Raw genomic sequence first — 72089 nt, forward strand, 5'->3', positions numbered from 1 at the left:
GTGATTTGTGCCTTCCCTCCTACAAAAAAAAAAAAAAAAAAAAAATACTGAAGTTATTGGATTCCATAACTACCAGGTTGGGTGCTTCATTTTAAAGATCTCACTCAAAATGGTGCCACGTCACCCGCCTCCGGGGCCTAGAGCTGCGAGTAGCTGTCGGGTTTCTCCCGGGCGGCTCTGATCCCCATCCAGCCCCGCCCCCCAGTGCGCCTCACCTGCTCCCCAGGAAACCGCCGGAGGCCGAGTCCCCGGCTCCAGCTGCGCCTTCCTCCCTGCACCCGGGGCCGCCCCGCCCCTCCCGGATCCCGACTGGCTGAGCGCCCTCATTTGCATATCCCTACCTTTGTTCCCCGCTGGCGGCCAATCAGCGCGCGGGGCGAGGCGGGGGAGCGGGGCGGGGCGCGGGCTCCAGCTGCTGCGGCCGCAGGTTCCCGAGCGGGTGGCAGCCGCCCGGGGCGCCGCGCACAGCTCCCAGCTCCCCGCTCCCCGCTCCCCGCTCCCCGCGCCGCGTCCTCCCCGCCGCGTCCTCCGCCGCCGCCCGCCGGCTCTCCTCCCTCCCTCCCTCCCGCCCGGCCAGGCCCCGCGGGCGCAGAAGACAAAGAAGGCTGCCCGCGAGCGGGGGCCCACCTTCACCTGCAGCGGCCGCCGAACCACGGGCTCCAAGATGGTTTGCGGAGGCTTCGCGTGTTCCAAGAACTGCCTGTGCGCCCTCAACCTACTCTACACCGTGAGTGTCCCCGAGACCCTGGCTGCCGGCCGGGGGGGGGGGGGGGGCTGGCACCTGCTGGGCCCGGGCTCCTGGGCTCCCCTAGCCTGGCCCGCGGCTCCCTGCCTGCACCCACGCCCCCTTCCCGGCTTCTTCCCCACGCCCTGCGCGCCCCGGGCCTCGCCCGCCGTCACCCCCTCCCCGAAGGCGGCCGGGAGCCCACGCTCGTCGCAGTCCCTTCTGCTCCCTGAGGGTGCATCCGCCTCTTTGTGGCTCGCCGGCCGGGTCCCTGCCGTATCGCTCCACCCCGTCTCTTTCTGCCTCCCCTCCTTCTTGCCTTGCATTTATTTGGCCAGACCTTGCCTGGCGCTGACCCTTCCAAAGCCATCTGGGGCCGGTGAGGAGGCGGGAGCGTGGGCTCGGGTTCGAGGGCCCTCGAGAAGCCCCTGGGAAGATCTGGATTCCTAGGTCTCCCTGGGTTCTAGCGCCTGACTCGTCAGCCTATCCAGCTGTGTAAATGTAGGAAGACCCTTTTGGTCTGTTAGCTTATGGATTTAAACAATGATCCATTGCCTGGCATGGATGTCAGTGTGGTTTTGCAAAATAACGTGATGATCTCTTTGCAGAAATGGTCATCATTGTGGGCTCAAATAAATGCTTATAAATTATTATTATTTTTTTTAAAATAACGTGATCTGCCACTGACAGGGTGGCCCGCGGACTGTGCGCATCTAGGTGAGCGCTACGTGCCCCTGGGGTTTCCATCCAGGCCACACAGGAGGCTCGCAGGATATCCGCGGCTTCCGAAGTTTGTTTTGTGTTTACATAAAGGGATGTCTTTTTTTTTTTTTTTTTTTTTGGTGGTGGGGGGAGGCGGATTTGCTCCCACTGGATACTGGATGCTTTTTCCATATGTCTCCCCTCCTATCAATATCCGAACTCCATTTTAAATGACATCGTTCAAGAAAAATAACGTGAGCTCCACCCAAGTCGATCCCTCTCCTTGCCAACCAGCTTGGGCCTTTGGGTTTCCAGGCTGCAGCCTCTCTCTCTGTGGTTTTTGAGCTCAGTTCTGGGTGAACGGAGGATGGGAGAGCAGGTTTCCGCTGATCGACTGCGTGCCACGGCCCCAGGCCTGACACAGGAGGTTTTTGTTCACCCTACAGACATCCACGCCAGGCAAGGGGCGTTGTTTCAATCCATGAGATCACAGACCAGAAGGGTCTCCGTACGGTTGCATGGCTGGTAAGCTGGCGAGTGAGGCCTTGGAATCCCGATCTCCCCCCACAGGCTTCTCTCTCCCAGAGGGGAGATGACTTCCTCTGCTGTCATCATCCCTCCATCACAGAGGCTTGCTTCCTTCTCTGAATGCACCTGGCCTTTTGCAGCCCCCACCCTGAAAGCAAACCCAGCTCCGCTGCCATGGCGGTGAGCTAGGCCATCTGGGCAGGCTTAGGTTACGTCTTCGGCATGAAGAGGCTGCCCTGTGGTCACCGATAGGCTGGGTCAGTTTACCGGTCCTGGCCCTTTGTAGGTGAAAGGGACTGCAACGCTTTGAAGGCAGGACAGAAGCTGGAATAAAAGCTGCTTCTTTTCTGGTTAGTTAGGAACCTGATCAACATGGTCACTAATGGTCGATGTGGGGAAAACAATTCTCCAACACCTCCCATGGTACAGCTTCTTGTAACTGGAGACCCACGGCAGGTTTCAGATTAAAATCCACCTTTGTCTTACCTGAAGCATGCTTATCACGCTGATAATTTATTGAGCAAATGCTGACCAGTTCTCCAGGTATTTCCTTTCATTCCCATGAATGGTCTGCTTCGAACTTCAGATTCATCGTTTTGTGCCCTGACCTCTACCACTGCCCCCTCCCCCCTCCCCAATGATTTAGTCACCTGTTCCCCAGACACTTAACCTTATAGTGTCTGCCGATAACAAGAAGGTCTACTTTGCATATTACTTGACTGAGATGTCTGTATATAATGTGTAATATGTACATTTTTAAATCTAATCTTACTGTTTTCAAATTATATTATTTCTACTCGACTTTACCGTGTACCAGGAAAACAAGGAGAAAGGTAATTCTAAAGGAACATAGTAAGACTTTTATACCTACTCTAAATTATGAAAGTGTCTTCTGTTGATTTCAATAGCTATGCAGTAAAACTTAATTAATTGGGAATTCACAGGACTATAAAAATGGTTAGCCCTTTTAAGTCCTAGGCTTTGTAGACTAAAGGATCTTTCTTTAAATGAATTAGTGTCTATTTCTTAATACACCATGAAAAGCTAAAATAACTTCAGCAGTTTAAATTGGGGATGAGTGAAGAGTAATAGTTGGACCAGGTCTTAAATAGATGCAGAAAGTGTAACAGGGCCATTATTTATATTCTGGCTTTTCCCTGGTATCTCCCTCCACATTTTATGAAGACTTGAGAGATATGCTTTTTTTTTTTTTCTTTTTTTAGGCAAGAACAGGAGGACCCTTAGATAGCTTCCGATCCCACCTGAGTCACCATCTCTAACATATGCTCAGAAATGCAGGCCCGGGCCTAAAGTCATTCCTAAAAGTGTTTAATAAAACCAGTACTGCATAAGGAGTGGCAGGGTAAAGGCCACGGCCTGCTCTGTCATCTCTCTCGTGCTGAAGATTTTCTTGAGGAACTTAGGACTCTACCAGCCAAACTGTCCTTGTGCTCAGATGGCCTGCTAATAAGCCTGAGCTTAGAGCAGAAATTCCGATCGGTTCAGAAAGCATGCCGCTAAAATAGGTTGGAAGGAACTTTCCCCACACGTGTCATGGACATTCGATCCCTAGACAAAGGTGCATGTTGTCCTTTGGTTATGGTTGTTTTAATTAATAGGATCCTTAGTACTGAACGACTGTAGATATAGTAATATAAACAGATTATAAGTATGGGATGAAAGGAAGAAGCTAGTCTCATTGTGCTCCTTCATGAGAAAGAGAAGGTCTTGCTTCAGAATGTTATTTAAAGAAACTGAGCCCTGGCCTGTTTGGCTCAGTGGATAGAGCGTCCACCTATGGACTGAAGGGTCCTGGGTTCGATTCCAATCAAGGGCCTTTGCATGGGTTATGGCCTCGATCTTCAGTAGGGGACGTGCAGGATTCTCTCTCATCAATGTTTTTCTCTCTCTCCCTCTCCCTTCCTCTCTGAAATAAATAAAAAGAGTTTCTAAAACATAAAGAAACCTAAAGTTTCTTCTTGAGTACCTTCTATGTGGTAAGCACTGTTCTCAGTCTGGGAACACAACAGTGACCCCAAAACAATATACTTTTATTAAGTTTTTTTTTTTATTTGCTATATTTCCTACGTATGATTTTAAGAGTTTTATTCAGTCAATAAACATTTGCCTACGAGGTGCTGAAAACTGTGGGAAATGATAAACATACATAGGCAAATACGTACCTATTCTGTGAAGACAGATCTAGTTGAGATTCATAGCGTGGGAAAATCAAATGCTGTAGATGGGCAGAACTGCCTTCAGGTGAGGTAACATTCAGGGGAGATCTTGAGGGTTAGAGAAATTAGGGGAGTGAAGGTCTGATTGAATTGGGAAATGTGGATATTGCATGGGTCTTTTTTACAGAGCTTTGGATAGAAATACAAATTAAAATTACTTTGGGAAAATGGTTTATTTTATCTTTAATAGTTTAAAAAATAATTTTGATTGAAGGTATTTTGGCAAAAGTGAAAAATAACCTTTAAAATGTTATACTAGTAACTTGTAGGGAATTTTAGGAAATATGAGATAAATGATGTATTATAATATGTATAACATTTTGAAGATTTATAATATATATCTTTGTGCTTCTTAAGCAGAGTAAAGACTTTTACGAATTGCACTGTTGAGATTATATGTAGTTGAGATTATATGTAGATTATATATGTAGTTTTAATTAAGAATGTAAGGAACAGAAAATAAGTTAAAATGTGGTCTTAACATGAAAAAGGCAACTTCAGAAGTTTTATTTTTGTGTCTTTTTCTATAATCATTCTTCTAAAAATTCTCCAAGTTTATTTCTATTGATTTTTTTGTTGCAATTTTTCCTTATGACTTCAAGTGCTTTAATAAAAATTCCTCCCCAAAAATAAAATAACATTTCCACGCAGCACCAAAAATTATACTGATTTCTGTTTCTCCCAAGATACACATGGGTAAATGTACCATCTTTACCAGATAAAAACATATTTATCTATGCAATTTATGGGAATAAAAAGCACTAGATTCAGGAAGAAAACTCAAGTTTGAACACTAACTGTACAACTTGCTTGGACTGTAACCTTGGGCAAACAGTTTAGTTGAGCTTCAGGTTTTTTTGTTCATTTATGAACGTGATATTTTTTACTCTTCCCTTATAGGGTTATAGTGAAGTTAAAATGAGAGGTGGTTGTATCACAGAAAAGAAAGATTAAATTGTTTTAAGTGGAAAAATTGAATTACCTTAAATTTCTGAATTATAAACTTGCATATATCATTATGAAGAAATTTTCAAACTAACAGACTAGTGGTGTTAACTGATGTAGGCACTAAGCAAGCAAGAGTTTATAGCTCAAAATAGTAATAATCTTGTTGGATATTTTAGTGTGTGGTTAGGTTTATGTTATTTTTTCTCTCTGCCCTTGTTCAAGCTACTGGATGAGTTAAAAATACTGGAGTGGTTGCTGAATATTTACTTGCATTTTGAATTTAAAAATGATCCATTATTTACAGAACCTGGAATTTTCACATGATGCTGTTGTGCTGATATTTATAGTCTGCCTTTGCGCCATTTAATGTTTGTCAAGTTTCCCAGCTTTGGATTTTAAAACACAATAACAAAAATGTGCCACTTATGTCATTTCTCACTTGAAATGAGATTATCGACTTTCACAAAATTTAGCTACATAATTGAGAGGCATTTACAAAGAAACAGTTACTTTTGGGGGAAAAAAAATGTATTTCAGCCTATATTTGAAAAGTGAGATTTGAATATTTCAGTGGCTTAATTTTACATACAGTTTTAGGTGGTTTAAAAGTGGGCCATCATCACTTCACATACATTTGAATTATTGGTAAGAATAGACTAAGTCGAGTTTCTTTTACTTTTTTTTTTTTTTTTTTTTTTAATCACATATTACCTGAATTCATCCTCTGGACCACATGTGTCAAACACAAGGCCCGCGGGCCAAATCCAGCCTGCCAGGCCTTGCAATGTGGCCCGCACCGCGCTGTCATCACTGCACTCCGCTGTCAGTTTATGACATTGTCAGTTTATGACTGTTCAGTAAACCATTCGGCCCGCGATTTAGGCTGGATTTTAGATTTTGGCCCCTTCTCTGATTGAGTTCGACACCCCTACTCTGGACTGTCTTACCATACTAAAATGAGTAACCCAACCCCACTTGTAATAATGGATGAAACCCTTGGAAAATAACCCCAGATCCTTTTTTTTTTTAAAAAAATATATTTTATTGATTTTTTACAGAGAAGAAGGGAGAGAGATAGAGAGCTAGAAATGTCAATGAGAGAGAAACACTGAGCTGCCTCCTGCACACCCCTCTACTGGGGATGTGCCCGCAACCAATGTGCATGCCCTTGACCGGAATCGAACCTGGGACCCTTCAGTCCACAGACCGACGCTCTACCACTGAGCCAAACCGGTTTCGGCTAACCCCAGATTCTTTAACATGCCACCCATGATCTGTCACCATCTGCTCCTCCCATCTGCATCCTTTTATAGATTTCACCCACAGAGAAGTGCCCAAATATTTTGCCCTTTCTTGACTTTCTGTCTCTGCTGATCTTCTGACACCCTGTAATGCCTTGCTCTGTTTTTGTGAAGTTACTCAAACAGAGCCTTTTCTTTCTTTAGTCAGATGAATTGTTTCCTTAAATTTTCACTTGAGAATCTTAATGCCACCCTAAATAGTTCAAACAGAATTCAGGCAGAGGGGAAGAGCATGCGATTTTTAAAAAGTAAATTATCTATTATAGCTATCTTTCCCTCTCTCTATATCTTTCTAGCTACATACATTACAGTGCAGGCAGAGAGCCCATAATGTAAGACTTTGTCTTACTTTGGCTTTGCCATTGGCCCTGCCAATGCTCCATATTGTAGATATCTGTGTGCTTGCTTTTTCCCAACTAGACCACGAACCTTTTGTTGGCTGACATTGTAGCTTCCTGTTTGTTGCATCTTCAGTGAGCAGCATTTTTTAACAAATATGTTCTTTTTGATTTTTAGGAAGAGAGAGGAAGGAAGAGGGAAAGAGAGACACACACACATCAATGTGAGAGAGAAACATCGATTGGCTCTCTCTCGAGTGCTCCCCTACTGTGGATGAGCCAGCAACCTGGGCATGTGCCCTGACCGGGATTTGAACCAGTGACCTTTCAATGCATGGGAGGACACTCACCAGCTGAGCTACACTGGCCAGGGCACATGTTTTTTGTTTGTTTGTTTGTTTGTTTTTTTAAACACAGAACCTATACTCTCTAATTATTTCCTGAGTTGAATTTGCAGAATTGGCCGCCCCCTTTCACCAGAGATCAAGCATACCTCATGGTGTATAAAAATGATAACTTGATCAAAATTAAATGTGGAAGACAGCCAAATATTTTAAAACATGAAAGTTACCATTGGGTTGAAAATAGTAAAATGTAGGAATTACCTTTATGTACTTATAGAATCTAATATGTTTCTTGAACTACTTTTTTTTTTTTATTTTTTTATTTTTTATTTTTTTTTGGCCAACCTTCTAAATATTTCTGAGGTTTTCCTGAAACTTTTTCCAATTTCCTATAAAATTGTACTAAATTATAGTTGGATAGGGCTTTTAGTATTATTAGTCTATTGTATTATTATTAGTCTAATATAAATGTATTATCAGGTGAATTCAAGTCATTTTCTTTTATTCATTGTCATAATAAATAGTGATTGGGCATCAACAGCAGTGAACAAAACCAAAATCAAAAATCCTGCCTTCATGAATCTCATATTTATGGGTGGATATAGATGTAACCAAATGAGTAAATACATTATATATCATAGTAGAAGGTAAAAACTTGCTATGAATTAAAATGGAGTTAAAAGAATGAAGAGTGGTGGGGTGAGTAGGGGAGGATAAGTACATAATTTTATATACTGTGGTCAGGATTAGCCTGTTTGAATCAAAGACTTGAAGGAAATGGAAGGACAAGGGGGCAAGTATTTAAGGCCGAGGGTCTGGCCTTTGGAAGGAGCCTGGAGGAGTATTCATGGTTTATGCTAGGGGCAGAAAGGAGTGTGCCTGGGACAGAGTGAGCAGGTGGAGGAGTCATAGGAAATGAGTCAGAAGTTCTGAGACCGAGAGTATGAAGCGCCTTCCAAGCATTAGAAGGACTTTGTGCTTTTACACCAAGTGAAACTGTGTGTTTGGACCTGATTTTCATTTAACAGATTGTCTGATTAGTGAATTGAGAATAGCTTATAGATGGCAAAAATGGAAGCAGTGAGATCACAGGTATAGCTATTGAAGCAGTTTAGGCAAGAGGTGACAGTGGCCTGGACCAGTATGATAGCAATGGAAGTAAGAGAAATAGTCAGATTTGGGGTATATTTTGAAGGTGGGGTCAACATAATTTCAAGATGGATGGGAATGGGGTATGAGAGAAAGAGACAAGTTACAGATTACCCATGATTTATGGCCTAAGCAGCTGGCAGGATAGATCTGCTGTTAATGGGAATGGGCAAGACTGTGGGTGGAGCAGGTTTTTGGAGGAGAATTAGGGGTTCACTATTAGATGGGATGCCGATCAGATACCCAAGTAGAGATCTCAAGTAGCAGTTAGACTAACACCAGTGGATTTCAGGGGAGAGGAATAGCTGGAGGTTTGAATTCATGAAGCCATTAGCATTAAGAATGAGGTCAGAGTTGAGACTAGCTGAAATCAACAAGTTAGGATAGATGGAGAAGGGCACTGGTCCATGGATTGGACCAAGGATGCTCTTACAATGAAATCTTTGGAAGACAAGGAGGCGGCAGCAAAGGAGTGTGAGTAGGAATGGCCGGTCAGGCAGGAGGAAAACCCGGTAGAGTTTGGTGTCCTAGAAGCCAAGGGCAAATTGTTTTAAGGAGATAGAATTGAACATCTGTGTCAAATGCCGCTAAGTATTTAGATGAGGACTAAAACGTGATACTTGAATTGATCGATGAATTGGTCATTATTAAAAAGGGCAATTATCGCTGAAACCGGTTTCGCTCAGTGGATAGAGCATCGGCCTGCGGACTGAAGGGACCCAGGTTCGATTCTGGTCAAGGGCATGTACCTTGGTTGCGGGCACATCCCCTGCAGGGGGTGTGCAAGAGGCAGCTGGTTGATGATTCTCTCTCGTCAATGTTTCTTACTCTCTATCCCTCTCTCTTCCTCTCTGTAAAAAAAATCAATAATATAAATATATATATATATATATATATATATATATATATATATATATATATATATATATATATATATATTTTCCCCAAAAGGGCAATTATCCTTTTATTTTTCAGATTAGAAGCCCAGTGCATGAAATTTGTGCACAGGGACATGGGGGGAGGAGAGGTGTCCTTCAGCCCAGCTTGCATCCTCTCCAATCTGGGACCCCTCGAGGGATGTCTTACTGCCCTCTCACAATCCAGGACTGCTGGCTCCCAACTGCTCGCCTGCTTGCCTTCCTGATTGCCCCTAACCTCTTCTGTCTGCCAGCCTGATCACCCCCTAACCACTCTGCTGCCAGCCTGATTGATGTCTAACTGCTTCCTCTGCCAGCCTGATCAACCCTAACTGCCCTCCCCTGCAGGGTTGATTGCCTCCAACTGCCCTCCCTTGCAGGCCTGTTCCCTCCCAACTGCCCTCCCCTACTGGCCATTTTGTTGTGCCATCTTGTGTCCACATGGGGGCAGGATCTTTGACCACGTGGGGGCAGCCATCTTGTATGTTGGAGTGATGATCATCTGCATATTACTCTTTTATTAGATAGGATTATAGACTATATATATATATATACCCTTCAACAATAAAGATCTGCTTTCCTGAATGCTCAGCACATGGCTTGCATATGATTGGCATTTAGTCAACTGAACGAAGGAATCACTGCAGGGCTCTTCTAACCACAACTCCACTTCCTATTGCCCAGACTGCTGCAGAGAAGGGAGGGGTCATGTTGGAAGTTCGTTGGCAGCTGTGGGTGGTGTGCCATCTCAAACTAGTTATCCTTGGAAAATGACAAGTCCAGGTCCCTTACTTTTGATTCCCTTTATATAATTGCCTCTCAGCAGTTATTACTTACTATGTATTTTGTGCCTAAAAGCATAAAAGAATCTGCTTGGTACAATGAAGAAAAATATGTGACCAAGGCCTCATAGACTTCTGGTGTCATTTGAAGAAGGAAAATTAGGTGAAAAAATGAGGTCTTGGCACCAACACTAAATGTCTGGATATTTAGCAATATCTAGATTTATTTATAGAATTTTCAAATTTCCACCCAGATGTTTGGCGTTGTAGAAACACGTGCTTCATCACTGCTGACTTTTTCTTTAGTTTCCACATTAAGCAGAAGTTCAGAGGGGTAGGTCACTTATTCAAGTATAATTCCTCATGGGGAATGTTGAACCTTAGAGAGGCAGATCGTCTGAGGCCTTTGCTTTCTTTTTTGTAAGGTCTTTTGTTGTAAGGTCTTTTATTTTAGAAAGGGAAAGTGGGGAGGGAGAAAGAAAGAGAGAGAGAGAGAGAGAGAGAGAGAGAGAGAGAGAGAGAGAGAGAGAGAGGGAGATTGAGATTGAACCTGCAACCCTGGTATGTGCCCTGACCCGGAATCAAGCCTATGACCTTCCAGTGCACAGGACGACCCTCCAATCAGGAATAAGGCCTTTGTTTTCTTTATACATGAGTGGATGCTTTTACATTTTGATGGTGTAATCCTTCTAAATATTATTCCTGTTTTATATTTCTTACCCTCCACGACCACCACCATGCTGACAAAGCATTTGTGAATCTTTTAACAACAGCATCAAGTTCAGGTTTTTCAAATGTTCCACGTCCCCTTTTATCCTCAGACTCACTCACGTGCCCTGGTAGACTTTGGATGCTCAGAAGAAAAAAAAAAAAGTAGCTGTTGTAGAAAGAATCCCAGTTTTTTTTTGCATCTTGTTTTTGAAATGTAGCTATTCAACGAAAGAAGGAAAATCTTCGTATAGGATCCGTAGAGAAAGAATAATCTGGAACAGCAGGAGGCTGGATTTCTTCTCTGCAAATGTTGTATAGGTCAAGGAGTAAGCTTTTGCTGGTCCTTACCACGTTGTGATTGATGCTACGAGTTCCTTTCTCCAGCAGTGTATTCTTAGTACCTTTTTCCGTGCCAGGCACTCAGCCAGGTGCTAAGATGATCAGGCCTACATGAGCCTTGATTGCATGACACTTAAAGTGTAGAAGAATTCAAAGTATGGCTGGAGGTGGGAAAGTGGCTCATGAATCACCTCAGAGGTAATCCAGACGCTTTGCATTCTTGGATTTGTCAAACTGGGATTTGGACTTTATGCTAAAATTAGAAACAGAAGGTAGCCAGTGTGGGTATGACCTGATCTTACGCTGGCTTTAAGGAAAAGACCGTTAGAGAACAAGGGACAGAGTTCAAATGTAAGTAATGGAAACACAGCCATTGCTACTCAATACTAAGCTTTATGATTTTCATGAAGCAACATGTCCAAAGCAGGTGCACAAAATGAACCTGGTAGTTGATGCATAGAAAGGTTGTTTAGGGGACCTCATTGTTCTTTTACCCCTGACCTTACAGCCAGGTCTAATAGGGAATAAGTTCAAGAGATGCTATTCAAATGCATCTCAATCTGGTTGCAAAGAAAAAAAAAAAAACCCCTACAATTTCTTAGGCAATGTAATATTGTCTTTAGTATTACACCTCAATGTTAAAAATTACTTAGCTGTATTGTTGGGCACTATGATATAATCCTACAGGGAGGAAAAAATGCACCAAGCAAAAAGTTTCCCACCATCGTGCCTCTGTGCCACTGGGCATGTCATTCTACTGCTATGATTTATCACCTCCAACATGACTAAGATCACTGGCTGTAGCTTTGTGCCTCGGTGTTCTGGGCTGTCTCAGGAGCCTTGACTGAGAATCGCTATGTCCTTCCCACTAGGGCCCTTCTTTCTTCCCAACCACAATGTATCCATGTGTGTGTACCATGGTTTTGCCTCCACCCCCTTCTCTTAGGATTTGCTTGGGGAAGCAATGCCCCTTGTAGTAGACACTTTCATAATCTTGCTTTGGCATGATTGTAGTTCTTGTAATCTCTCCTTGAAAAGCTCTTTTCATGATTCACTTTTCTTTGTTTTAAAGGGAAAACAGGAAAGGTTGGCGCTTCCTGCTCATAAAAACATTGCTATCAACGAGTTAGCAGGTCCATAATCTGTTTTTATCAGCAGCTGTCTCAAGGGAAGGAAACTATTTGTCATGGGTCTAAATTTACTTTCTATTACAATTGTCTCATAAGGAAACTGTTGTTGTTGAACAAAAGATTCCTGCAGTTTCTGTGTCTACCAAGTTCCAGTGTGACAAACAGAGGCTTCTAAATTATACAGTTAGAATTAATTCCATTGGAAGTTAACAATGGCTAGATCACTAGTTTGGGAGACTTTATTATAATCCCTTTCTCTTAAAAATTACAAACCAGCCATAACATAATTACCACTGCTCAGAAATAGTTTAATTATTATCTTTAAAGAGTTCCTTTATGGTAACAGTTAAAGAGGCTAATAATCAAACCTATCGTAAATCATCAGGTTTTACTTCTAACTTAAAAAATGAATTATGACTACTCTGGGGATTTTTGTTATAATGTGTTGAAAATACCAGTCACATATAAGAAAATATTTAGGTTGTTTTCAAAATTTTTTAAGTAAAAAAACCTGATATATTTTGCAGGTTTATCGGAAAATGATTGGCTCAAATAAGCTTATGTTTGGACAGTTTCATAATTGTAGTAATAAATTCAAAATTTGCGGTGCATTGAACAGTTAAAGCTACCTTCTCTCCCACCTTACACATGAGAATGTATATTTATGTGTATGTGTTTGTGTGCGCAGGTCGCTGGTGGGCGGGCGGGCATGTGTGCTTGGGAATTGGATGTGAGAAGGGCGGGTAGCGGTGTGGTATCTTGTTCCATACACAAGAGCACCCAAGTATGAGCTGCAGCTTTGCTTTCTGTCATAAACAAGTGGAGATGCAATGAAGTATTGCCTACTGACTTCAGGTGTATACCACCTTTTCAAAAGCCTTTCTTTTCCCTAAATGGAGCACATTGTAGGAGAGAATGTGGATGGTACCTGGAGATGCACAGGTAGGAATTAATATGAAATATCTGACAGATGAGATCTTGATGTAAGTAGCTGTGTTTGGGGAATAGTGAGAACACACTGGATAAGGAAAGCTGGACCAATTTTCAGAGGAAAGCAAAGCAGAAGAATGTGAAATTGGTTCTGTTAAATTTCCAAAGCTAGTTTTAATCAGGGAATATTTTATATGCATGGAAAATAATATGCACTTTCCATGCCATTTCCCGTTTTTTTCCCCTCAAAAGAAGTTACCATCCTGAAATCAACATCTGCCATTTCCACACATATTTATATGTTTATGACAATTTGACCTATTAATCAACCACAAAGAATAGATATGGTATTGTTTGTGTTTGAAAATGTCTACATTTATACATGCTTTATCAATATTTATACAATTTTTTTCAGATCTTTTATGTTTGAAATTTATCAACTTAATGGAAATGGATCAAAATCATTTGTATTCTACTGTGTGATCACACCAGTTTATGAATTCCCTTGTCATGGGGTTGAGGTTTTCAATTTATTTACTATTACAAATAAGGCTGCAGAAATCCTGATATGTGTCTACTTCTCTTTTTCTTGAAAACTGATTTTGCTGAAAGCTTATCAATTTTTTCCTTTTTAAATGAAGCTTTATTTATCTTTCCTTACACATTCCTCTTCTTTCTGTTTTTATTGGACTTGCTCTGTTGGACTTTTTTCAGATCTGCATTTTTAAATATAGTTTTGCTCCCCCCCCCCACCATGTTGTTTTTATTCCTTTTATCTTTTTTAGTGAGTTTAATTTTAGTCTTATTTATTTGGTTCTATTACCTCAAGTTCTTGGGAATGCTAATTCTTCTTTTGCATCTTTGTTAGATTTTTTTTTTTCTTTGCATTTTGTGATTTTTGATCTACAACAAAGTTTTCATTTTATTTTTTTTCTTTGGGAATGGTATCAGGAATGGGATTCAGAAGTGCCCCTCCTGAGTCATTTTGGATTTGTTTCTGTGCGTTTTTCTCTCCTAATTTCATGACAGCCTGCGATCAACTTTTCTGTACATTGCTTGGCTTGAAGGTTGTTGCATGCCTGGGGGGTGTACATTTAGACTCTAGACATGGGTGGTAGGCTTGGTGTTTCTCTCTTGCAGAAGGATTTTTTGCAGAGACTGAAAATTTTGACTCTCTACCTGGGTGCAGTGGTGTGGTTTTTCTACAGCCCCTTACCTTGGAAATGACAGCTTTCTGGGGGTCCTGCCTAGCTAAGGGTCTTAGTTCTACTTCCTGGTGCTGCCAGGTTTAAAACTCCAATCCTTCCCCTCTAAGGGACTGGAACTCCTTCCCTCCCTCTCCCAGGCCCCCCACAGCCCCAGTAGTTTGCTTCTAGTTCTGACTTTCAGTTCTCCCTTTCTGGCCTGTGTGAGTTTCTCACAGTTTCTCTGTGCTCAGCTATGTGTTTACATTAAATGTCACAGCCTTTCTCAATATCTTAAAGTATCTGTCGCAGGAAGGATTCTGTGATGACAATTTGGGACCCACCTGATAATCCAGGATAAGATCCTCATGGAGCCACATCTTTTGTCATATATGATACTCTTTATTCTGTTGCCGTGTAAGGCAGTAGTCACAGCGTGGATGGACATTTTCCAGCCTACTCCCTGCTCTTTTACCGTTCTAGTTATAACCTGTTCTAGTTATCTGCATGCTTTTGGATTTTTCTCTGAACTCTGACCCATCTTAAGAAAAATCTCTGACATCGCAATTATTTGTAGGGACTTGTAAGTTTGCATTTCCTCCTACACTGATTTCTAGAACAAGAGTCCACAAATTACAGCTCACGGGCCATGTCCACTCCATTGGCTGTGATGGAATAACCCGCCACCAGGGAGAATGGTTGTACAGTTTTAAATGGTCGGGGGGAAAAATCGAAGGAAGAATATTTTCGTTACACATGAAAATTACATGCATTTACATTTCATGACTTTAAACGAAGTGTTCTTGGACCCTGCCCTGCTCATGTAGGTGGGCATTTTCTATTGCTACTTTCCTGAGACAGCTGAACGGTGGTGATCCACAAAGCCAGACAGTAAATCTCTGGTCCTTGACAGAGAAAGTTTCCAGCCTTGGTTCTTGTCAGGATGTCTTGTCTCTGGCTTTAGGGCACAGTGGACATCAACCATTGGTGCACGAATATTTAACTCGTGGTCAGAACTTCATTAAGATAGTAAGGATTTGGTATGAGTCCCAAAGGATTCTTTAGAACTATGGGGTTAGAAGACTTTTAGGTATCATATTATTCATGCTTCAGAACTTTTTGGCTCTAAGACTCAAATAAAGAAAGATAGAGTGATAGTGCCGCCCCTGCATTTAATTGAATTAAGACCTAGAGATCATATCTAGGACTTGAAGTTGACATGTGTGCTGGTTAATTTTTACATGTTAACTTGGCTAGCCTGTGATGCTCAGATATTTGTGTAAGCGCTAGTCTACATGTTGCTGAGATGGTATTTTTTAGATGTGATTAAGATTCACATCCAATTGATCTTAAGTAAAACAAATTATCCTCCGTATTGGGGGCCTCATTCACAATATTAGGAAAAAAAAAGAAAGCATTAAGAACAAAGACGCAGGTTTCCTGAGGAAGAAGGAATCCTGTCTAAAGACTGTATCATAGAGATCCTACCTGCATTTCCAACCTGCCACCCGGCCCTATAGACTTCAGACTTGCAAGTCCTCACAATTGCACGAACCAAGTCCTTACAGTAAACCCCTTTCTGAATAAGTATCCTGTTGTTTCTGGGTCTCTGGAGACCCTGACTGATAACCGCCAGGCACTTGATGTGTGGACCATCCTCGGTGTTTGCTTCGATGATGCAGTCAAGAAGCTAAGCATAGGCATCTCTCCTCCCGGAGGTGAGGCCTGTCCCTGCATCCTCTCTCCCTTCTTGCTTCACACCTCCTTCAGGCTCTGCCTTTTGCACCTCGTGAAAGGAAACGTGCTATCTATGGATGCCACAGAGTCAGAAATAAGCTCACTTGTGATGGGGCAGAGAGCACTTTTTCTCAACCCAGGGTTGTTCGAAGTGCTGAGAAGATTGGAGTGACATGATAAAAATGAGACAGAAGCCAATGGGCCTGCTGACAAGAAGCCGTTGAGAATGCCCTGATCGGTTTGGCTCAGTGGATAGAGCATCAGCCTGTGGACTGAAAGGGCCCAGGTTCGATTCTAGTCAAGGGCATGTACCTTGGTTGTGGGCGCATCCCCAGTAGAGAGTGTGCAGGAGGCAACTGATCAATGTTTCTCTCTCATTGATGTTTCTAACTGTCTATTCCTCTCCCTTTCTCTCTGTAAAAAAATAAAATATGAAAAAAAAAAAAGCTGTTGAGAAAATGAGAGGGACTATGCACATTTCTGGGTAGCAAAATTTGTGAGAATATTTTCCCGCCCCCTCTCCTTCTAAAGAGAAAGGCTTGCAGTGTAAACTAACTGCCCTGGAGGAGAAGCCCTGTACCCACATCACCGTGTCTGTCATGCTTCTGGCAGTTACTTTCATTCTCAAGTTTTGCTTCTTTGTAATAAATGGATAAAGATACAAATATATGTGCTGTTTGTCAATATTTAGGAGTTTGACTTGTATCTCTACATGTGTGTGAAGTTATATATGCCAAGTCATTTGAAACGTGTGTCTAATAAACTGTGATCACTTTGTATCAAAAATTACACATTTGAGTATGAAAAGACTCATTGGGATGAGTGGTGATTTATTTTTTTATTTTTAAAAGTTTTTATTGGGCCTTGAAATGGTGCTAAAACTATTACATTTTTATTCATTTTGATTTCTCCCAACTGTGTTTTATACTATCAACTTGTTCCAGGAAATGGTGGACTTTCCACTGAATTGAAGATCCTATCTCATTCCTGTTCCCTCACCCCCATGTTTCCCACAGATCTAAGCTATATCTTCCATCAGCTAATTATAATCTTCAGGTGCACGCTATTAATGTACATGTTATTTTAAAGAAATAATTGTAACTGAGTTTTTTAGGGAATGACCGGTTTTTGAGGCGTGTGTTCTTTCTCTTCACTTGGTTTAGTTTTATAATATACAAAGTGGGCAAAAGTAGGTTTACAGTTATTCATATGGAAAAAGACATGCAGGTTATGAAGACTGTAATAGCTTTATTAGTTCAGAAGAATATCACGACGCAACTATAAGTCTACTTTTGCCCACTCCTTTATAAATAAAATTATCTATATATATATATAAAGCCTCACGCCGTAACGACGGTTCACCAGGAGGCTGCATGGGTGGTGAGGCGTGCGCAGGTGGGTGGGGACTTGGCGCTTGTCCCCATAGGTGCCAGCAGGGGCTTGATGCTGCGTCCTCACGGCTGCTGGCGGGTCTGGGCCTTGCTTGATTTTGAGGCACACGTGGGTGGGCGGGGACTTGACTCTGGTCTTGCGGCGCCGGTGGGACTGGACGCTGTCCCCGCAGACACAGGCCCAGACTCTAACAAGGAGAGAGAGAGAGAGAGAGAGAGAGAGAGAGAGAGAGAGAGAGAGAGAGAGAGAGAGAGAGAGAGAGGGAACACTAGCGAGCGCCGGATACTCACAATAGTAAAATATTTCCTCTAATTAATTCCCTTGTAATGTGCACGAATCTTGTGCACTGGGCCACTAGTTGGAATATAAAATAATTTATACTCAGAATACCATTTTTACTCTGAATACATAAAGTTGCTTGCATTCCTTTCCTCTGGAAAGTTCTAATGGTTTCTCTCCATACAGTGGGCCCTTGAACTTTGCAAGGGTTGGGGCACTGACCCCCAAACAGTTAAAAATATATGTATAAGTCTGACTCCCCTAGAACTAAACCACTAACAGCCTACTGTTGACCAGAAGCCTTACTGATAACATAAACAGTTGATTAACGCATATTTTGTATGTTATATGTATTATATATTGTATTCTTACAGCAAAGTAAGCTAGAGAAAAGAAAATGTTAACAAGAAAACAGTAAGGAAGAGAATGCATTTACAGTACTGTAGATATTTATTGTGCAGAGTCTTCGTGTAAGTGGACCCACATAGTTCAAACCTCTGTTGTTTTTATTTATTTATTTATTTATTTATTTATTTATTTATATTTATATTTTTTTTATTTTTTATAATCAATACAAAATTTATTTATTTATTTATTCATTTATTACATATTTTATTGATTTTTTTATTGCCCCCCTCCCTCCCTCCCACACATCCCCTCCCTCCCCATAGTTTTATGTCCATTGGTTGTACTTATATGCATTTATACAAGTCCTTCGGTTGATCTATTATCTCCCCCTGATCTCCCTACCCTCCCCACTGTAATTTGACAGTCTGCCTGTTGCTTTACTTTCTCTATATCTGTCTCTTGGTTCATCAGTTTATAATGATCTTTATCATCCACCAATGTGTGAGGTCATGTGGTGTTTCTCTTTCATTGATTGGCTTATTTCACTCAGCATGATGCTCTCCAATTCCATCCAGGTTGCTGCAAATGATGAGAATTCCTTCTTTTTTATGGCAGCATAGTATTCCATTGTGTAGATGTACCATAGTTTTTTTATCCAATCGTATGCCTAAATAACTTCTTCACTGATACTGCCCCTAGGGCAATGGAAGCTAAAGAGAAAATAAACAAATGGGACTACTTCAAAATAAAAAGCTTTTTTACAGCAAAAGAAACCATCAATAAAACAACAAGAAAGCCCACCGTGTGGGAGATCATATTTGCAAATATTACCACTGATAAAGGTTTAATCTCCAACATTTACAGACAGCTTATACAACTAAATAAAAGGAAGATGAATGATCCAATTAAAAAATGGGCAATGGACCTAAACAGAATATTTTCAAAAGAAGACAGAAGGAAGGCCAAAAGGCACATGAAAACATGCTCAAAGTCACTAATTGTCCGAGAGGTGCAAATCAAAACAACAATGCGGTACCATCTCACACCTGTCAGAATGGCCAACATCAACAAATCAACAAACGACAAGTGTTGGCGAGGTTGCGGAGAAAAAGGAACCCTCGTGCACTGCTGGTGGGAATGCAGACTGGTGCAACCACTGTGGAGAACAGTGTGGAGTTTCCTCAAAAAACTGAAAATGGAACTCCCATTTGACCCAGTAATCCCACTTCTAGGAATATATCCCAAGAAACTAGACACACCAATCAGAAAGGATATTTGCACCCCTATGTTCATAGCAGCACAATCTACAATAGCCAGAATTTGGAAACAGCCTAGGTGCCCGTCAAACCTCTGTTGCTCAAGGATCAAGTGCATATGAATTCTAGTAGAAAGATAATGGCACCTAAAGCATTTTATTTCAGCCAACAGCTCTGTATGTGAGAAACCTTTGATTGTCCCTAGTGACCAGGTTCTGTGATAGGTTCAGGGGAGATAGATGAAAAGGTGGAAAGGTGGGAAGGAAGGGAAGCTTATTCTCAGGTTGCCTAGAGAAAAGTGGGATTAATTTAGTTTGTTGGGGAGTAAGTAGGAAGGCATTACAGAGAAAGGTGCAGTCCAACCGGAAAGACACGTGATTTCAATGTGAAGAAATCCGTATGTTAGAATGAAATGTACTGGAGTCTAGAAGCTTTATATGTGCTATTATTTCAAAAACTTAAGTAGAAATCAGTTAGACATAGTATAAACCAGAGGACCTCTGAGGCTCCATACTAATTTTGTAGATTATTGTTAGTTTTTTGTTTTTTTTAAAGCATGACTGAGGGTTGGTGTAATTGGCTAACACAATGCTATCTACTGAGATCTTGTGTGCATTCTAGTGTTGAGTATTAACAGTCATTTTTAAGATACTAAGCGGTGCCTGAAAAAAATGTTCTTGATATTATTATATAAAATTAATGCTGTTCTCTCTCTCCTCCCTTTTTGTTTGCTGTTGCAGTTGGTTAGTCTGCTGCTCATCGGAATTGCTGCCTGGGGCATTGGCTTCGGGCTGATTTCCAGTCTCCGGGTGGTCGGCGTGGTCATTGCTGTGGGCATCTTCTTGTTCCTGATTGCCTTAGTGGGGCTGATCGGGGCTGTGAAACACCACCAGGTGTTGCTCTTTTTTGTATCCTTTCCTAAAAAGGGATTTTTACCCCAACTTGGTTTGTTCTTACTTTTTACCTATTATTCTTTCATCACTATGACTATTTAAAACTATCATTAGGAAATTGTCAAAAACTCCTAGCAAACCCTATATGCATTTGTCCAGCCAACCTTAGGAGCATTTCTTAAGGTGAAATTATTGTGTATTTGCACATTTCCAGTCTCTGCTGAGCACATCATGAAGAATATATTTTGCAAGTACATTATAGTTCTGTTTATGTATTGCAAGTTCCATTATACTGAATTAATTCAGTAACTTCTTAGCCTTTTTCCAACATATGCATATTTGGTGGAGATTTTTACAGTGATCTATATGTTTACCTATTCCTATTTCCTATTTTATATACTATGTAAGTATTTTATTTTAATCTCAGTATAATTCTTATAGGTCAGCTTTTAGTGAAATCATTACCATTGCTGTCAATATTTTTCTATATGAACTTGTAACTACAGTGTATTATCAAAATAATAATAATTGTAGGTATTCTATTTAAACTTTCTAAGTGCCATTTGTTCTGCTTTCGGGCTGGATTCCTTCTGGTACATTCTAAAGCTGTCAGTACTTCTGTTTTATGTTGTTTTCACCGTGTCGAGAAATAACCTTAACTTTAATTCTCAGTACATGATCATTCTCTTACTGGTATTTATTGTTCAGTTTTCTGTATCGTGTGCGTGCTTAGCCCTGAACGAGGAGCAACAGGTAAGCAAGGACTTTACCCATCTACTTTATTCTGCCACATAGTATGTGTGAAAAAGGGGGAAGGAGCAATTGGAAAATAATCTCTTCCTACACAGAATGCCATTGCACTCGATGTAGCTAAAATATTTTGTTCCTGATTACATCAGTCCTTTGATTTTCAACCTTTTTCATCTCAGGGCATACATAAACTAATTACTAAAATTCTGCGGCACACCAAAAAATATAATTTTTGCTTATCAGACAAAAAAATAGGTGTACTTTTGATTCACTCACACCCGATGGATATTGTTGTGTTGGCTCTTGTTATTTTTTTATTTGACAATTTAAGGGAAAAGAGGTCATTGTCGCTGACTAAATAGTCAGGTATCTCATGTTTTGAAAATTCTTGGGACTTGCCAGTTGAGAATCACTGCATTAATGGGGCTGATTGGAACCCTAGAACTGTTGCTATATTTTTGCATCTTTTAAAAGCAGTTTGCCCCACTGGGTAAAAAAAGCAATAATGCTAACAAATGTTCACCCATTCTTTCCTCACCATTATGCAATGAAACATTTGCTCCACAATGCTTATGGTTCCATTCTACAATTAATTTTTTTCAGAGTAATTTGTAGAAGCAATGGAAAATTTCTCTTTTTATACTCAGAGGATTATGCCTTTCAACCAACCGATCCTTTTAAATTGCATGTAAAATTTAAGAGTTTTTATTCTTGGGATAGCAACAGTGCCTTAATTATTGATGCAGATGGAAATATAACCCTTTGAAAAATTTTAATGATCTTCAAGAGAATATTTTAAGTCAAGGGTGGGGTACCTTTTTCTGCCCAAGGCCATTTAGATATTTATAGCATCATTTGTGGGCCATATGAAATTATCAACTTAAAAAGTAGCCTGCTCTATGTGGTCAAACATTTAATTAAGTCACCCCTAATGCCTTGGCAGGGCCAGACCAAATGATTTCTTGGGCCTTATATGGCCTACAGGCCGGAGGTTCCCCACCCTGTTTCAGGTACATGCAGTATTAAAAATGGCAGGCTGTAGATTGACACATTTTTTTTTTTCCGGGGATGACACGTTTTAATGTGTATGTTCAATGGCTGTTCTAGGGTCAGCTTCTGGAAGTTGGTTGGAACAATACAGCAAGTGCCCGTGATGACATCCAGAGAAATTTGAACTGCTGTGGGTTCCGGAGTTTTAACGCAAATGAAACCTGTCTGGCTGTAAGTACAAAGCATAAAATATTTTTTTGGAGACATACTACATACATGTGAATAATGATGAGCATAGAAGAAATGAACTTTCTCATGCTGAATTGTATTTAAAAAATGCTTTGCATGTGCCTAAATTATATGCCACGTATCATCTGTCCTCAAACATCTACTTCTGTGATTACTGAATATTCTAGGGTCCTGCTAAACCTAATATTCTTTTAGGTCTTTGTCCCTAATTCCTTCTTAGTCACTTCCTCCTAGAACAGGGTGGGTGTGAAAGAGAAATAATAGCAAAGGTCAGAAGAGGCGTCTAAATAGCTTTGTTTAGAAAAATATCAGGGTGGTAGGTGGTCTATGCTAAATTGTACTTTTTAACTACTAACCATCCTCAGGGTGGAAGGCACATGGAACTATCTTTTTTCCCCTCCCTTCTTCCCCATCACAACTCCCTGATTTTTTCTTTTTTGGGAGCTGAGCTAGTGATGGACCAATGAGAGCCGTCCTTCTGTCCAGGCCAGCCCCAGAGCCAACCCGCTCCTGTACAGGGATGGACTTGGAGCTTGGCTCTCTTAGGGCAGTCACCTGTGTTCCTATTTGGGGGAAGCTCCTACTACCACCCCTCTGAGCCCTGAGCTTGATATGTCCTTAATGAGGTTTCTTTTTTTAGGGATTATTCGTTTCTTATTGCTGGTAATACGTTGCCACAAATGCAGTGGCTTGAAACAACACCCATTTGTTACCTACGTTCCCCTCGGTCAGGAATCTGGGTGTGATGTCACTGAGTCTTCTGCTGGGTAGCCCACCAGGATGAAATCCCAGTGTCAGCTGGGACTGTAGTCTCCTCTGAGGCTGGGGGTCCTCTGCCAAGCTCAGGAGTCGTGGGTAGGAGTCAGCTCCTGGCCATCATAGGACTGAAGTCTTGCTTTCTTGCTGGGTGCCTCTCAGCACCCAGAGACTCCTCTCAGGTCCGACTATGCCGCCATCTCATAACGTGGTGGCATCAACGTCGGCATGGTGATCTCTCCGTTCTGTGAAGACAGTTACTTATGTAATGCAATGTAAACACGAACCTGACTGACATAGTATTCAAAAATCCCATCCACACTCAAGAGGGCAATTCTTCAGGGCGTGGGCACTGGGATGGGGCATCTTAAGAGCCGTCTTTGAGTTTTTGGATGCTACTGAAGAGCCAAGGCCCCAAACGGGATGGAATTCTCCAGGCGTTCATTTGTTTTTGGGGACGCAGTGTTTACCTGCTCTGTATAAAAGTTGCAACAAAAGTTCTTCTCTTTTCTTGGTTCAGAGCTGTATGAAAAGCGGCCACTCCTGCTCCACGTGTGCTCCGATAATCGGGAAATATGCGGGAGAGGTTTTGAGATTTGTCGGGGGCATTGGCCTGTTCTTCAGTTTTACAGAGGTACGTGCACATAGCTCAGTGGTTTCCCGTCTTTGTCATAGGGTTTCTTGTTGTATGTGGCATTTTACCTTAACACGGTCACTTAACCTGGCCAGTGTGGCGCAGTTGATTGAGCTTAGTCCCATGTACCTAAAGGTCCCTAGTTTGAATCCTGGTCAAGGCACATGCTGGGGTTGTGTGCTTGATTCCCCAGGAGGAGCCAGCCAATCCATGTTTCTCTCTCCTCCTTTCCTTCTCTTTAAAATAAATAAAAACATTAAAAAGTAAATAAAAACAAACAAGAAAACACAAACTTTAGTCATGAGAACTTACCACAGATAGAGAAAAACTGGAATGAGCACTCTCCACGTTCACCACTAGTTTGATTCAAATTATCAGAATGCTGCCGCATGATTTCTTTCTTTATGTCTGGAAATTATTTTGAGAATTTCTTTTTTCCTTTGGAGCAGCTCCGTTTCTTCTCACCAGATCACAAGACTTTCAGTTATGCCTGTTTTCTTTAAACTGGGCTGTTTTTTTTGTTTTGTTTTGTTTTGTTTTGTTTTAAAGAACAGTTTTGGGGTCATAGCAAAATTGAGAGAAAGGTACAGAGGTTCCCCACATACCCCTTGCCCTATATATGCACAGCCTCCTCCATTATCACTATGACTCACCATTAGAGATACATTTGTTCCAGCGAATGAACCTGCAGTGACATGTCATAATCACCCAAAGTCCAGAGTTTATATTGGGGTTCACTCTGGATATACCTTCTGTGGGTTTGAACAAATGTAGGACCCATTTCCATTATTATAGTATCATGCAGAGTGTTTGCACTGCCCTAAAAATCCTCTGTGCTCTGCCTATGCGTCTCTCCTCCTGCAGTTTTTTAAAAAAAATTAAACATTGTTACGAATATAAACTCAAGAATCTCAGATTTCTGAAGTGTTGTTTCAGGAAATCCTGTTCAATATTTTATATACCATGTCCTTTTGAAACCCAGCTAGAAATTTTAATAATTTATGTGACCTGATATATTCTGGATAATGAATATTTTATGGGCTCTGTCAGTTTAAACTTGTTTTAAAAATTTTATTCAGTAATTCACTGAATCACGGATTCTCAGTTTGAAGGGATGAGGTTAACTGACAGATGATTTCCTATCATAGGTGAAACAATGGTTTGACTCGAACTATTAATACCTGAAAATAAATTTAATCTACCAAAGTAGTATTGATTTAGAATCTGAAAAAAGAAAAGGTATGACAACTAGTACATGTTCTTTGTAGAAACTTTAGAAAATACAGAAAATTATGAAGATGAAAGATTAAATATATATCCACTAACCAAAATGACCTACTCAGAAAATAGTGAATATTTCTATTTTGAAATATTTCCTTTCTGCCTTTCTATATTGATATGTAGCAGAATGAGTATAGGCTTATTCCTGCATACCCTACATTTCTATGTTATCAACAGCACTTTGGCAACTCGTGGTTACTGGGTGTAGGTTCCAGAGTCAACTGAGTTCACCAGGAGGACAAGTCATGAGCGTGTTTGTAAGCTCAAAACTCTATCGATTCTAAAATAGATCTTTTTGCATTTTGGGTGTAGCCTACCTTCCAGGCTCTCTCCCTGGGGATTGTGGGAGGAGCTACTGGTTCAGCCCTGGGGCAGAGGAAGGGATTGGCCTGTTTCCTCACTTAAAGCTGAATTGGAGTAATTCAATTCTGGTATAATATGGCTCCAGATTGTGAGTATTTTTACTCAATGGCTTTGTTTTCCCAAGTACCAGAGCTTACACAGTCAGCATATGTCCAAGGATGATAATAAGAATATTGAACAATCTCAAAATTCTAACCAGAAGGTCCCTGGGGGCCAGTGTTTCTGAGGCAGGGTCAGGGAAATGATGCCGGGGCAGGTTGGGAAGTGTCAGAGAAGTAGCTGTTTGACAACAGGGGGTGTAAGTATTGTCAGGATTATAACAACCAGCATAGCTGAAATGTACCGTAGGTGAAACGTCACCGGGAGAACAGCCAGTAAACACATCAGATTCTCACATAAAACCACACACTCGATTAAGAGCATGAACTCCAGATTGGAACCCGGTTCTACCACTTAGGAGCTGTGTGACTCTTACCCACTGTTTAACCTCTCTGTGCCTCAGTTCCCCACTGGTAAAATGAGGAGAAGGATAGTGCCTGCCTTGTAGGGGTGTGGGGAGGATGGTGTGAATTTGTAAAGTGTGTGGAACAGAGCCTGTCACAAAGTACTCTCTGTGTTTAAGTAAATTCCCTCTTTCCCCTGGTCATACAGACTTCACACCAGACATTCCACTTCCTTAAATTAGGCTTATTTTTTTCCTTGATTCGGTTCATAAAGCATAGTTTCATAAGCCCTCACGTGCTGTAGCTATACACATTGACAGTCGTGAATTATACAGCAACTCAGCAATTATCATTGTGGAAAATGGAGAAAATGTGGCACTCACCATAATTCTCCAGAAGTAGTTTAAGGAACTAATGAGTAGTTATGAAGTCAAATAAAATTTAGATTAAAAGTTGGCACAGATCAAAAGTGGGAAATATAATTTGAAATTCATTTTGTTCCCTTAAAAGTTTTTTGTTTCCCCCCACCAAAAAAAATTTTGTATTACTTTAAATAAATCAACTTCAAGGTAGCAAACAGAACTAACACCTTTCTTAATTAAAAAAAAAACCCATAAAGTTATATTGGTTAAGTCTTTAGTGAGACTGGTGTGGGACATGGCACAATAACAACTTACTTTCTAAAATTACTGCTTTCCCTTCCCTCACCCCCTGCCCCATCACCCTTGGAGAGGTAGAAATTATAACACATTAAAAAAATTATCTTTATTGTTGAAAGTTTTACAGATGTCTCCATCCCCCCCCCCCCCATTGACTACCTCTACCTTGCACCCCTCCCCCCACCTTCACAGCACTATTGTTTATGTTCCTGGGTTATTCATATAAGCATGTAAGTTCTTTGGTTAATCTATTTCTATCCACCCCCTCTTCTCTCTGAGATTTGTCAGTTATGATCTGTGTAGGAAAATTTATATATTTTTATGATTTTTTTTGGTTATTGTTTAATTGTTGCTGAGCCCAGTTTGTTTCTGAATTATCCAAATCTTTGATATTTTAGCTATTCAGAGAAGTTAATGTTTGTGTTAGCTTTTTATTGCTGCTCTCACTGATAAACACAGAGAGAGACAGGAAGGATAAAATCAGAGCTATGGAGAAAAGGCGATGTGATGCATAAAGCAGCACACATTTATTATCTTACACTCCTGGAGGTCAAAAGCTTACAATGGAGACTTCTGGAGGCTCTAGGGGCGATCCTACTCCTTTGCCTTTTCCAGCGTTTGAGGGTGGCCTACACTTCTTGGCTCCTGGCCCCTTGATCGATCCTCAGAGCCAGCAGGGTAGCATCTTCCCTCCCTGACTCTGCGTACAGCTGCTTCCGAGATGTCATCACATCGCTTTTTCTCCATAGCTCTGATTTTATCCTTCCTGTCTCTCTCTAATAAGGGGCCTTGTGGTTACATCACTGAGCCCACCCAGGTAATCTCCCAATCTCAAGATCGTTAACTCAGTCACTTCTATAGAGTCCATGTTACTACCTAAGGTGACATTTGCAGGTTCTGGGGATTATGATCTGGACATCCTTGGAGGACCATATCCCGCCTACCACAGTGTTTATATTACTCTTCCTTAGGGCCTCTCTTTTGGATTACTGACTACATTTCTTTTTTTTGGAGGGGAATGGAGGGTGGGGAGGAATCTTCTATTTTGAACAAATAATACTAAGTGCTTTAGAGGTTTTTGAATAAATATACACAATAACTGTTACTTTCTCCCTTTTCCCCCTTCTATTCCAGATTCTGGGTGTTTGGCTGACCTACAGATACAGGAACCAGAAGGATCCTCGTGCTAACCCTAGTGCATTCCTTTGATGAGAAAGCCAGGAAAACTCTTCACATTCTGATCTTGTTCACAGCTAACTTTAAGTTACGTTAATTTGCCTGTTTAAGGAAACAGTATCTGAAAAATTTCATTATTGACAGTGGATTTGTATATTTTTACTCTTCTGTCTCTCTGAATGTTTTTTTCCGTTTCCATTGCTGAAAAACAAAAAGAAACTTGTGGTCTCCTCTGAACCTCAGTGGTACCTGTAATCTACTGTATTCACAGTGTCTGGCACTGTCCACTGTGGCCTTTCTTAGCTTTTTTTATCTGCAGAAACACTTTGTATGGCACTACTGTGTTATAATCATATTGTGATTCTCAATATACGTCTGACTGGAGTAGCTCATTGTATGTAGCACTGTGCTGTGTAGATAGTTCCTATTGGGGAAAAAAAAAGAGTTCAAGTTTATTAAAGCCAGTAAGTATGAGATTCTATATGTTAAGTTCAGAATGGGAAATAAAATTCCTCAATTTTTTGTGTTTTTAGAAAGTATGTTTTGTGGTGAAAATTAACATAAAAGTGATAATGTAGTTCTAGTGATATGATTACACTAATGTATTCTAGAAGTAGCTATGTCTTTAGGAAAGCTTGGTTTAGTTTTTGAGTTTTACTGGTAAGTGTGAAGGAGAAATGGTCTCATGAATGCTCTAATGTGTAACATTTGCCTCCAGCCTCCAAAATGGAATGCGTTTGAGAAATTCAGAAGGTATATCTGTATAATCTTGATATTCTTTTATAGTAATTTGAAGTCCAAAAGACTGCATTTTTAAACAAGTTACTGTTAATGCTTCGGCCCACCGTAGCAAAAAGATATTTGATTATCTACAAATTGTTAAATAAATTTTTCATGGAATTTTTCAGTATTGTAACAGCAGCTTGTCAAACCCAAGCATATTTCAATGTGACCTCCCATAATTTGAAATTGAAATAGTATTGTGGGTTCTGTATATTATGTTAAAAAATTAAAGGAACGAAACCTTTCCTCGTGTATGAGTGCTTGAATTAACAGAAAGTAACGTGGCTATGCTTGTGGGATAGATCAGCATTGCCATGATCTGAAGGGCAAGGATTTGTGTGTGTCCTCCTTCTATATCAGTGTTTCCCAAACTTCTCTCATGATGAGAGAAGTGCTAAACTAGAATTTTTGAGAACATATAGGTAAAATTGCATACCTAACTTAGTGCTCTGTATATAAAATCTGTCTTAGAGCACTAGTTAAGTATACAGTTTTACCTATATGTTCCCAAAAATTCTAGTTTAGCACTTCTTAGTTGGGATTCAGGAATCTGTGTTTTACCAACTCCACCAGGTGATTCTCATCATGAGAGAAGTTTGGGAAACACTCTTCTATATGAAATGGCTAAACAGAAAAAAAGAAAAAGAAAAGAAAAAGAGAGTAATGGAAGAATTGAACACGTGAATCAAGTGAAATGTTTTTTTTTGTTTGTTTGTTTGTTTTTGACATTTTACGTTGGGTTCTCTTTGATTTGGAAGTATTTCCATTTTAGTGCATTATCCAGCCATGGAAATTAACTTCTAGTGCTGATATTTACTGTAGTCATCTCCAAATCCTTTCTTTAAATGTTTCAGTGTTTAATATCTTCTCCATGGTGAGGATTGTTTGTTGTTGTTTTTTTTTTTTTTAAAGGGAAGTCATTCATATTTATATGGGAAAATATGTAAGTTCTCTCCTGTTACTGAAAATTACTCATTTCTTGCATTCTATATATGGTATTTTATTGGTAATTGTCTTGATGGGTTTTAGACCAAGAAAGAGGGTAAATGGTTGATATGTAGAATTTTAGAGTAGAGTGTGTCTGTATCACTTCCAGGATGGAAGGCTGGCTCATCTTTCAAGAAAACCAAGTCATGCAATTCCCATAATGGATGGGAGGAAAATAATTGCCCTGTACCTTTCTGAGCTCTTATCTGAGAACCCATGTAATAAAAGACAGATTAACAAGAGGAAAGCAGAAGTGTATTCACATTGTATACCTCATGTATACATAAGGGATACACAGAAAGACTGTAACTCGCTGAGATGGCTCAGGCCACCATCTTAAATACCATCTTTAGTTAAAGGCAAAAGAAAGGTGTGTGTGTGTGTATGTGTGTGTGCACGTGCGTGTGCACACGTGCGTGTGTGTGTGTGTGTGTGTGTGTGTGTGTGTCTTTGTGTGTCTGTATGTAAGCCAGTCATGGGGGCTACCAGGAGCAGCACAGTAAACAAAGGACAGGTGGTGTTTGTTATGCAGAACTGCGTCAGCCACTTCTGCATTGATAAGAGTTTCTTGTAATTTAGAGTCATCCTTCCTGGTACAGAGAAGGGACGCCCTACGGAAGGTGATTTCCACTGTGAACGTAAATGTCCCCTACGGAAGGATAAACCCCTCACTTTTCAGAGCTTCTCCGGGGTCTGCTGTTTCTCAGACCTAATCCGCTCAAAATGATCTTTATGCCTAAGAGGCCTCTGGAGGTAGCACGTTCTGTTACCCTTCAATGTCATAAAATATTAAGCACGGACCACCTAACCTAGTTCCCTCTGACACCATCATATGAGATTGTAAGTGACACATGAAGGAAGTGAAACTTTTGAACCACATCTTTGCTGTGTTTCCCAGTTTGCCTTGTGACATTTTGAACCTCACATGAGTTTCTGGAATCTTCTCACATATTAATTTTCTTGGTATAAATGACTATATGTGGGAAAGGCTATTTCAGAGAGAAAAACAAAAACCCATAGCCTTGCTGTGTGCTCTAATTTCAATGGCCTTTATTTGGGTCAACCTATCTATAAGTCAGAGTCTGGGAAGTATTCATCTTTAGGGCTGTAAACTACAGAATTATTTATAAAAAGAAACTATAATACTTTTATACATTTCTCTTTATGCCTTATTCACATATTCCATTCAGAGGACTATTTCTTAGAACTTGTGCCCAGTCAGCCTTGAAGTTACAGGTGAGATTTTAATTAGATAATATAATGCTAGTAGGAAGGAAAAATGTTAAGCTATAATTTCTAAAATCTGAGCTCACGTGACATAAATTCATCCCAGATACTCTGTTTTCTAAGCAGTCGTGAGTTTGGCATGAAGGCCAGGTCTGCGTGGTGAACCTCAGCAATATGCTGCTGAATGGAGCCCTTCAGAGAGAGAGAAGAAACCAGTGTGGCTTAGTTTTTCACGTCCTCAGGCCAAAAACCGCCTTCTGCGATTTTCATAAATATTTGTTGAACCCTGTGAAAGTTTATTCACCCTTTTGAAAGTGCACTGAGTAAATATATGAAACTACTTTGCATTTTAGCTGGTATGGAAAAGTTAGAATCACATTTTTGCATAATATTTCACAGGAGAGAAACACTTTCAGGCATTGCGATCGTACAAATATGATGACTCGCATGCCCATTGTTTTATTAGAGATGACAGTAAGGTTAGAGGTCAAGCTTCCTCAGTTTCTGGGTAAGTAGGGGATTTGTGTAAAGTTGTTCTGCACTTGGTATGTTTGGGGCAGTTAATTTTTACTTCTGGGTCTCTATGCCAAATGCAATGACAAGGTGTGTTGTTGGTGAATATTTTCCAAACAGATAACTGCACTGGGAAGGGTGGGGGTGGGGGGGGAGGGAGGGAGGGAGGGAGGGAGGGAGGGAGAGAGAGAGAGAGAGAGAGAGAGAGAGAGAGAGAGAGAGAGAGAGAGAGAGAGAGAGAGAGAGGGGCAGAGCTCTTCATATTGAAGTGTTTCTGGTACCCTGGCAATTGTTCTCCTAGAAACACCTCTTGAGACAGAGGAAAAGGGAAAATCAGACCCCATGCCTGGCTGCCTCTCAACTACTCACCTCAGGAAAGCCAGCTTTTGAAATTTATTTTCAAATGAGGGCCTAAAGGAGTTGCCTTGAATAAAAAATGTGTGTCAAAGAATGGACTTGGATATCACTTGGAGGGCGAAAACACTTTTGCTAACTTACAGATCTTGCTTTTTACAGATAGTGGAGGCCACAACATGACAAGTGGCTTTTTAATAAGTTAGGCTGCCTTGACTTGGAGTTTGAAGTCCACCTCACTGGGAAGGCACTGAAGAAAGAGGTGTTATTGCCTTTGAGCTTTTTCTGTTCTTCCCCTAGCTCCCGTTCTCACCAGTGGTTGCTAAATATAAGGACCCCAGTATTTATTTAGGATTACTGAATGCATAAAACAAGCAAAACACACACACACACACACACACACACACACACACACACACACAGTAGAGCTAGACTATCATAAACAATCATTTGAAGATGACTATGGCTCTAAAACAGGCAAAAATGCTTTAACCAAACATGTTGATCATCCATGTAAATGATTTTTACAGAAGATTTACGTTAAACCAACTTTTCTCTAAGTTGTGGGGCCTCAGATAAATCTGGTAAAAAAAAAAAAAAGTTTTTAATGTGTTAAAACATACATAACACAACCTGTCATTGTAACCATTTTTAAGTGTATAATTCAGTGTCAGTAAGTACATTCCTGCTGTTCCACAGCCACCGCCACCGTCCAATTCCAGACCTTTTTCATTTTCAAAATCTGTACCTGTTCAATAGCAACTCCCTTCAGACCCAGCAGGATCCGTCTGTTGTCTATGAATCTGGCTACAGTACGTCCCTCATATAAGTGGAATCATATAGTGTTTGTCCCTTTATGACTGGTTTACTTACCATAATGTCCTCAAAGTTCATCCATGTTGTAACATATGTCAGAATTTCCTCCCCTGTAAAGTCAAAGTAATACTCCACGGTATGTATGCAGCACATTTTATTTAGCCATTCGCCTGTGGGTGGCTATGTGGGGTGCTTCCCCCTCCTGGCTATTGTGAATAATGCTGCTGTGGCTGTGAGGATACACATGCCTTTTCCTTGTTTTCAGCTTGCTTTGGGTACATTCTCAGAATTGGAATTTCTGAAATGTATGGTTATACTATATGTAAGCTTTGAAGGACAGTCATAGTTTTTTCTATATTGGCTACACCCGTGGTCGGCAAACTGCAGCTCATGAGCCGCATGCAGCTCTTTGGCCCCTCGAGTGTGGCTCTTCCACAAACACCCCGGCCTGGGCAAATCTATCCTTTTTTTTAAATATATATATATTTTATTGATTTTTTACAGAGGAAGGGAGAGGGATAGAGAGCTAGAAACATCTATGAGAGAGAAACATCGATCAGCTGCCTCCTGCACACCCCCTACCAGGGATGTGCCTGCAACCAATATACATGCCCTTGACCTGAATTGAACCCGGGACCTTTCAGTCCACAGGCCGACACTCTATCCACTGAGCCAAACAGGTTTTGGCGGCGAGTCTATTTTGAAGAAGTGGCATTAGAAGAAGTTTAAGTTTAAAAAATTTGGCTCTCAAAAGAAATTTCAATCGTTGTACTGTTGATATTTGACTCTGTTGACTAATGAGTTTGCCGACCACTGGGCTACACCATTTTACATTCTCACTGTGGTGCCAACATTTTTAGCCAGCTGTTTGAAATAATACTCTCTCCTCTTATAGCGTTCTTTGTAGTTAGAGAAGTAGTCAAGGCATTCTTTCATTTAAATGTATTTAAACACAAAGGAAAGATTGTGAGATGCCTATAAAGGGTTTGGTTGCTAGACTTGCTAATATTTCCATGAGCTTAAAACAACAGTTTTGATGTTTGCATCTTTACTTCTCTTCCTAACTTGTGTATACACACATTTCCTATAGTTGCATAAACCATAAAAACTCTTAAAATTCTTTCTCACTTACCCTTTTGTTTCTCCATAATGTTTATTACTTTTATAGATGACAACACACTGCTCCATGTGTTAATAAAGATGTAATCATTATATCTGCCTTTTGGGGAGGATATGTTTAAATAGTGTTGCAGTTGGCATCTTCACAACTCTATTTCTCTTGAGTGATTTATTCTCTTAGGACAAATTCTCAGAAGTTGAGGCGATGGGGTTAAAGTTAGTTTTGTTTTTTTCAATGACTATTGCTCTGTGTTTAATACTTTTCTAAGGGAGATTCAATTTTTTTTCTTGCAACCTTGACATTTGACTTCCCAAAGACTTATATTTTTTAAATTATGTGTGTTGTTAAAATAGCATTTTGTCATTCAATAAATTTTAAGGACTTACTCTTATTTAGCATCAGCTCAATAAGTAAACATTATTTTGCTTTACTACAGATGAAGCCTGAATAACTCAGAAGTTGTCATTTAAATATTTGTTTATATGGTGAAAACTTTTTTTTCTTCTTTTCATTAACCCTCAGAGAACTTTCTAAATGAAATATTTTACCTCTTTATGCACATGTAGGTTACCTGCTTAAGTAAAGGGAGCCCAATCCCTCTGTTGACATATTTGCTGAGGATTTGTATGCCATTAAATCAACAATATATGCTCAGAACTCATTAGTGAATAGCTCTGTCAGAGTACTGTGACTCAGAAAAGTATTTAAAATATATTATCTACCCTGGAAAAGTTAATAATAATGCCAAAGAATCTATTCAGAAAAGGACATATCAAGACAAGCAATAGGTAATCAATATGCAAAGCATTGCACAGACTACCACAGTCATTGAGGGGCTGAAGAAGTCTGGGGAGGGGCTGGGTAATAAGATAATTCCATATAATAATAAATGTGGCAGTATTCAATACGTAGTGAAGACATTAACACGGTTCTAATTTTTGCCTGGCAGGACAGAGTTAGAAGCAGCTATTTCTCCAGAGAGAAATAGTGACCTCTGATCTGTCCCCCACAGACAGGATGTTGCTTCCCTTTGCTCTTTTCCTTGGCAGTTGCACTTTGGTGACCAAGATGGGAACAATTCAACTGAGCTTGTTCAAGGTCAGGACTCGAAGGCCTTGAGAGATTCATTGTATCATAAGGCCAGTTCTCAGGATTTCGTTAGCATGTGTTCATGGGTACAGACGTTCTTTGAATGGCCTTCTCACAAAATCAATCTCCTGAAGGTGAAAGCCACCTGCCAGAGCTCTCTGAGAGCCTTGAGTTGGGCAAAATCTAACTAAAATCCATTTATTAAATTAAAGTGCGTGCATAGAAGTTTCTGGCTACAATCGGGGGTGTCTTCTATTTAGGTACCTGATTTTCTTGGGGATGCCTTTTTACATGTTCTTTCACAGGAATGCATGTTGTTTGATACTGCTGCTGATTAAGCTAATGTGTACATTCGTCACCCAGTGAAAAACTAGTGAGCTGAGTTGAGAACTTGGACTCTCTTTTTGCTTGAACTACTTTTTTTTTCTTCTTGTCTCTGCACCCTCTTTCCCAAACATTATGTGTGTCCAAAAGTCCTATTTGGTGAATGAACACAATAGCTTTTGTGTGAAAGACCATGTTGGGGGGAAAAAAGATTCACACTCCCAAAGGATTTATTTTTTTAAAAAGTATGGCTTGCTATGGTAATACACAATATTGTTTTCATATGTGTATACTTGAAACCAAATTAAAAAAAATAGCTGTTGTAACATTAAACCACAATCCGAGGAGCACGTCCACCTCGCTCCTGCCTTCTGCAGGGTCTTCTGAAACCCCCTCTGGTTCCAGGTCATGGCCAGATGCAGCGGGAAGAGCTTGCAAATTTTGTTTTTTGCTCTACAATTCAGTCTTCAGCAACTTGAGTGCTTTCTTCATGTTGTCAACAACTATTGGGCAGAAAACGTTAAGAGAGTCAAGACGTGACCAAAAGTTATATGAACAGATGTAGTAAACCCCCAAACCTGGGTATTTTATTGATTGTTTAATGGGGTGCTAGTGTATCATAGAGTAAAATGTTGGAAATCTTACTGTAATTCTTTTCCTACAATTATGTAAAATGGCTTTTATTGCAATCCAGTTCTCCAATATTTATTAAATGCCTTTTCTATAAGGAGCTATGATATTTACTTGTGCAGGATACCTGCCTTGAAGGAATCCAAAGTCTCACTAAGCTATCTGCTATCGCTTTGAGAATGGCGAATACTTTGAGTGTACGTCCCCTGGTTCTCCTCGTACCCACTGACGGCATCGCTAATGGACCACGATCATTTTCCTGCTGCCCAGACGCAGCCTCAAACTTCTTCCCAAAATAATGAGAATCTTTATGTGCCGCCCTACGAGATTTTCTGTGATAATGAAAACCATTCAATGCCTTTGCAGTGAGTACTGGAAGTGTGATCAGTGTGACAGAGGAACTGAGTCTTAAATGGTAAGTAATCTAAGTTTGCTATTAAACAGCTGCCTGTGGCTGAAGGCTGACATGCTGGGCAGTGCAGTTTTAGGCAGCCACTGGTCATGGAGCAGCATTGGCTTCTAGGGCAAAACCCAATTCTCCCCCCAGCAGGATTAATTAGATGTCACAGGAAAGTACAGTATCTTATTGAGGTACCTCATCTTCCTTGGGAGTCTCTCTTAGAAGTGAGTCTCTTGGCAACTATTTGGAGCCCTCTTTCCTACTACTGATCTTTAAAGTTGAACTTGAGGGGTGCTGCCTGGCGTTCCCTAGCAGGAAGGAGATAGAGCCCCCAGCCTGGGCTGAACCCCCGAACCGGCAGCGCTGAGCCCCAAGTTATGTGCCAGACCCTGGGGACCCAGGCTCCGGCAGGGGGAGACAATCCCGGGGGACGGCGAAATGCGGGGCCCCCGGAGTCGCGCGCACATGGCGCGCAGAGGACTGAATGTTGACTCTGATGCTGGATTACCCTAGCCGGAGGAAACAAAGCCTCCGGCGGCAGCTCTGAGCCTCAGTCCAGACCTCCCCGAACTCCAGGTCTGGGCCAGTCCCTGGGGACCCAGGCTCAGGCAGGGGGAGACGGGGCTGTGAGGTGGAGTCCTGGGAGCGCGGCGAAAGGCCGAGCCCCCGGAGTCGCGCACACTGTGCGCAGAGGACAGTCTGTTGACTCTGATCCTGGACTCCCCTAGTGGGAGGGAGAAAGAGGGCTCCAGACTGGAGGAACGCCACGAGGAGCAGGAGCCCCTGCCGGACACCGGCCAGCTGGGCGCCAGCAAGGAGCCGGGCGACGGGGCCCCCAGTGGGGGGGGTGCCCCTGAGCCTTCGACTGCTGAGCGCTGGCAACGGAGCCAAGGACGGGGGCTGCTTCCTGGGCGGCGCCGACCCCGGCAACAGGCTGGAGCAGCGCCGGAGCCCGCGGAGAACAAAGGGGTGCCACAGGCCAACCTGCTGAGCTCCCAGGACAAGGAGGAAGAAACCAAAGAAGTTCTCAATGTGAAGAAATCAAGTGAGAGCAAATGATAGTAAAATTACTTAAGAAAGAATACAAAGAAGATCTTGAAAAATCAAAGACTAAGTCAGAACTCAACGCACCAGCCAACATTGCAACATAAATGCGTTTTGTTGTTTTTTTTAAAAAAAGAAAAAAAAAAGAAGAGAAAAAAGGGACAGAATGTTGGAACAGCGGCGACCAGGCCTAGAGTGGCCAGGCACAAGGCAGTGGCAGCTGGGCCCGGAGCAGCAGTGGCCAGGCCCCAGAACAGCAGCAGCCAGAACAAGAGCATCAACGGCCAGCACTGGAGCAGCCAGACCTGGGGCAGTGGCAGCCAGGCCTGAGGCAGAGGTGGCCAAGCCCAGGGTGGCCAGTCCAGGAACACCCAGACACGGAGTGGCTGGGCCCGGAGAAGCCCGGCCCAGAGCAGCCGGGTTGGGAGCAGCCAGGCCCAGAACAGCAGTAGACAACCACGAAGAATCCAGGCTGGGAGCGGCCAGGCTCGGAGCAGCCGGGTCGGGTGCGGCCAGGCCCGGAGCAGCGGCGGCCAGGCTGGGAGCGGCCAGGCCCGGAGCAGCTGGGTCTGGTGTGGCCAGGCCTGGAGCAGCGGCTGCCAGGCTAGGAGCGGCCAGGCCCGGAGCAGCAGCTGCCAGGCAGGGAGCAGCCAGGTCCGGAGCAGCCGGGTCTGGTGTGGCCAGGCCAGGAGCAGCGGCTGCCAGGCTGGGAGCGGCCAGGCCCGGAGCAGCAGCTGCCAGGCTGGGAGCGGCCAGGCCCGGAGCAGCCGGGTCTGGTGCGGCCAGGCCCGGAGCAGCGGCTGCCAGGCTGGGAGCGGCCAGGCCCGGAGCAGCCGGGTCTGGTGCGGCCAGGCCCGGAGCAGCGGCTGCCAGGCTGGGAGCGGCCAGGCCCGGAGCAGCCGGGTCTGGTGCGGCCAGGCCCGGAGCAGCGGCTGCCAGGCTGGGAGCGGCCAGGCCCGGAGCAGCAGCTGCCAGGCTGGGAGCGGCCAGGCCTGGAGCAGCCGGGTCTGGTGCGGCCAGGCCCGGAGCAGTGGCTGCCAGGCTGGGAGTGGCCAGGCCTGGAGAAGCGGCTGCCAGGCTGGGAGCGGCCAGGCCCGGAGCAGCCGGGTCTGGTGCGGCCAGGCCCGGAGCAGCGGCGGCCAGGCTGGGAGCGGCCAGGCCCAGAGCAGCCGGGTCTGGTGCGGCCAGGCCTGGAGCAGCGGCTGCCAGGCTGGGAGCGGCCAGGCCCGGAGCAGCCGGGTCTGGTGCGGCCAGGCCAGGAGCAGCGGCTTCCAGGCTGGGAGCGGCCAGGCCCGGAGCAGCAGCTGCCAGGCTGGGAGCGGCCAGGCCCGGAGCAGCCGGGTCTGGTGCGGCCAGGCCCGGAGCAGCGACTGCCAGGCTGGGAGCGGCCAGGCCCGGAGCAGCCGGGTCTGGTGCGGCCAGGCCCGGAGCAGCGGCTGCCAGGCTGGGAGCGGCCAGGCCCGGAGCAGCCGGGTCTGGTGCGGCCAGGCCAGGAGCAGCGGCTGCCAGGCTGGGAGCGGCCAGGCCCGGAGCAGCCGGGTCTGGTGCGGCCAGGCCAGGAGCAGCGGCTGCCAGGCTGGGAGCGGCCAGGCCCGGAGCAGCCGGGTCTGGTGCAGCCAGGCCAGGAGCAATGGCTGCCAGGCTGGGAGCAGCCAGGCCCGGAGCAGCGGCTGTCAGGCTGGGAGCGGCCAGGCCCGGAGCGGCCGGGACCGGAACAACCGGTCCCAGAGCAGCCGGGTCGGGTGCGGCCAGGCCTGTAGCAGCAACAGCCAAGTCCAGAGCAACTAGGTCGGGAGCGGCAGTGACCAGACCCGGAGCAGCTGGTTGTGGAACGAACCAGAGCAACAGAGGCCAGGCCCGGAGCAGCCAGGCCCGAAACAGCTCGCTCCTCGCCTGTACCTGCCCACGGCTGCCTCTCAGACATGGCTGGAAACTTTTGCGGGAACTTGAGGGTCTGCTGAATCAAGTGATGAAGGCTTAGATCTGGATGTGTTGAGTTAGTATAGCGCTGGGGTGTTGATCTGTAAGTGCCTTGGGTGGGGCCTGGATGAGGCTGGTTGACCTATTTGGAAATGTCTTTTGTGTGAAGTGTATCATTGGGCATGTGGAGGTATTATTGATATGAGATAATGCTAAGTAACAGATTTACTATCTGAAAAGGGATTTACTATCGGGGAAAGGGAGGGAGGAAGAGACTGAACATAAACTGTGCACCTATGGATGAGGACAATGGGGGATGGGGAAGGGGCGGAGGGTGGGGTGGGAACCTGGTGGAGGGGGGAAGAAATGAGGAACCTTTGTAATAATATGAACAATAAAGATTGATTTGAAAAAAAAATAAAAAAAAAAAAAAAAATAAAAAAATAAAAAAAAAAAAAAAAAGAATTTCCTTCCTAATAAAGTCACACTGTAAGTTAAAAGCAATTGTGTGACTGTACTAACGCTTTCTTTTATTTAGTCTTGTTTCCTCATTATTTCCTATATCGACATTTACTTAGGAGTCTTAGATCTTCAGACCTACTTCTGTAAGCCTATAACAATGCAAGTATTTTTATGGAATTGCAGACACCTCACTAGTCCAGGTTTTAAAAACTTCCAGTGAAAAAATAAAAATAAAGTAAAAAAAAAAAAAAAAAAAAAAAAAAAAAAAATAAAGTTGAACTTGAATTTAGTGTCAACAAAGACTACATCATTTCTTTATTTTTTGGATAAATAATATATTTATAATTATTAATGTAATATTTTATAATAATAATAATAAATAATGAAATATTCTTTCATTATTTGGAAAAGCTATATTTAACAAAGCATGCAGGTTACTGCAACTATTGCACTCAATTCTGTGATACGTCAGTGTGTCTAAGAGAAAAACCTGAAATGCAGGTGACATGTCATAGAATCCTCCTGGAGAAAAACAGATACTTCTTAAAAAATAATCTTCAATTACAAAGGGGAGGCAAGTTTGCCTAATTTCAATTATTCATCTTCAATTACAATGAAAAAAAAAGAGAGAGAGAGATTAAAGTGATGAGACTAGTTGGTCAAACTGATTCCCCGTGGCCCCTGATCAGCTTTCCCTGCCTTTGTCATAGTCCTGTGGCTCTGCTCCCGCAGGACCACACTGAGATGGCCAAAGGAGGTGACACTTACGCAGAGCTGTGTCCGAAGGTTCATAAGCGTAGAGACGATTTGAGTATCGTCCAGTGATGTCAGCTCTCACGGTCAGGGATGGGTCTACAAAGGAAAAGCAAAGGGGGGTAATGGGCTGGAGAGCTGTGCTTGCACCGTTGCGGGAGGAAGCACATGGATTTGTCCACATCCCCTGAAAGGAGTACAGCCTGTGTCCCGGCAGATCTACCTCATCCGCTCTGCGGCAGCCTTGGGCAGGCGGGACCCCATGCCGGGCTGGGAGCCACCAACAGCTGTGTGTGGCTATTTGTGGGAAAGGTTATGAACCCCGCTGTGCTATCTATAGCAACCTGAAAACAGGATAATACATATTGTTGGGCTGGTGTTTCCATTTTGGGCGAAAACAATAGCATTCGCTACCAAGGAATTGTGTTAAAAGCTTTTGAAAGGATTATGTTGTAATTTAAATGTGTCGTTACCAAGAGCAACCTGGATCATTAGAAACTCACATCTAATGCTGGTGTTCAAAACCAACATATGTATTTTTTTAATGAATAAAAGAAGATGAGTCCTAATAGCATCAAAGGTCACATAAGCATGTAGTCCCCTCTCTATTTTTTTTACTTATTTAAAAAATACAGAGTTAGGAGTCATCCTTTATGTGTTGTTTCAATTATTTTTTCCTGTTTTATATTAACTTATCAATGAGAACAGAAAGGTATTTTTAGAATAAGGCACCATCCAGCCCGGCTGGCATGGCTCAGTGGTTGAGCATCAGCCTATGGAACCAGGAGGTGCTGGTTTGATTCCCAGTCAGGGCACGTGTCCAGGTTGCGGGCTTGATCCCCAGTATGGGGTGTGCAAGAGGTAGATAATGATTCTCTCGCATCGTTGATGTTTTTATCTCTCCCTCTCTGAAATCAATACAAATATATTTTTTAAAAAAATAAAACAAGGCATATCCAAAAGGGAGGTGTTATGGGGGGACAGAGGCCTAGAAACCTTACCCCCATAGAGGTGACTGAGGAGCCTAAGATGTACGTCCTGAAATCTGGGTGGAGAGGAGGCGCCAGAGCACCCGCGGGTTTGCAATGTCTGTCACTGATATTGGATGGACAGCCCCTGTCATTCAGAATACTGGACTAGGACCGACGAAACTTACAAAAAGCAGACATTCTTTTGTTCAACAAAGACTCCAAGACCTGCTACTGCTTGGTGCAGAGGATACAAACACCTGATCGTGGTGATACATTAACACAAAGGCTTTTAAATACTCAGCCATTGGCTCACAGCTCTGGCTGCACCATGGAATCACCCGGAGAGCTTTAAAAACATCCCGACGCCTTTGTTGGGCGCCCAGGCGTTCTGTTTAATTGGTTGGAGGTGTGGCCTGGGCCGCTTGTTAACAGATTGCCCAGGTGGTGCTCCCGTGCAGGCACGTGGGGAAGCGGCTGAGAGCGAGCTGCCTCGGAGTTGGAGTTGGCTCCCATGACTCAAGGGACCCAACGGGAGTTAAAACTCTCTGAGCTGGGAGCGCTGTGAGCAGGATTTGCACACAAGGTAAGGCAGATGACCTATAAAGTCTCAGTTTCAAGGATTCCAAATGTTCTAAATCCTAACAAAATCGAATCTATAAAACTCTAGTTCGGCCTCCCTCCTTCCTTTCTTCGCTTTCCCCCTCCCGTTTCGTATATTTAGTGTGAACTTGGGGAATTACATAGGTGAGCCACTTGATTAGCGTGAGCTCTTTTTTATGTGCTGGATTTAATCACGGACTGTATTTTTCTTTTTTATTGAACTTATTGGGGTGACAATGGTTAATAAAATTCTCTAGGTTTCAGATGTATAATTCTATAGCACATCATCTGTACCCGGTATTGTGCGTTCACCACCCCAAGTCATCTCCTTCCGTCACCATGTATCCCTTTACCCTCTTTCCCTTCCCCCCTCCCCTTTCCCTCTAGCAATCACCATACAATTGTCTTGGGCTCTCTTTTAAATCAGTATGATTTTGGTCAGAGCCAAGCTCAATTAATTTGTTCAGTCATCGAAGGAATATTTTTTGTGAGCCCACCACAGGGCCATGCAGAAAAAGTAACGGTGAACAGAAGCAGCTAGAGTCCCTGCTACATGGAGTTTATAGTCCCATGAGGGAAATATTTAACAAATAACAGTATTTAAAATTATAACTGAGGACAGTGCGACCATTGAAAGAAACATGGAGCCACAAGCACATGTGCTCGTGGGCTTTGGCAGGTCCGTGAAAGACAGCGAGGCTGGGGAGGTGACAGGTGACAGGTAGCTGCAGAAGGGAAGGCAAGGCAAGCTTCTGCCAGATGGAGCAGCATATAATAAGATGTTCCAGAGGCAGGAAGGAGCATGGTAACTTTGATTTTTAGAAAAAAAACACACACAACTTCACATTCTTAACTTTCCTCAAATAATTATCAACAGTATCAGAAAGAACTATCCAAGACACAAATTGGAAGTTTGCCTGATTAGTAATAAGTATTTATAGGCCTGAGGTACAGAGGTGGGCAAAAGTAGGCTTACAGCTGAGAGGCCATGAAAGTTTATTCTTGAATTATTACTTATTAACTCTTGTATTATTTATTATTATTGTTACTAACCTACTTTTGCCCACCCCTGTACCTCACTGGGGCCACAGTGTCACCTGAGGGTCGGGGAGGACAAAGTGGAGATATGGAAGCACGTGTGTTTTCATGTCATTGTCTCTTACCAATAAACATGATCCTGGGGACATACTGGCCGTCAGGAGAAAGGTGCTTGTCAGTTGTTTCATACTAAGATAAAAAAAAAAAAAAGCTTTTTAACTTGTTTACTCTTTAGTTATTTTCAAACTATTGAATACAAAAATGTGTCTGTTACGGGGGCTAGGCATCTTAAGACACTGAAGGTACATCTCTCCCACAAGGAGTAACAAAACAGATGCAGAGATAATGTACACGCATGCAAACAAGTTAGCGGAGAGTGTGATACAGAAGAGGCGGTCAGGAGCTGAATGGATGTGATAAAGAACAAAAACGAATGGAGAATTAGGAAGAAGTTACAGTGTTTGGTGAAGACATCTTTCATGAGGCAGGAGGAAGTGGATTAGTGAAAACAAAAAACCAGAAGTCATTTTTTTTTGGGAGAAATTACAGAAAGAAAAAAAAAAAAAACCCACAGGATTATCTTGAGGATTCAGCTACCCATTTATCAAATTTTCACTTAGAAGTCTTTTTGTAGCAATAGACATTACTTATCTCTCACAGATCACACTCTTGGGAGATGCAGGTTGGGAAATGGATGCTGGGGACCCAGAGTCTGACATGTTAACGATGAAGGAAGACAGACGCCAGGGGTGCCCAGAGCAGGACATTTAGCCCAGGATGCAAGTTCTATTCGGACCTTATGAAGTGGGGAAGGAGGAACCTTTCAAAATGAAAACCAGTCAGTCCCATGGAAAAGGAGGTCCTTCAGGCAGAGGGAGAGATTGTGCATGGAGGAGGAAATGCGTAGCACTTTCTGACAGGACCAGGTTGGGAACGGACTACACCAGCGGGAAAGCAGCGGGTGGTGGTGAGAGAAGATGGAGAGCCGCCTCAGGGGCCAGCTCATGTAGTTTCTTGCACACCATGCCACTGTGTTTGCATTTGTTCCTAAATAGCTAAGAAGTGGTGGAGGGATGTGGGAAGAGGTACTGTGGTCTTGAAAGGGATCACCCTAATGGTATGTGGGATTAGGTGGGAATTATAAACAGGGAGCCACTTAATAATACCGCAGTAAGCTAAGCAAAGTGAACAGTTCTTACACTAGAATGGTGGTCCTCAGTTTATAGGAAAGTGACCAGTAACAAAAATATTTAAAAGTTAGAACCACAGGTCTTGTCCAGCCAACGTGGCTCAGTGGTTGAGCATCGACCTGTGAACTAGAAGGTCACAGATTCGATTCCTGGTCAGGGAACATGCCCAGGTTGTGGGATCGATCCCAGTGTGGGACTTGCAGGAGGCAGCTGATCAATGATTGTCTCTCATCATTGATATTGCTCTCTCTCTTGCCCTCTCCCTTCCTCTCTGAAATCAATAGACATATATTTTATTAAAAAAAAAAGAGTTCACTGTGGGAAATATTTAATATCAGATACTCATTGAACATCCAGGGAGAAATTTCCTGTAGGCAATTGAATATATATGAATGAGCCACAGTCTTGACTGCCACAGGTGAGTAGGAGAGTTCCTTCTAGAATAACACTTCTGATGAAATAGGAACTAGAGAAAGAGGAGCAATTTGGTAGCCTGGCCCAAACTGAGAAATGCAGGGGGGAACACATTGAGTTTAAGCTAATTATGGGATGCCCAAAATGTAGTGTATATACCAGTTGGAAGTTGTGCCATATTTGTGGGCATCATCAGTGTGTGAACATTGATTAAAGACACGTATAGATGATGTTACCCATAGAGAATATAAAATATGAAAATAAAAGTAGATCAATTAGAGATTCACCAAATCACTTAATATTTAGGGGGAGGAAGAGGAGCTTGTGGCAGAGAGTTGAGGAAGGACTACTGGTGTGGATACTCTTTGAAGAAGCCAACCTGTTAATACATGAAGAGCATGAGAGAGACAGAGAGAGACAGAGAGAGAGAAGAGGGAGGGAGGGAGGGAGAGAGAGAGAGAGAGAGAGAGAGAGAGAGAGAGAGAGAGAGAGGCCTTGACTCCAGGTGAGGATTATGATAGAGTAAGGCCGGAAAGTTTGGACACCAGGAAGGGTGGTGAAGGTGAAGTCAGTGAGAATGCAGGAAGCTAAGTTTGGACAACCAGAGAGCTCTCTCTTTGAGGGAGAGAGGAGACAATGATTGAGAATGGTGTGGAGCAGCCAGAACTGCAGGAAGGGACACAGGAGGTAATTTGAAAATACAAAAACCTTCTAATTATTACAGCAACAGAGAAAATCCTAATCACAGGAGAATACTTTTCAGACAACCTAAAGTTATTAATTACCAAATAAAAACATTAACATGAAAGGTGGATTATTAATAAAGTATCATTTTGCTTTCCAGTCTTAGATGAGTATTTGGGACATATCCTACTTCATCCCAAACATGATTATGATGTACAGGAGAAATGAATCATCCATTTTGAATAATGAGAAATGTCAGTGATGACGAGAAGGAAACTTACGACTAGATTGATGAGGACGAACTGCTCTGCCAATTTCTGAATTTCTTTATTTTCAGCAAACACTTTCTTTAAAGCTATAATATAAAGAAAAATCATTAAGCATCCATCTCAGCACCATTGTTCTATGTTATATTTTAATTTGAACTGTAATTTTTAGTGCAGTGTTCATCTTTGCCCTTTCAGCAAATAATTAGTGTAGTAATATTTAGGCTATTGACTGCCTCTACTTCTTGCCATCCATCCATTTTTTTCTGCCTATATTTATTGAGTGGCTAGTAAATGGTAGGCACTGTTTAATGCCCTGGAAATAGAGCAGTGAAAAAAAAAAGTAATGTGCTTTCTTCATGGGGCTCAAATGTCTGTGTAGGAGACATCATAAATAAGCAAACAAATAAATATCTAATAATTTCTGGTGGATATATGTACTTTGAAGAAAAATTAAGCAAAGCAAGAGGTTTAAGAGCTATAGAGTGGCCAAACCGGTTTGGCTCAGTGGATAGAATATCAGCCTGTGGACTGGGGGGTCCCGGGTTCGATTCGGTCAAGGGCATGTACTTTGATTGTGGGCGCATCCCCAGTGGGTGGTGTGCAAGAGGCAGCTGGTCAATGATTTTCTCTCGTTGATGTTTCTAACTCTCTATCCCTCTCTCTTCCTCTCTGTGAAAAATCAATAAAATATATTAAAAAAAAAAAAAAAAAGAGCTATAGAGTGGCCAGGATAGATCTCCCTGAGGGACTGACACTGAGGTGAGAGAAGTGACCCACTCTAAGATTTTGGAGGTATGTCATACTAACTTGAGGGAACTCTAAGAGCAATAGTCCTGAGGCGAAAATGAACTCAGATGTTTGAGGCAAAGCACAAAGGCCAGGCTAGATGGAGTGGAGAGAAAACAAGAGGAGAGTGGTAAGAAAGGAAGGAGCCAGAGGCCAGATTGTGTATTGCCTTGTAGCCCAGGGTCAGGAATCTGAGTTTAATTTTACATGTGAGTAGAAGCCACTGGAACACATGAGTGATAGGATCTGACTTATGTTTATCAGATTTATTTGGGCTTCTGTATGGGGAACTGACTATCGGGTAGCCAGGTAGGTGGCTGTTATAGTATCTAGCTCTTGGTTTGGATCATGGCAGTAACAGTGAGACAACAGGAAGTGGTTGGAGTTGGGCAGGACCTATATAATATATGGCGGATAATGCAAAATAAAAGCATGAGCCCCTTGTTCAAAAGTTATTAAGAATTTTTAGACAACAGCCGAAACTGGTTTGGCTCAATGGATAGAGCATCGGCTTGGGGACTGAAAGGTCCCAGTATCGACTCCGGTCAAGGGCATGTACCTTGGTTGCGGGCACATCCCCAGTAGAGGGTGTGCAAGAAGCAGCTGATCAATGACTCTTATCGATGTTTCTAACTCTCTATCTCTCTCCCTTCCTCTCTGTATAAAATCAATAAATTTTCAGACAATGACTACAGAATGTTAAACCAAGCATTGGAACTTTTAAGCACTGGCCCCTACATGGCTGCACAGGTTGCATGCCCAAGGAGCCCGCACTGGCTTTGAGGTTTATTTTGGAGACACAGCCAAGAGTATTTGTTGATGTGTTGGACATGGGATAAAAGAAAAAGATGTCAATGATGAGTCTTAGATCTTATTTTTCAAACTATGCAGCAATGGTTAACATAAAACATGGGGATATTTGAAGTTACCTTAAATATGTTTTTGCTACATGAAATATCATTTAGTATTCAACTGTGCTAGATGCTAAGGAAACCGAGACAAGTGATCAGACCTTGGCCCTACAGCTAAAAGCCTATAAAAGAAATTATATGTAGAAGAATAAATTACCTTGACTGTGTGGGCATTCATCCAGGTGATGAATAATCATCAAGGGTTTGTTGCTTGAAAAGAAAAGCGAGATTGGATCATTTTTACCGAGTAGGATTTCATGTGCAGTTAAATCTCACTAGATGGTGCTCTTGAGAGCTTTGAGAGAGCTGCGTCAGTCACCCTCATCCTTACCTTGTCTTGGATTTGTACAAAGCTTCCTCGTATGTCTGAGTCCAGATGAGCTGATCACCCCAGCCTAGGACAAAGTGAGCCAGCATATTTAAAGCGATTATAATTTCAGACCCAAAACCGTTGAAAAGCAATGATACTTGAAACAAAGAAGAAAAACCTCTAGAGAAAGTAGCAATAACTATAAAATTTGATAAATCTAGAAGGAACACAAACAAAAACAATATGATCAGCCCACAAGTCTCAGCTTCCCAATTGGGCAGCACTGGGAGCTGAAGAGATGCCGACTCCTACCTCTGGAGAGGGTCTGGGGCAGTTTGGGTGGAGGAACCTTTGTATCCTTGGTGTCCTTCTTAGCTCCTGGTTTGACTGTGGTGTCTTTGGCCAGGGTGTAGGAGAGGGCCACAAGGAGCAAGAATGTCGACACTGAAATCTTCTCCATGGCAAACCTGATAATGAAAACAAGCAAAAAGTCAGTAAGACCAAAGGGAATTAGCAGTCTTCAAAATCTTCAGACTGCATCCATCTATCTATCTATCTATCTATCTATCTATCTATCTATCATCTTTCTGTCTCCATACAGATTCTATATAATAAAAGTATAATATGCTAAATGCTCAGTCAACTGCTTGACAAGTTGCTATGATGCACATTGACCACCAGGGGCCAGATGCTTTGACCGGTAGGTTAGCTTGCTACTGGGGTTCTGCCAATGGGGACTGGGCAAGAGGCCTTGGAGATCCCCCCCCCCCCCCGCCACCCCATGGTCCTTTCCTGGCCGGCCAGCCCCCAGGGCCCTGACCAGGACTGGTGAGATGGCTCCAATAGGCCCTGATCACTGACCAGGCCAAGGGACACCACAGTGCACAAATTCGTGTACTGTGTAAATATACTGCCTCTAGTATAAATGATATAGAGTATACTGATATAGATCTCCATAGGTATCTACAATATAGATATAGATATACCTTAAGAAATAAGTAAATGTATATACTCTTATAGCTAAAAGAACCAACACTTAAATTTTATATTTAAAACATTTAGTACTAGAAGATACCTTATTGATTACCTCCTCTTTTCCCACCTCCCCAATGCCTCATTTACAGGAGAATCTGACATTCAGAGAGATGAAGATTTATGAGATGGGTACGAACCAAGGCTCCTGAATCTTGCCCTTTTGCAGCACTGGCTCCCATTTTCCCACCCTGAAACTCTAATATTGGTGGAGGTTTGAAATTAAATAAACTGCAAAGGAAGCAGGATGGACCTTCAATGCTTAGTATTTTTAAGAGGAATGCTTTTCATGTTCTGATAGCTTGAGTCGGAATCTTTGCTGATTGAAAAAAAAAAGCGTTGCTAAATCATCACATCCAGAGGATATCTTATATTAAACTGGCCCATTTTATACAAATAGTAGTATGTGTCCACAGAATGTCTTACTCAAAAAGACATAAAAAGCAAGGGTGCATTTTCTTTACTTTCTACACTGGAAAAGCCAATAACAAATTTTGTATCCTACTCGTCTGCAGAAGCAACTCAAGTGTACTATAAGTCAACATCCCCAGCCCTCTTAGTACAAAGACTTGTGTTTAAAAAAAATCCAGGAACTTTTCTGTGAGAATACTTATACTTTTTGAGTATTAATTAATTTAGAAACACCATGACAAATAACTATTTTGAGTTTATCAACATTCATTGGATTTCCTGTTTTATTTAGAGCGACAGCATCTGTGTATATTTGAAAAATCATAAACTGGTGGTGAAGCATTTTACCTATTTAGTCCATTTGCAGCTCTTATCATACAAGTAGCTATTAGGAGCCCTTGGAATAGCTCCGCCGCTTACAGGTTGGAACTGTTGCTATCTTACCCCTGTTTTATGGCAAGATGACAGAATTTTGTCGAATGTAACTCCTGCTGTTCAAACATCCTGCTGAGATTCACTCTATCGACTTTTCCTAATATGAATAGACTCTGTAAACTTCCTGCATAAACCACGTCAAAACAGAATGCTGAGACACATTGACCATTTGGCCTGCCTCTCTCTCTCTCTCTCTCTCTCTCTCTCTCTCTCTCTCTCTCTCTCTCTCTCTCTCTCTCTCTCTCTCTCTCTCTCTCTCTCCTGCAGGAGGTTTCGGTGTCCCTATTCATAAATGCTTTAAGAAAGCACTCCAATTTCTCTTATAGTTTATCCCATGAATTTAAAGATTGAAGATGCAACAAGAATCTCTATACCAGACAGAAAAAGCACTTTTTTTCTGCTTTTCAATCATATTCTAAGTTGCAATTGCCAGCAGGCAATCTGAGCGGAGGTTTCCTGGGGCTGCAGGCCTTAGCTTTAGGCAGTGGGAGGCAAGCAGAGCATAGACAGTGACCAGGGCACAGTGACAGAGGACCCAGGGCCCTGTCCCACGCTTGGAAACACCTAGAGTTCACCCACTCCAACCTCCTGCCTCCCAAGGGAGAAAGCATTACCTTGAACCGGCTCAGGAAGGGAGCACGCTGCCAACTCAGGCCAAAGAAAGGCCCCAGGAAACCTTTGGTGAAAAGTCCATTTATCCCCTCTCCAAACCCCATTTCACTGCCCTTGAAACTCTCTTCCACACAGTCACCAGAGGCCAGAACCCAGTGCCCTTCCAACATGCTCCATGGTCAGGAGCCTTACCTGGCTTTCCCCACCCACCTGTCTGTGCAAACCAGGGGGCCTTGATGCGTCCAGCTTCCTCGTGTGCCAGCTCAGCTCAGCCTTTATGCTCCGGAGAGCACCTCGGCCCCACCCACTGACCTCTGATTTACATGCTGCAAACCCAGAAAGGAACTTTCCTTTTCCAAAGCAAATGCCTTTCCTAGGCCAAAGAGTTCCTTTTCTTAAAAAAACCATGTTGCAAATGGCATACTGTTTCAGTGTGCATGTTTTTTAATTGTGAAAAAGCATGTTGTTCAGAGATTTTGAAAAGATGGGCAGAGTGCCAAGTCCAGGTAAGCTTTACATGAAGACATTTGATTTGCCTGAAGGCTGATTTGTCTCTTGGTGATTGGATGTGGAGTGTGTGGTTTGTAGCTGTTTTCCCCTCCCCTTTGGGCAAACTGCCTTTACTTAGTTAAAAAAAAAAAAAGCACATAAGAGATGATTCACAATTCTAACCCCTTTAGTCATATAACCTGCTATGCTCCATGATGGGACACCTTACTTCCCATGGTATCCTCCCCTTTTCCTGGCAAACAAAATATGCATTCACCATAGGTATGAGCAGCATGCAGATCAGGCACTCACACAATATTTCAAAACTGAGGAGATTATTGAAAAAAAAAAAAAGGCCCTAACACTGCGAGTTTTTATGAATTACCTTGCAGCAACTTCCTTCCAAAGAGAACAAAGGTATTTCTCAGATATTCTCACTCACTTAACCGCAAACCTTCCCTCCAGGCATGCCGAAGCTCTTTACACCATTTCCCAGATTTAGAAACTGAGGTCTGCCACTACTCCCCCTCCCCCAATCAAGATTATGCAATTGTTCACTAAAGATCTTAAGCTTGAATTCAGATTTTCTGTAAAAAAAAAAATAAAAACAAACAAAAACAGTATACTGTTTTGTTCATGAAGCAATTCTTAAAAGCTCAGATTTCAGAAATCTTTAAAAACAGAAATTAATAAGATGCAAGCCTTTTAAAATTTACTTTTTAAAGATGAGTTAAGCTCATAATATTTCAGAACATTTGTAAGTGTCTATATCTTTTTGAGAGAGATCATTTCTGTGGGCAAAATAGTGATTCCCAAAATATTGACTCTTCCTTTGATTCTAAGAGAGTTTACAGAGCCAATTTCTTTAGGAGTTTGGGAACAATGACCTGAGCTACATGCTTAAAATGGGAAAGGCATTTATACAGATCTTAGCATATTTATTTCAACTCCATCATTTTGCAGATGAAAGAAACAAAGAAGTTAAGAAATTGATGACACTCAAAGTCTCACAGAGCTTAGAGCACTGCTGGGACCACATCCAGGTGTCCTGTCATCCGTCACCTGCTGAGAGTGGAAGGCCAGCAGGACTGGGGACAGAGACTCTAGTTTAGTCCTGCCTCCTGGTGTTCAACCACTGGATGATCTCAGAGACATCATTTAACATCTCTGGGATGTCGGTTTTCCTGTCTAAAAAAATGTGAAAATATTACCATCCATGAATGTTTTGAGTATAAATTAGATTTAATGAATGAAGAAGTAAAAAGGTAGTACTTGGTTTCTTACTGTGCTAGGGCTGCTGTGACAAAGTACCATAGACTGGGTAGCTCAGACAACAGGTATTTATCTTCTCACCATTCTGGAAGCTAGATGTTTGAGATGAAGGTATGCAAGCTTGACTTCTTCTGAGGCCTCTCTCCTTCGCTTCTAGATGCTGTCTCCTCCCTCTGTCTTCATGTGGTTTTCCTTCTGGGTCCTAATGTCCTCTTCTTATAAGGATACCAGTCCTCTTGGATTAGGGCCCGACCTGATGATTTATTTTAACTTACTTACCTCTTTAGAGACACTATCTCCAAGAATAGTCATATTCTGTGACACTGAATGTTAGGACTTCAACAGGTGAATTCTGGCGGGACACAGCTCATCTTACAACACTTGGTAATTACAAACCTCTTTGGCTTATTGTAATTGATTATGATACTGTTATAATTTTCTACTTTATGCCTGTACCAACTCTCATGTCAATAAAAGATCAGGATTTTGTGTTAATGGCTAAGGTATAGCAAGGAGGAAGTAATTATTAGAATATAGTCGACATGTACCATGGTGACTTTCATGCTTGGCACCCACAACTAGGCTTTTGTAGATGCTACAAGTTCTTCTTATATTTTATTAAACATCATTACTTTGAACTGAGGTCATACAATCAGTCTTTGAGATTTGCCTGCTATTGTAAAAATGTGTTGTTACTATTTTTAAAAAATATATATTTTTATTGATTTCAGAGAGGAAGGGAGAGGGAAAGAGAAATAGAAACATCAATAATTGATCTGCTGCCTCCATTACACCCCACATTGTGGACCGAGCCTGCAATCCGGCACATGCCCTGACCTGGAATCAAACCATGACCTCCTGGTTCATAGGTGAATACTCAACCCCTGAGCCATCCTAGCTGGTTGCTATTTTTTATTAATTTTTTTTTCAAGTTGAGTAGTATTTGAAAATCTGATATATCAAATAACATTTGGTAGTGAAATTAAGCTTAGTACTAATGATCCTAACAATAGCCTAATTATGTGGATGCTATACCTTTGTGTTTTCTATATTTGTGTCACTGTAATTTTAGAGGCTTTTATTCAAGCAGATTTATTTTTTTTATTTTTGAACAAAATTTAGAGACTTATAGTAATAAAGCTAGCAAATATTACTAAATAGTATCATTTTATTTTAGCTTTTACATTTTAAAAATTGCATTTATTGGGGTGACATTGGTTAATAAAGTTATATAGGCTTCAAATGTACAATTCTATAATACATCATCTGTATATTGTATTGTGTGTTCACCACCCCAAGTCAAGTCTCCTTCCATCACCATTTATCCCCCCACACTCTCTTCTAACACCCCAATCCCTCCTTCCCTCTAGTAATCACCATACTGTTGTCTGTGTCTGAGTGTGGTCCCCCCCACCCCCTTTAATCCCTTTACCTTTTTCATCAAGCCCACAACACCCCTCATCAAATATCCATTGAACCTATTTATGTAGCAAATATTACACCGGGCATTAAAGATATAAAGAAAAAGACAGTCAGTTACAGAGGTAGCCAGATTCACACAGAGATCATTGAAATTCAGGGTGGCATGGAAGACACCGTTCCTGCCCGAGGGCACTTTCAATCTGACAGAAGAATTAAGATAGAACCACACCAACAATTACCCATTCGCTAAACAATACAACTATTTGCATAGCATTTACATTGTATTAGGTATTATATGTAATCTAGAGATGATTTAAAGTACAAGAGAGGGTATACATAGGCTATATGCAGATACTATGCCATTTTATATAAGGGACTTGAACATCTGGGATTTGGGTGTCCACAGGGGTCCTGGAACTGATACCCTGCAGATACCGAGGGAGACTTTCTATATATCTAACTGCAAACCAACGAGAACATGCCATTAGAGTCAGGTAAGTGGTATAGACAACAGCTGTTATTATTTTTCAGAGGAGACAGAAATAGCTGTCCATTAGAATGTTCAAATTGGTAAGAGAAGGCGAATTCCCAGATGGAGAATGCGATTCAGAATTTTGCAAAAAAATGAGATTAGCTTAGCTGCAGTGAGAGCCATCTGGGTGATTTATAAATATGATCAGAAAGGCATTTTGGGGGCTTTATGCCTGGGGTCTTTAATGCCATTCTAAGGAGTTTAATCTTCACTCTCCAAGAAGTGTTGTCTGATGGTTAAGAGGGCAAGGTATACATCCGATTGGTTTGAGTTTACATGTAGCTTTATGACTATTGCATACTCTCCTAACCTATGCTAACTACCCTCTATGAAATAGGGATAGAAAGACTTATTTTATAGGATCTATGGAAGATTACATAAATATTAAAGGTGAAATGCTTAGAATGGTATATAGCACATAATAATCACTCAAAAATATTAGTTATTATTACAGAATGTGTCATTTGCTTCTCTATATTATAGTAATTTAGATCTCAGTATATTTATTAACTAAGTCTGTACACTCCATGAGCCCAGAATTATTGATTTCTCTTTGTAGAGTGTATTATAAGGCTTAAATTGTCATTACATGTTCTTAAAAAAATTGATTTGTCATAACAACCTCCAACAACATCATTATTTTCTTTTAAAAATAAGAAAGTAAACTCAAATGGGTGGACATAATTGGCCCCGAGTCACAAAACTTAAGAGCAGAGAAAGGACCTGAAATCCCCCATGATTGCTGATAATTCAATATTCATTCAAGTCTACCATGCTGCCCTCTGATGTCAAGAAGTAAGGACAGCCCTAGATGGGTTGGCTCAGTGGATAGAGCTCCAGCCAGTTCAATTCCCATCCAGGGCACATGCCTGGGTTGCAGGCTCAATCCCCAAAAGGAGGTGTGCAGGAGGCAACCAGTCAATGATTCCCTCTCATCACTGATGTTTCTATTTCTCTTTTCCTCTCCTTTCCTCTCTGAAATCAATAAAAAAAATAAAATAAAAAAGAAGTAAGGACATAAACCTGTAAGCAAATGTTAATCTCACAAAACTGAATAATGGATTAGCCATATGAAGAGGAAAATGAGAATAGCTTCTAAGTACCCAAGGACTTTGCCCCTGAAAGAACCTTTTTAAAAACATATAGTCAGCCGTTGATATCTGCGGGTTCTACAGCCATGAATTCAACCAATCACAGATGGAAAATATTTGAAAAATAATATTACATTGTTGCTGATATGTACTTTGTAGTCAGACCTTTGATAGTTCTAAACATCATACTAAACATGTGCAGACTTTTTTTCCTTGTACAGTACAACTATTTGCATAGCATTTACATAGTAGTATTATATGTAATCTAGAGATAATTAAAGTACAAGAGAGGGTATACATAGGTTATATAGCAAATACTGTGCCATTTTATATAAGGGACTTGAACATCCTCAGATTTTGGGGTCCGTGGGGGTCCTGGAACCAATACTCTGCAGATACCAAGGGAGCCTCACTGTTTATCTGACTGCAAACCAAGTTGCTGGCTAAATAAGCTCCCCTCAAACTCCAGCTTGGAGAAGGAGACAGATAGTATTAGTGTTGGACGGTTAGGAAGAGTTGATTGCCATCAGAGTTTATCATAATGTCTGAGGGGGCTTTTGTGTACAAAAATTATTTGAGTTGTATTAGTCATGCAAATATTGCTCACAAACCATGAAATATAACATACTTTTCAAGTGAAAACCCTAATTCCAGTTACATTATTTAAAAATATATATATTTTATTGATTTTTTCACAGAGAAGAAGAAAGAGGGATAGAGAGTTAGAAACATCGATGAGAGAGAGTCATCGATCAGCTGCCTCTTGCACACCCCCTACTGGGGATGTGCCCGCAACCACTGTACATGCCCTTGACCGGAATCGTACCCAGGACCCTTCAGTCCGCAGGTCGACGCTCTATCTACTGAGCCAAACCGGTTTCGGCAGTTACATTATTTTATTAGAGCCACAGACTAATATTCAGATTCTCTGAAATTTAAGCTTCTACCTTGCAAACACATAAACATTATTCTAATATTTTAAAAACGTTTCCCCCTCAACGTCACATGGAAGTTTCAACACTATGAGTTTGAGTAACTTCACCAGCTTACTCCTCCGGGGGACAAAGTTTCCTGGGTCTAGTTTGGGGAGCTGACGTGCACCATCGGCTGTGAATCAATCACTAGTATATATGCTATTGGAAGTTGTATAAGTAGATCTGTCTCTCAAGGCAAAGTGTAGAGCAGAAGGCTCAGCCCCAACCATGGTAATGGACATTCATTTAGGAGGATGAAGAAAAGAAGCACTTGTAAAGCAGAAAAAACATCAGAGACAAAGAATGAGAACATCCAGGCCAGTGCCATGACCTGAATCCAAGTTCACTGGTGGTAGGAAGGGTAAAGTAGACGTAACAACCAGGGTCAAGTGCAGGGGAGAGAGTCAGACTGGAGAGGAGAACCTGTAGGCTTAACAGCATTGGAATCGTTTCCAAAAGCTGTCCCACATGTTTCCAGACACTTGCAGAGTCTATCTGATTGGGTAAAAGTCAGCTGCCATAAGTGAAAATACACGAGTGCCTCTTGAGTTAAAATAATGAATGAGCTAAATTCTCTGGTAGAGTAGGGTTATTTTTTTATTATTATTTTAAATATATATTTTATTGAGTTTTTACAGAGAGGAAGAGAGAGGGATAGAAAGCTGGAAACACCGATGAGAGAGAAACATCGACCAGCTGCCTCTTGCACATCCCTCCTAGGATGTACCTGCAACCAAGGTACATGCCCTTGACTGGAATCGAACCCGGGACCTTTCAGTCCGCAGGCTAATGCTCTATCCACTGAGCCAAACCAGTTTCGGCTAGTAGGGTTATTGATAAAGTGACTATACTTCCCATTTTGCCCATAAAAGTCTCATTTTAAGCCTGTTGCTGAGTAAAATAATTGAGAACATTTCATTTCACTCTTAAAAGTATTATAATTTGAACAATAAATTATATGGTCTAGATGATGAGACCTATGTATCAATGCTTTTCTCCAGGAAACACACACACACACACACACACACACACACACACACACACACACAATTTTACAATTATTTTACAGGGTTCATTTATATACTGAACCAAATCCAAGGAGCCCTTTGAGGCACCCATAGATCCAGCTTAAAAGCCTCTTGCTTGAGTGTTCAAGTCTTCATCTCAAGGAGCCCCAGCTTTTGAATTTGGCATTTAGCTCTCCGTACATGTTTTATATCAAATTCTAATGTTTCTTCCTGCCCATCAGAAATGTACTAATCTGGAACAAATGCTAGTCTCATAGCCATTCAAATCTCCTGTTTTTTCCTGAATAAAGGCCCACATTTAGAAATCATTTTATTTTTAAAAATCTCACCCAAGGATATTTTTCCATTGATTTTTAGAGGGAGTGGAAGGGAGAGGTAAAGGGGTGGGGGAGACAGAGGGAGAGAAAAAAAGAGAGAGGGGAGAAAGAGAGAGAGAGAGAGAGAGAGAGAGAGAGAGAGAGAGAGAAAGAGAGAGAGAGAGAGAGAGAGAAAGAAAGAGAACATCAATGTGAGAGAGACACATCCCATTGCTTGCTTTCCACATGTGCCCCAACCAGGGCTGGGGATCAAGCCTGAAACCGAGGTATGTGCCCTTGACGTGAATTGAATCCAGGACCCTTCGGTCCTCAGGCCGATGCTCTATCTACTGTACCAAACTGGCCAGGACTAGAAATCATTTTAAATCATGGTGGAGGGCTACCTTCCAGGGAAGGAGAAATAAAAAGTAATTTAAACTGTGTCAGCATGCAGATGGGTTAAGTAATTCCTCCGTGAACTCTCATCTTTTTGAAGATAGGTATTTATAAAGAGCACATTAACATTCTTTGGGAATTTGAAGTGAATAATCTCATAACCACTAGTACTTAGAACTTCCCATGCTGAAATGACATGCTGTTGAGGAGTCTGAATAGGCTGGAAATAGGTGTCATTGAAACAAATACATCTGGATCTAGTGACTGTGAAAGAAGGGTTTCTTATACATTAAGGAGACGTGTCCTTAGGAGCTGGAGCCTGACCCTAGAGTCAATATTGTTACCTGACAAACACACTCCTTAGGGTGGAGCCTTGAACAAGCAAGGATGCTGTGGGAAGCTGTAAGCCTCAGTAAGCATGCTAGTGAGTTTTTACAAAGCATAATCCCATCTTCGGAGATAGCTTTACTTTGACTTAAGTCCTATAAATTTTTTCCCTAATAATTCTTTACACATTTACTCCTTGAAAAACTATTCTATTATGATTTTATTACCCAATGTAAGCTGATTGTCCTCTGGTCATGACAATTGTGTATTGCTTATTGCCATCTGTATACTGAAATGGCAGGTGTTTTATAAGAGACAGTATTAAAGCAGTACAAACGTTTTATATATATATATATATATATATATATATATATATATATATATATATATATATAACAAATACCTTACACATCAATATTATCTTGGTAAACATAACAAATGGTGTACTATTTCCTGTGATAGAGTATTTCAAAGTTTGTAAAGTTTTTTTGTAACATGCAAAACCACATACCTTTTAATAGTTTGGATCCACAGCAGAAAACAAATTAAGCAAATGGGCCCCAAAGCATACACTATTATGCTTATAATATTTTCTCCTGTCAAAGAGTAATAAGTAATTTTCTAAGACTCCAACTTATTAAAAAATATATATATTTTATTGATTTTTTACAGAGAGGAAGAGAGAGGGATAGAGAGTTAGAAACATCGATCAGCTGCCTCTTGCACAACCCCCTCCTGGGGATGTGCCGCAACCAAGGTACATGCCTTTGACCGGAATCGAACCTGGGACCTTTCAGTCCTCAGGCTGATGCTCTATCCACTGAGCCAAACCAGTTTTGGCCTAAGACCCCAACTTTCGTGTGCATATAATTGAACATATTTCTTGGAAGATCAAGATAATCTGATGTATGATTTCAAATATGCCTTGAGTGTTCTTCTAGGTGCCTTTAATGCTAATTGATTCTGTGACATTATTTCTCCAAGGGGGAAAAATTGGTTTTAAAAATCAGAGTTTGGGTCATCGGGGTGTTTTCAGAGAAAGTCCTGTGGCTATTCCAAGGAAGACAGTACCTTGTTGCTTTCAAAAATTATCTTTTGGGGTTACTTTCTCCTATCAATTTTTATATTGTATCCTTGAAGTCAGTGACCAGTGAGAGGATAACACGTACTTACATTCTGAGTGTTCTTCTGTTTGCCTGTGCTTTGCATCTGACTCACTCTGAACAGCCTTATTCGCATGGTCCTCAGCAGCAGGTCAGCCAGCCCTGAAAGCAAACAGAAAATAAACCAGCCCCGTTTACTTTCTTCCTGATTTCTTTAAGGCCTCGTCATCCTTTCAAGATTAAGCTTTGCTGGGTCCACCACATTGCATTTCCCCCCCCAATCTGTGCCTATAAGAAAAATATCACATTGTTCATTATTTATAGGCTTTTAGACTGCACACTAGGGATAAGTGGGTTCTAATTCAGTGACTAGGATGTAATTTTAGACGCGCGTCTAGATTACAGCTAAACCTGTTTTCTATTATTCCTATTTTACATTGGGTTGCCAAATAGAAGTCTCTCAGGAGAAGAAATTCTACCAACTAGTTACTATAAACACTAAGCCATTTGGTGAATTTTCTGAGGCTGTAAAGGTGATGTGAGGAATGTTCAGCTTTTTTTCCAGGGCATGAGAAATAGGTATTATATAAGGAGATTTCCATATACAATCAATGAGGCCACTTTGTTTCAAAGAATAGGATTGGGACTGGGATGCTTTTTATTCTTTTAAGCACCAAACTATGGATAGGATTTTTTTTTTTTTAATTTCAAATAACTACATGGACATCTTATTTGTGATTTAAGATTAATCTTATCTGATTCACTTGGCCTGACTCAGGCTCATTTTATACTGCTCTTAAACCAAAACCCTCATTTCTGCAAAAGACTCTCAGAAGACTTCTATGTGACATGCCCCGAAAGAGTGTATCATTTGCAGCTCAGATTATTTTAGAAAACTGGGATGAATGGGTTTCCTTAAGAAGGAAAAGAAAATAAGCAAAAAAGCCGCAAAATTATTTACATTTCTAAAAGACTACATTTTGGTGGATGTCTTAAATTGCTATTAATAGTAATAGCTATGATTTTTGAAATTTTATTACAGTGCTAATGTATTAAGCACTATATTCTCAAAAGATAATTGGCCCCTCATCTTATGTTCCGTATTCTCCTTATTCTTTATAGTGAATCGGTTGCCATAGTAACGCCACTTTCCCTGCAGCTCCATTTGTTGACTTTTATCACAAGCCTTTCTGCATAATGTTGCCTGTTAGAGTCATTTAGCTAGTTTAGCACTAACTATACTATGGAAAATTAAATAAAAGGTCCTAAAATAATTTCTTTGGAATTACTAAACTAACACCTGAATTTTAATGAAGATTTTTTCCCCTACAGAATTATTTTCATAAGTAAAAATTAAACTTTTATTTCTGTTGGTTTTGGGGGGAGTTTACTTTTGTAACTGTTTCCAACAGCATACATTTATGAATCTTGGCAAAACTGCCTCCCACTGTTAACTAACTCCATAGTTTGAGCTAGAGTGAAGCAATGACTCTGTAGGAAGTATAATAATATTTGTTCTGGCACATGTGATCCAAGAAAGATTAAGCTTAAAAAAGCACACACACACTGATCCCCGAAGCATAGCATACCAGAAACAATAGTGCTTCCCTTGACATCTTGTTATGCAGATGCAGTGCAGGCTTCATTGCAAGGCAAGATGGAATTCACTAACTGGCCCCTGGGCACAACTTCTGCCTTGCAAGCCTCCTTTTTCCGAGTTTAATAAACCTTTGTTGCATTACTGCCTAACCTGACAGGGTCCTACAGAGTGCCTTGCAAAGGAGGAAACCACCACAAAATAAAAAAAAAAAAAAAAGGATAGCTTTCCCAGGGGGCTTTGCACACCATGGTGAGGAGCTTATTTTGTGGTGGTTTCCTCCTTTGCAAGGCACTCAAAGGTTTATTAAGCTCGGAAAAAGGAAGGTTGCAAGGCAAAAGTTGTGCCCAGGGGCCAGTTATGCTAGCTCCCTGCCAGGTTCCCCATGCGCTGGGTAAGTCCAAAGAGATTTATTTATTTATTTATTTATTAAAAAAATATTTTATTGATATTTTACAGAGAGGAAGGGAGAGGGATAGAGAGTCAGAAACATTGATGAAAGAAACATCGATGAGCTGCCTCCTGCACACCCCCTACTGGGGATGTGCCGGCAACCAAGGTATATGCCCTTGACTGGAATTGAACCTGGGACCTTTCAGTACGCAGGCTGACGCTCTATCAAACCAGCAAGGGCTCAAATATCTCATTTCTAACTGCAGGTGGGCATCAAAGATATGGCCACCAACATGCACTGTCTTGTTATCTGAAGCCCAAGAAATAAGGGATCCCAGGGTCACACCTGCACTCAGTGCTTAAGGCAAGAGAACAAGTACTAAGGTGCTGCTTCCTTCATCCAATGAGTCCCTGAAGATGCCTTGTCCCTCTTTTTTTTTAAAAAAAATATTTTTATTGATTGATTTCAGAGAGGAAGAGAGAGATAGAAACATCAATGATAAGAGAGAATCATTGGCCAGCTGCCTCCTGCACACCCCCTACTGGGAATCGAGCCCACAACCTGGGCCTGTGCCCTTGCCTGGAATCGAACCTGGGACCCTTCAGTCAGCAGGGCGACACTCTATCCACTGAGCCAAACCAGTTAGGCCATGGATCATTATTAAAGGTGAAGGAGACTTCATTCGATTAAGAAATAATTGTCACGCGCTGCCATTTCCAGCTACTTTTATAGGTACAGGAGATTCAGTAGTGACTAAAAGCAAGCAAAATTCCTGGCCTCATGGAATTGACATTTTAGTATAGAAAGGCAGACAATAAACAAAATACGTTAATAAAATACATAGTGTATTAGATGGAGCTTGGTAGGACAGAAGAAAATATAGTGAGTGGATATGGCATGTTGATGGTGGGTGTCTGTGATTCTAAATAGGCTGCTTAGGGAAGGCCTCACAGAGATTGGAGAGATGGAGGTAAAGGTGGCAACCAGCAGCGGCAGGAATCCCCAGGGGGAGGAGGCTGGAGTCAGTGATGGAGAAAGGAGAGGGCAAGAGATGGAGTCACAGAGACTGCAAGAGACCACGTCCATGTCATGGTGCGGCAGAATGCAGGCATCCAATGTCCATGGAACTGAAACACTGGGCAAAAGTGCAGTGATGGTCAGTGAACTGGTTCTGTGGATTGAAGGGCAGACCAGGATTCTGGGCGGGGCAGCCAAGGAACGGCCAAGCCCATGGAGCATTACTCTGAAGGCTGCCTCACCTCCTACCCCCATCCCTCTTGCCCTTTCTGAGTCCCCAGTAGCATTGTCTCCAGATGCTGAGCTCTGTCTGCAGTGAAGCCTCCAGTCACCTGATAAACTTGTCCCTGACCCTGACTTGGCTAAATTGGTTTCAGGTTGTCACCTACTTTGCCTCTCCAGGATAAAGTTCCTTTAAGACTCAAAGATAACAGGTTGTTAGAGATAATGGGAAAGGGATCCCAAAGGGCTGGAGGAATTGAGGGGAGACAGGAGGCATGGTGAAACAGTGGAGGAGGTGGAGGGTTTTGCTTGACAAGGAAGTGGAATATCGCCCCCCCCCCCCCCCTGCCCCCAGCAGGCAGACATTTGAAAGGGGGGTGGGGGAGGAAGCTGATGGAGAGCGGTGTGGTTGGTTTCTGTCTACTCTGCAAAAAGGAGATTATTTTTTATTTTGTCTGCTTAAGTGATGTTGGGAATTGGAAAAGAAGATGATGTAAAGCAGCACTTGTAACCTGACCTGCCTGGCTCAGTGGCTGAGTGTCAACCTATGAACCAGGAGATCAGGGTTCAATTTCTAGTCAGGGCACATGCCCAGGGGGTCCTGCAGGAATTAACCAATCAGTGATTCTCTCTCATCACTGATGTTTCTATCTCTCTCTCTCCCTCTCCCTTCCTTTCTGAAATCAGTAACAATATATTAGAAAATAAAGTAGTGATTGTGAAAAGGTGAGGCAGTAAGGGCCCAGCTGAGGTCAGAGAGCATGTCTTCGAAGGGTTCTCAGCTAGCTGGGGTTTATGATGCTTTTCCCTCTGGAAAAACAGACTGCTTTTGATTAGGGGGAACTCACACAGTAGAGGTTGTGGAGTTGCAATTCATTCTTAGTGACACTTTGGTTTTAACCTAAGATTTTTAGTTATCTTTTGTTCTGTGTTTACAGTTTTATATTCCTATGAGATAAGGTGATGGCATATTTTATGGGGAATGTTAGCAAATAACTGGGATAAGGGGAAAGAATATTGAAGAGAAAGAAAAATTTCTTTTATATTAGATAACAGTAATATTTTTATTGTGTGTCACTGGATTCGTGTTCTAACTGGGCCTTTTTTTTTCTTGCTGGGAATACATCTTTCAAATTATACTTAGGTACAAAATAAAAATGAAGCTAAAAATATTACTCAACTTGACTTCTCCGTTGACCAAGAGAGTACGGATAATATGGGTGGTCACTAACTGGATAGATGGTGTATGCACTGGGTCCCCAGCCTCTCCGTTTCTAAGAATGAATTACATGGAATTGCTAGGAGGAAAATAAACAGTGAGATGGTAAAGAGCTGGCTAAACATTAAATGCTATACAAATATCCTTGGTACTGTTATTCAGGAAGGACTCATGACCTTTTTAGATAAAATTTATTAGACTTCCAAGGGAAGAAAATGAATGAACAACAAACCAAGCATGGCATTTGGAAACCAGTCCCCTCACACTTTACTGATAAGTAGACTGGTTTTTCAGTTATACTTTCCTTTTGAGGAAATGCAAACAGCTTAGTACCATGATCTGTTGAATAGCCCTCGTCTCAGGAAGCTAGAAGTCTTTTTCTACACAGCAGGAAGCTTGAGAAAAGGCTTGGTGACTTGATAAGGATCAGCAATATGGCAGGTGCAAGGGGAAATTTGCATTAACATCTGCTTGTGTGGGCAATGAGTCATGTACTCCTACAGTTCAACCAGGGTTGCACCAAGACCAGCTCCTGGACCTAGTGGGTGCTCAATAGGTGTTTGGTGTTGGAGTGAGTCTTGCTCGAAAATGTCCTTACGGAATATAACACCCGGTCTGCTAACTAGCGTGAAATGTGTTCTCATATCCTCTGCAGCAAAATATGTGTTTGTGACTCTGGGTTTTAGGATTAGGACTGCAATTCTGAGGTCATAGCCCACAAATAACATAAGCAGTGGTCTAATGGAATGACGAGCAGTTGCTTTCCTGAGTGGTATTTGTTACTGTTTGCAGAACACTTTCACGATCATTTTCTCTGTCGACCCCACCAGGTAAGAAGGGTAGTATTTGCTCCACTTTTCCAAAGAAGAAACGGAAACTTCAGAGGTTAAGTCCTTGCCTAATGTGTTACAATTAGTACTTTGCAGATTTGGGACTAGAAATGAAGTTCATATCCCCATATTCTTTTTAAAAAAAATATATTTGTTGATTTCAGAGAGGAAGGAAGAGGGAGACAGTAGAAACATCATTAATGAGAGAGAATCATTGATCTGCTGCCTCCTGCAAGTCCCCCACTGGGGATTGAGAAAAACATTTTATTAGAGCTCTGTTTCCTAATGATACTCACTGGGCATTATTACTAAGAGATGTTCCTAGGAAAATAGCTCTAGAGTCAAATAAGCTTAGAACAACTCACTGCGTCACACAGTGCCCATGGAGTATTGCACATTAGCATGTTAAAGGCTTTCATAAGTTCTGAAGCAAAGAAGTCTGTTTAACTTTGCCTCAACAAGCATTTTTTTTCAGGCTATTTGATAAAAAAAAATTGGAAGTGGTGTTATTGTTACTAATTGCATACTATCTATGAACATGGGATACACTTCAGAAAATCTTGAATTAATGTAAGAAATGTTTTCACCAAAGTGGATATTTCATATTAGACCACTGCCCAATCCTTACGATAATGTGCAACCTATCCTAGAAAGATGGAGCTGTTTATGCATTTCCACGTCAATATGCTTTTGTGTGCATCATGTCATCTGACTTAAAACCACTGTTTGGGAAGGTAGGAAGCTATTGTCCCACGGACACAAGGAAAAAGGTGGCTCAAAAGGGTGGAGTCTCGCTCCTCAGACATCCGGAGCGCACTGATGTGGTCACTGTTGAGACACTATTGGGGGTACTTGTACTATGAGTAGTATTTTTTATCATGGCGGCAGATTTGCATTGATCTCTCATCATTTGAAATGCAAGTTACCTTCTATAACACCTGGCTGCTGTGGGAAGGTAGTTTATGGCCTTGGAACCAAAAGTAGAAAAATACATTTTTTTAGAAAACAGTAGTGTTGCTGTGTGTCGGAGATAGTTAAAATAACTAAACGACGCTAACACACTAAAATCATTATCAAGATTGGTTATTGTGGAGTTGTTAACTGTCACAAAATTACTGGGCATTAGGTACTAACCCAAAAGCCAACAGGTATATTACATTATAAATGTCACATTCTTCAAACCATCAAGACTATAGGTCTCTAAAATATTTTCAACAGGATCATGGGATTTTACCTTTGAGAATAATTTTAGAGATAAATTCCTCCAGATTCCTTATTTTAAAATGGCGAAATAGGCTCAGAAGAGTTAAGGGACCTAACACACACTCACTGAACAAAATCCCAAACTGTCTCACTTTTCCTTAAATTTAAAAAAAAATTTATTTCAGAGAGGAAAATAGAGAGAGATAGAAACATCAATGGTGAGAGAGAATCCTTGATCAGCTACGTCTTGCACGCCCCACACTAAGGATTGAGCCCACAACCCAGACACGTGCCCTGACAGGGAATCAAACTGTGACCTCCTGTTTCATAGGTTGATGCTCAACCACTGAACTTTTCAAGAAACTTTGGGTTGATGCCTCCCTCTCTTTCTTCCTTGTGTCTGTGAGAATTTTCCTCTAGTCCTGTCTTCATTGGGTGTTCATAGATTCAGTCCACCCTTTCAGCTACACATCCTAATTAGTTTAGGTTGCCAGGCCTTTTGATTATAATTTGTGGTAGCAATTATTTTCTCACCTAAACTGAGACTTTCCCCCCAGTATCTCCACCTAATGAGAATACAGTGAAGGCATAAAAAAAAAAAAAAAAAAAAAAAAAAAAAAAAAAAAAAAGAAAATTCTTGCAATAAAATTCTTTATGTAGTCACAGACTCAGAGGATTCTTTTAAAAATTAGCGGTAATTTGTACAAGATGTTTGGTATATAAGAGCTGCACAATTGCCGAAACCGGTTTGGCTCAGTGGATAGAGCGTTGGCCTGCGGACTGAGAGGTCCCGGGTTCGATTCCGGTCAAGGGCTTGTGCATTGATTGAGGGCACATCCCCAGTAGGGGGCGTGCAGGAGGCAGCTGGTCAATGTTCCTATCTCATTGATGTTTCTGGCTCTCTGTCCCTCTCCCTTCCTCTCTGTAAAAAATCAATAAAATATATTTAAAAAAATAAATAAAAAGAGCTGCACCATTAATGGAAGATCCCTCCATTCTCTCTAGGGAGGGTGGTGGTTTGTTGTGAGGATAAGATGCAAAGATATTTGCTCCAAGTTTCCCTTGCTGTGTTAGTTCTCTCTTGAAAGCCTTAAGGTAGCTTCAGGACTCACAAGGAGAAGGCTTCAGTATTACATTGTTACTTTGGTCCATTTTTCTTCTTTTAATCCAAATCTTGACCATTGATGAGTCTGAATTTTTAGAAAAAGCAGAGTGAAAAGAAACTTTGCACTGAAAACTTTTCATAATGAAACTGCATAAATGATAAGCACCACTCTGAAACAGTGCCTTCTTGTTGCCATGAAGTCATATGTTAATTATCATTAATTTGGCCTTGATAATATATATCCGGCTAGTTTGACATTAAACTTTGATATGCCTTTGGAAAAGTAAGTCTCTGCCAAAAAATGGTGTAAATAAGATTTCAAGTGGGTACATTTACTTATTTAAGACAACAGACTAGTTAAAAACTTGAGCAGTTTAACATAAAACCTAACATTAGCAGGTTGAGATAAATACCCTTTATGCCATTTACCTTACATATTTAAAAAAGACGGATTTATCCATTTACTGAAGTGAGGCCTAATATAGCAGTTGGATAAGCTAATCTAGTTGCTATCTAAACTTGAAAATAAACTATATTAAGTCTATTTTATATTGTTTCCTGCAGTATGAATGAAGCATTGAGTATTTGGGGGGAGTTTCAGATCTGTTATCCTTTTAACAGTCTACATCAGTCTATTGACTAATGGTGTGGGGAGGTGTCTTTAATGCTCTGAAGGTAACAAACAAAAACAATATAAAGTTCTTTTTTTGTAGCTCAGCTGGTGTGGCTTCATGGTTGAGCATCGACCTATGAAGCAGAAGGTCACAGTTCAATTCCTAGTCAGGGCACATACCTGGGTTGCAGGCTCAATTCCCAGTGTGGGGCATGCAGGAGGCATCTGATCAATGATTTTCTCTCATTATTGATGTTTCTATCTCTCTCTCCCTCTCCATTCCCCTCTGAAATCAATAAAAAACATATTAAAATACTTTTTTTGTAGGAAATGGATAGAAAGACCTCAAAGTATTTCTAACCCAAGGGGACCCTCCATATTCTTTTAGTGTTTATAGTTTCTTCTAACACATTCTTAGCTTTATATGAAGCTGTGTGCAGCCGATGAGAGTGAGGTTTTGCTAAATACCTAGTTACCTTCCTACTTGTGGGTCCTACTTGCCATTCCAAATCAAAGCTTGAAAGAAGAACACAAATTATGTCCTACTCAATAATGGACTTGAATTTACCTTTAGGTGCCAGTGGATAATGATGTTCATTTCCAAAAGAGAGTGTTTTACCTATTTTTGAAGATAAGTTGTAGGTGATAAAATGTGGCCCTTTGAGTCACCATTTATAGGAGCATAAACATTTATCAAGTGTCCGGGTCTGAAATTATTATTTCTCTTTTTAGGGAGTAAGTTATGATAGTCAGGAAGCACTGGATAGGTCTCTGGTGTTTTGGATCAAATCCATCCATCCTGGGTCAGATGTCAAGGATACAGACAGATTTCCTGGGAATCTCTTGAGAGCTGTAAATACATTTTAATTGCATTCCCCTTATAAATGATTTGCTTTTGTTCACTGTTTCAAGACACGGGCTAGCTGAATTTCTCTCCTTAGCTAGTTTAGGATGGATCCTGAGTATCTATACACCCAACAGCAGCTTTATTGTATTGTTCCATTTGCTCTACTTAGCTTGAGAAGCAGCTTTGAACATTTTGTTACAAGTCTTTTCTCTTTCAGAGTACATAAACCTAATAAACTTTGGACAGTCCTGCATGAGTCTCTGTGTTGGGCAGTGTTATATGACACTGAAGTGCCTCTCCAATTTGTTTTGCTGCATGGCTATGCCAAAGACATACGCTTCTTTCAGGTCGTCTTAAAAGTTTGTCTCTCTCTCACTCATTCTCTCTCACTCTCCTTGGCACATAGCATTTTCCAAACAGTTTGCAACAAATCGCTCCCATTCCACATGCTCTTCTTTCAATGTGCTGTTGACACTCCTCCCATTAAAACATGAGTTCTATGTTTCCTCTGAGTAGTAAACCTGTGGTGCTGTGTGACTTCCACAGTGGTCATAAAAGCAATACAACTGTGACCTGGTTCTCTTGGGATGCTTGCTCCTGGAACCCAGCCTCCATGCACTGAGGACACCCACACTAGTCCACATAGGGAAACCAAAAGGACAATACACAGGTATGATTTGTGGTGGACAGACCAGCTGAGGTGCCAGCCTACATCCAGCATCAACTGCCAGACATACAAGATTCCTTATGGTTCTCCTTCTCGGCTGATGGGTTACCTTCCACACCTTCAAGTCTTCCCAGCCAAGGCCCCCAATACTGGAGCTATGCTCTGTGTGAAGTGTACATAATAAAACAGCTCCTCTTAGATGCTCAGTTTTGAGGTGGTTTGTAAATTGGCAATAGTACCTAGACCACTTTTCTTCCCTTTCCCACCTCCCTTCCTGCATGTCAATAGAGCATAATTCCATATTACTGCTTGTGTGTATAGATTGAGTGGATGTGAAATGATAATTGGTTACATTTATTCAGTGCTTACTGTGTGCTAAGCACCATTCATTCTAGGCATTTTACACATCTTATTTAAATCTTCCAGCAATTATATAAAAGAAACACTATAATTGTCATCCTCATTTACAAGTGAAAAAGCCCAGAAGTTATACAACTTGTCCAAAGTCAAACAATCTGTTAAGCATTGACTCCAAAACCTGCATTCTCCATCCAGAAGTGCAAAGGCAAGTGAAAGTAGTAAGACATCATTTGAAGTCAGAGAGATTTTTATTTTATTTATTTATTTATTTATTTATTTATTTATTTATTTAAATATATTTTATTGATTTGGTACAGAGAGAAAGGGAGAGAGATAGAGAGCTAGAAACATTGATGAGAGAGAGTCATCAATCAGCTGCCTCTTGCACACCCCCTACCGGGGATATGCCCGCAACCAAGGTACATGCCTTGACCGGAATCGAACCCGGGACCCTTCAGTCCCCAAGCCAATGCTCTATCCATTGAGCCAAACTGGTCTCGGCTTGATTTATTTTTTAGGCATATAGATTGAAAATTCCAAATATACCAGAAACATTTTATTCATTGAAAACTACTTCTTTTTGAACTTAAAATATACAAGTTACCTTTTCGTTTAGTAACGTAATTAGTTATGGGATGCAGGGAACTTTGAAGTCCTAAGTACTAAGCTTAGAAATCAAGATTAGCATTACATGCCATCTTTTACAAACATATTTCATCTTTTCTACATGTGCTTTTTTTTTTTTTTTTTTAACATTTTACCAGCTTTGAAATTGTCATGTCTTTTACAAATAATTGTGTGTCAGTTGAACTGGCAAAATTAAAAATAATTTTTAATGTTAGATATAAAATAATGATTTTTTTTTTTACAATAGATTGTGTCTTTTTAATAAAAATATACCGTATTTTCCTGCATATAAGACGACCCCCTAATTTTACAGTTAAAACATAGGTTTAGGCCTATATTCGCTGTATGAGATTACCCCCCACTTCCGAGGCAACACCAGTTCTTCGCCTCTCTGACTCTGGCCAATTCCAGCAGGCTTTTTATGCATGCAAATTATACATGTTCTGTACCCGAAGCTACACTGTGTTCTAGTAAAAAGCCTGCTAGGGCGGTGGTATAGTGCCATCCTAGATTTCCAAGTGAGGTGCTTTCTTTTTTTTTTTTTTTTTTTTTAATTAATTTATTTATTTTTTACATATTTTCTTGATTTTTTTTTATTGCCCCCCTCCCTCCCTCCCACACATCCCCTCCCTCCCCATAGTTTTATGTCCATTGGTTGTACTTATATGCATTTATACAAGTCCTTCGGTTGATCTATTATCTCCCCCTGATCTCCCTACCCTCCCCACTGTAATTTGACAGTCTGCCTGTTGCTTTACTTTCTCTATATCTGTCTCTTGGTTCATCAGTTTATAAAGATCTTTATCATCCACCGATGTGTGAGGTCATGTGGTGTTTCTCTTTCGTTGATTGGCTTATTTCACTCAGCATGATGCTCTCCAATTCCATCCAGGTTGCTGCAAATGATGAGAATTCCTTCTTCTTTATGGCAGCATAGTATTCCATTGTGTAGATGTACCATAGTTTTTGGATCCAATCATCTGCTGACGGGCACCTAGGCTGTTTCCAAATTCTGGCTATTGTAGATTGTGCTGCTATGAACATAGGGGTGCATATATCCTTTCTGATTGGTGTTTCTAGTTTCTTGGGATATATTCCTAGAAGTGGGATTACTGGGTCAAATGGGAGTTCCATTTTCAGTTTTTTGAGGAAACTCCACACTGTTCTCCACAGTGGTTGCACCAGTCTGCATTCCCACCAGCAGTGCACGAGGGTTCCTTTTTCTCCGCAACCTCGCCAACACTTGTCGTTTGTTGATTTGTTGATGTTGGCCATTCTGACAGGTGTGAGATGGTACCGCATTGTTGTTTTGATTTGCACCTCTTGGATAATTAGTGACTTTGAGCATGTTTTCATGTGCCTTTTGGCCTTCCTTCTGTCTTCTTTTGAAAATATTCTGTTTAGGTCCATTGCCCATTTTTTAATTGGATCATTCATCTTCCTTTTATTTAGTTGTATAAGCTGTCTGTAAATGTTGGAGATTAAACCTTTATCAGTGGTAATATTTGCAAATATGATCTCCCACACCGTGGGCTTTCTTGTTGTTTTATTGATGGTTTCTTTTGCTGTAAAAAAGCTTTTTATTTTGAAGTAGTCCCATTTGTTTATTTTCTCTTTAGCTTCCATTGCCCTAGGGGCAGTATCAGTGAAGAAGTTATTTTGGCATACGTCTGAGATTTTGCTACCTGTGGATGCTTCTAGTATTTTTATGGTTTCCCGTCTGATGTTTAAGTCCTGTATCCATTTTGAGTTTATCCTTGTGAATGGTGTAAGTTGGTGATCTAGTTTCATTCTTTTGCATGTGTCTGTCCAATTTTCCCAACACCATTTATTGAAGAGACTGTCTTGACTCCATTGTATATTCGTGCCTCCTTTGTCAAATATTAATTGAGCATAGTGATTTGGGTTGATATCTGGGTTCTCAATTCTATTCCATTGATCTATTTGTCTGTTCTTGTGCCAGTACCAGGCTGTTTTGAGAACAGTGGCTTTGTAGTATAGTTTGAAGTCTGGTATTGAGATCCCTCCTACTTTACTCTTCTTTCTCAGAATTGCTGTGGCTATTCGGGGTCTTTTATTGTTCCAAATGAACTTTTGGAGAGTTCTTTCTAGGTCAGTGAAATATGTCGTTGGTATTTTAATGGGGAGTGCATTGAACCTATAGATTGCTTTAGGAAGTATGGACATTTTGATGATGTTGATTCTACCAATCCATGAACATGGTATGTTCTTCCATCTCCTTCCATCTTCCTCTATCTCTTTTTTCAGTGTCGTGTAGTTTTCCGCAAATAGGTCCTTTATTTCTTTAGTTAAATTTATTCCTAGGTATCTTAATTTTTTTGGTGCGATGGTGAATGGAATTGCTTTTTTAGCCTCTGTTTCTGTAGTTTCACTGTTGGTGTATAGAAATGCCATGGATTTCTTGGCATTAATTTTATATCCTGCTACATTGCCAAATTCATTTATTAAGTCAATTAGTTTTTTAATGGAGTCTTTTGGGTTTTTTATGTACAATATCATGTCATCTGCAAATAAGGATAACTTTACTTCTTCTTTTCCAATTTGGATGCCTTTTATTTCCTCCTCTTGTCTAATTGCAATGGCTAGTACTTCCAGAACTATGTCAAACAGGAGTGGCGAGAGTGGGCATCCCTGTCTTGTTCCTGTTCTTAGAGGGAATGGTTTTAGTTTTTGCCCATTGAGTATAATGTTGGCTGTGGGTTTATCATATATAGCTTTTATTATGTTGAGGTATGATCCTTGTACTCCCACCTTTTTAAGAGTTTTTAACAGGAAAGGGTGTTGGATTTTGTCAAATGCTTTTTCTGCGTCAATTGATATGACTATATGATTTTTATCTTTCAATTTGTTTATGTGATGTATCACGTTTATTGATTTGCGGA

The 72089-nt window shown here is 41.3% G+C and overlaps 2 protein-coding genes across 3 annotated transcripts; one reads left to right on the forward strand and one right to left on the reverse strand.

Annotated features, from left to right (window-relative positions):
- The first annotated feature begins 374 nt into the window (after positions 1-374).
- Positions 375-28499, forward strand: TSPAN13 (tetraspanin 13). Its single transcript, XM_084897191.1, has 6 exons — positions 375-727; positions 20017-20184; positions 20842-20922; positions 22027-22140; positions 23435-23548; positions 27429-28499. The coding sequence occupies exons 1-6, from the start codon at positions 665-667 to the stop codon at positions 27501-27503; spliced, it is 615 nt and encodes a 204-aa protein (XP_084753317.1). The 5' UTR covers positions 375-664; the 3' UTR covers positions 27504-28499.
- Positions 28500-32636: 4137 nt separating this feature from the next.
- AGR2 (anterior gradient 2, protein disulphide isomerase family member) lies at positions 32637-49804 on the reverse strand. Of its 2 annotated transcripts, none has more exons than XM_084897192.1 (8): positions 49748-49804; positions 47378-47532; positions 47087-47150; positions 46913-46965; positions 45071-45144; positions 42627-42690; positions 39908-39991; positions 32637-35186 (listed from the first exon to the last, which is right to left on the reverse strand). In XM_084897192.1, the coding sequence occupies exons 2-8, from the start codon at positions 47523-47525 to the stop codon at positions 35137-35139; spliced, it is 537 nt and encodes a 178-aa protein (XP_084753318.1). In that variant the 5' UTR covers positions 47526-47532; positions 49748-49804; the 3' UTR covers positions 32637-35136. The 2 variants fall into 2 exon arrangements, with proteins under 2 accessions (XP_084753318.1, XP_084753319.1); XM_084897193.1 differs by having other exon boundaries at positions 49766-49802.
- Between the last annotated feature and the right edge of the window lie 22285 nt (positions 49805-72089).

The sequence above is a fragment of the Pipistrellus hanaki genome (genome assembly GCF_964339955.1).
Source record: "Pipistrellus hanaki genome assembly, chromosome: 10".
NCBI lineage: Eukaryota > Metazoa > Chordata > Mammalia > Chiroptera > Vespertilionidae > Pipistrellus > Pipistrellus hanaki.

Bases quoted from the DNA above. Each gene is read 5' to 3' on its own strand.
- TSPAN13 (XM_084897191.1), top strand. From the start codon at position 665: ATGGTTTGCGGAGGCTTCGCGTGTTCCAAGAACTGCCTGTGCGCCCTC. The intron at 20,185-20,841 runs GTATCCTTTCCT...TTTAATTCTCAG, and splicing joins ACCAGGTGTTGCTCTTTTTT to TACATGATCATTCTCTTACT. The intron at 22,141-23,434 runs GTAAGTACAAAG...TTCTTGGTTCAG, and splicing joins CAAATGAAACCTGTCTGGCT to AGCTGTATGAAAAGCGGCCA.
- AGR2 (XM_084897192.1), bottom strand. From the start codon at position 47,525: ATGGAGAAGATTTCAGTGTCGACATTCTTGCTCCTTGTGGCCCTCTCC. The intron at 45,145-46,912 runs GTAATTTATTCT...TTTATATTATAG, and splicing joins TGAATGCCCACACAGTCAAG to CTTTAAAGAAAGTGTTTGCT. The intron at 42,691-45,070 runs GTAAGTTTCCTT...TTTTTATCTTAG, and splicing joins TCGTCCTCATCAATCTAGTC to TATGAAACAACTGACAAGCA.